Source organism: Microtus pennsylvanicus, chromosome X, assembly GCF_037038515.1.
Source record: "Microtus pennsylvanicus isolate mMicPen1 chromosome X, mMicPen1.hap1, whole genome shotgun sequence".
NCBI classification, from domain to species: Eukaryota; Metazoa; Chordata; class Mammalia; order Rodentia; family Cricetidae; genus Microtus; species Microtus pennsylvanicus.
Genome location: NC_134601.1, coordinates 69642075 through 69714163, shown reverse-complemented (window position 1 = coordinate 69714163; position 72089 = coordinate 69642075).

Genomic DNA, 72089 nt, shown 5'->3' with positions numbered 1-72089 from the left:
TAGTTTAAACCTTCATACCCACATCGGGTGGCACACAATTAATTTAACTCCAACTCCAAAGAAATCTAAAATCCCTAGTTTCTGAGATGCATACCTTTACTCTAGTGTATATACCCACACATATACAAATAATTAAATATGATAAAAACAAACAAATTAAAAATATTTGAGTAGTTTTCAGATACCAGTTTTGTCTTTCATAAAACATTACTCAAAACTCTTTTCTACTTTGGTCTTCTCTGGTACTTCATCATCACTCAACCCCCTTCTGTATTCAGTGAATCAAATGCCTCTTTTACAGTCAAACATGTCCCTGACAATAGTCATAAAAGTAACATTTTCAACATTCCTCCCCTAATTTGTTTCACTCAAGTCAACTTAAAACTAAAGCCACTTTCTGCAAAATATGCCTTTGTTTTAAACAGTTTATCACATTCTCTCCCTTTAAATGTAAGTGAAACATTTTAATTATTAACTTATACTTTTAAAATGAAATAAATATTTCCTTCTGTCAGTCACACAGAAATATCATTTCCTGTTAATATAGTTTAAGTAGAGAAATTGTCAAAATGTGTTATCAATTCAGGGAGTAGAGAGTAGAGTGAAAGTATCTGATTAAAAAAGAATGTCTACTATAAAAATGGTGTTTACATGATTTTATTTCAAATTCTTGATTAAGGAAGTTTACTTCTGAATCATTTGTAAACAAAGAAGAAAACTATTAGGTCTAAAAAATTATAAGTACTTTATTAATACTGAATAAAATGAGTGAGAAAATAAAACCCTCTTAAGCTTGACGAAGTAACTCCAATTACTACTCAGTAGGAATAGGGTAACACTAATATTTCTTTTCATAATGAAAGGCTTGATGTACAGGTAAGCTTGGGCTTTGAGTTAATACTACTTTTATGAAAGGAAAATGGCTAGTAATGATTAACAATACTAGACATGTTTGTATTTCAAGTTGCATTACTGAAACCAACATCTAAAGTGGGCTTAAATAGATACTATTTATTTCATTAAATTAGCATAAGTTTAAGGTAGTTTACTTTCAAAATGACTCATTATAAACACATGGTTGAGATTTATAGGCATGACCAGGAATTTTGATTGAAGCTAGAGTAGCAGCAATAGCATTTTCCATTAATTGATCAGAAAGGACAAAATTAAAGAATTATGGCAAGAAACTGGCGAGAGATAAATCAGGTAAACCAAAGACAATTTTTGTGTATTCATGATTTATGGAGAATAATATGGGGTATAAGATTTAACAAAAAGAAATACACTCCAACTTTATAAATCTTTATATTACAATCTTTTAAAAAATCACTTATTGGCTCTTTGTTTTTATGTTTATTTGTTTTGTTCTATACATTTATGTTTTTCTTTTATGTTGTTATTACTTTTCTTCAGGTATATTTTAGTATTGTTTTTAAGATACCTCTTTGTGCCTAATGAGAAAGACACAGTTTTTGGTAGATGCATAACTTGAGATTATCTGCATGGAGATGGGAAAAGGGGGATCCATAAACATACTACATCACATAAAAATCCACTTTAAATAAATTAAACCAAACTTTTCACCCTAAAATGTTTATTGGATGAAGAATCAGGGGTACCTCCCTTTGCAGGATTAATTCTACCTCTCTCATCAATGATTGATTGCCATAGTTCTCTGTCTAAGGGTGATACTCAAAATATTTACCTTTTTCATGTTAGCATGTTGTTTAATGCTGACATTTTTCTTATCTTATTGCGGCAGCCATAGTGTGTGGTGTCATGAGTATAGCTTCCTAGGAAACATAAAAGCACAGGTGATGTCTCAGGCTTTTGGCTTTTACACTCTCTCAGTCCTCTCTTCCATTATGTTTCCTGAATCTTAGGTGCAGGAATTAGGTTATAGATATTTAACAATCACTTTTTGAGTCTCATACTTGTTGGGACCCAATTGGAAGCCAGAAGACCTGTGTGTCTATCTGGTAATATAATCTACATTTATTGATTCCTGAGAAAGTGAAAAAAAAAACGAGAAAATAATGGAAAGCCACCAGGAAGAAACAAGCATTTTAGATTCAGCAAATCAAGCACAGAAACATGAAAAATCATTAGATATACACACTTGTGAGAAATTGATAGACTTCATTTTAGAAAATGTCTATCACTACTGAAACATGGACTTCTATCTTTTCATTGCTCTCTTTCACATTTAAATTAGCTGATTTGTGATACATAAATTTAGCTTCAGCAAAAATATTTTAAAAATATACAAATAGAAAAGCTGAAATAGTCTTAACTGAGGCCAAGGTTTTTCAAAGAAATGCATCGTAAGAAAGAAAAGTTATTTTTTTCTTTTTAACTAGCTTCTCTGGGATTGTGTTTTGTAGCCTGGTTACCCTTTGCTTTACATCTAATATTCACTTAAGAGTGAATACATACGATGTTTGTCTTTCTGAGCAAGTATTATCTCACTCCGGATGTTTGCTTGCAGTTTTATCCATTTATCCATATATCAAGATGTCATTTTTTTTTTATTTTTTCCCACTGACTAATACACTATTGTGCAAATGTATCACATCCTTTATCCATTTATTGGATAAGGTGCATCTAGGTTTTTTTCCAGGTTCTGGCTATAACAAATAATGCTTCTATGAACATGGCTGAGCAAATGTATTTTGGTATGATAATGTATCCTTTAGGTTTATGCCCAAGAATTATTTTCCTGGATCTTGAGGTAGATTGAGTTTTAATTTTCTGAGAAATCATGATAGTGATTTACAAAGTGGCTGTACAAGTTTTCACTCCCACCAGCAATGGATAACAGTGGAAGGCCCGAAAAAGGGGACATAGTTAAGATCTTCTGAGTAAACTGGGCAGGGAATTGGGGATGGGAACATGAGGGATAAAGAAGATCAGATCTAGTTGGAAGAGGAACAAAGAGGGAGAGATATTAAAGAAATATATTGCTAGAGGGAACCATTATGAGGTTACGGACAAAACTGCTGCTTAAGCATTCCCAGAAATCTATAAGGATGACCCCAGCTAAGACTTCTCGCAATATGGAGAGGGTGCCTGAATGGGTCTTCCTCTTTAATCAGAAAAATGATTACCTTAATTGTCATAATAGAACTTATATCTAGTAACTGTTGGGAGCAGATGCAATGGGACACAACCAAGCACTGAGTTGAATACCTAGAGTTCAGTTCAGAGAGGAAGGTGGCATAGCATGAGGAAGGGGGGACAAGATCATGATGGCAAAAACCACAGAGAAAAACGACCAGATCTAATGGGAGCTCATGGACCTGGTCAGATAGCTAGAAAGCCAGTAAGGGATCAACCTAGGCCCTCTGCACCAGGGTGACAATTTTATAAGTTGCTCTTTAGTGGGGACCCTAGCAGTGGGTCTTTGAAACCAATTCCCTATGGTGGGATGCCTTGCTCAATCTTGATACTGGGGAGAGCTTGTTTGTCCTCAACTTGGTATGCCAGACATTGTTGACTCTCCAAGGGAGGAATTATGCCCTCTAAGGAGTGAATGGGGATGGCAAAAGGTAGATGGGGTGCTGGAGAAGGGGAGAGAGGGAGAATTGTGGTTGATTATAAAATTAAAAAAATAAATATAAGCAGATACACAAAAATAAGGAATTTTTTGATTGTTATTTTGAAAACAGAGGAAACATGTGGGTTCCACTAAATCAGTGGGTCCACTGTCTCACAAGAATACAAAAATAAGCTCAACACAGATAAAAGATATAAACATGTAGTTTAAAACTACAACATGCAAACTGGCTAGGCTCCTAGACCTGGATGGAGGGGGGAGGACCTTGGACTTTCGACAGGGCAGGGAACCCTGACTGATCTTCAGACTGGAGAGGGAGTGGGAGAGGAGTGGGGGGAGGGGGAGAGGAGGGGGAGGAGGGGGAAGGAAATGGGAGGCTGGGAGGAGGCAGAAATTTTTTTTGTCAATAAAAAAATCCTATAAAAAAACTACAACATGACCAAAAGAAATCAAAAAAGAAAATCTTTGAAACAGTGTGACGAATGAAATATTTTAGATAAGAAATTGAATGCACAGATAATCAAAGCAAGAACAGAAAAATATATTCAAATACTATCCAAACATACTATGCAAAAATATTCAGTACAATAATAGAAACAAGATAAAGAGATAATGTGTGCATTCAAGTTATATTTGCACTCCCTGAATCCTGATAAGGGCTGTGGTGCTTTGGAAGAAAATGGTCCCCAAAGGGAGGAGCACTGATAGAAGTAGGTGTGGATTTTAGAGGAAGAGTGTTACTATGCATGTGGACTTTGTTGTCTCATATGTGCTAAAAATACCTGCCCCATGTCTCAGTTCGCTTTCTTTTAGCTATGCACAGCATAGGACTCTCAGCTACTTTTCTAACACCATTTATGCCTGTAAATCATCATATCCCACCATGACAATAATAGACTAAATGTCTGAACTCTAAGTTAGCTAACAAAATTAATTGTTTTTATTTATAGGAGCTGTCATAGTCATTGTGTCACTTCACAACAATGAAATCCAAACTAAGACAGGAATTTTTAACAGGGACTGAGGTATTGCTGTGGTAGGTCTGACCATGTTTTTGTTTGGAGGAATTTGGACTTCATTACTTTGGGTTAGGAAAGCAGTAGAATATTTTAAGCACTGCTTAATGGGCTATACTAGTAGAAGTATAGAAGGCATTGGTGCTGAAAAAACAATATGCAATATGGGAGCCTACCTCAATAAGTGTCAGAGGAGAAGAATATCAATAAATTGCTTAGAGGTGGTTTAGTTGATATTTTGGTGAAGAAAGTGAATGCTTTTGCCTTTGTATGAAGTGACTGCCTAAGGCTAAACTGAAGAGATGTGGATTAATTCTCTTGGCTGGGGAAATCTCAAATCTCAAAATAGCCTATTATAGACTCTGTTGTGTGGTTACTAGCATTAATTCTAATAAAGATTTATAAAGAAAGGAAAAAGCTGAGCAGGGTAAATTACAAAATATAAATTTTAAGTAAAAATGATCACCAAAGAGTTGAATGGAAATAAATTCTGTGTTCAAGGCCATAAAGAAGTTAATAAAAGAAATGAAGGTAGTGGTGGCTTCTGGAAAAGATGCTATCCAGCTTAGTGTCTGACTTGTGAAAAGAAACAAAAGAAAAGCTTAGATCCTGTATGATGGTGCATACCTTTAATCCCAGCACTGGGAAGGCAGAGGCTGCTGTGTCTGAGTTTAAGGCCAGCCTTGTCTATAGGAAAATTACAGAGTAGCTAAGATTAGGCAGTGAAAAAGATTATAAAAAGCAGAAAGGCTGTGAAGATGTAATTGAACATGGAGCCCATGTTCCAGTCTCAAAAAGGAGCAAATATTGTGAGTTTTGGCCATGCTGTTCTGGTTTTGGAGTAAAGAATAGAAGAAATACATAATTGAATGTGCTCCCTTGCCCAAGGGAAGCTGCTGAGACAAGGTGTATATTCAGGTGTCCTTGAATGGAGTCCATGAGAGATCATTGTACAAAGCTACAACGTTGAAGCCTGGATTGCCTCAGGGACCCCAAGATAGTGGGAAATGCCTAAGGGAAAGAAGTATGATTTTCCCAAAAATGCTGAAAGGATCTAAAGAGCATTTTGACATCTGACATAAAGATGCAGATTTTGGAGTTTGTCTGGCTAGATTTTTGTTTTTCTTTGATCAGTATTTATTCATTATGCTCCCTTCCTTATGTTGTGGAATAATAATGTATATGTTAGAATTTTGTGATCTGCTTTTTTATTATATTTATTATTATTATTATTATTATTATTATTATTATTATTATTATTATTATTATTATTATTATTATTATTGGTTTTTCGAGACAGGGTTTCTCTGTAGCTTCGGTGCCTGTCCTGGAACTAGCTCTTGTAGACCAGGCTGTCTTCAAACTCCCAGAGATCCGCCTGCCTCTGCCTCCCGAGTGCTGGGATTAAAGGCGTGCGCCACCACCACCCGACCTCTTCTGCTGTTTATTTTTATTTTAGAGGTGATTACAGTTAAGAAATTGCATTAATCCCAGAAAAGACTTTGAACTTTAAACATAAATAAAGTTAGGATTTTTATAAACTCTAGGGACTTTTGAATTCGGAATGAATACATTTTTGTATTATGATATAGTTACAAACATCCAGGCCCCAGAGTGAGGAATGTGGTAGTTTTAAAGAAAATGGCCCCCAGAGGCAGTGACACTATTAAGAGTGTGGCTATGTTAGAACTGTTGTGGTCTTTGGAGGAAGTATGTCTCTGTAGAGGCAGGCTTTGAGGTCTCATATGCTCAAGATATCACCCAGTATCTCAGTCAACTTCCTGCTGCCTATGCATCAAGATATAGGACTCTCAGCTACTTCTTCAGCATCTTTTTTTCATATTATTTTTTCATTTTTATTTATTTATTAAAGATTTCTGCCTCCTCCCCGCCACAGCCTCCCATTTCCCTCCGCCTCCCCCAATCAACTCCCCCTCCCTCATCAGCCCGAAGAGCAGTCAGGGTTCCCTGCCCTGTGGGAAGTTCAAGGACCTCCCACCTCCTTCCAGGTCTAGTAAGGTAAGCATCCAAACAGCCTAGGCTCCCACAAAGCCAGTGCATGCAGTAGGATCAAAACCCAGTGTCATTGTTCTTGATTTCTCAGCAGTCCTCATTGTCTGTTATGTTCAGCGAGTCCGGTTTTATCCCATGCTTTTTCAGACCCCGGCCAGCTGGCCTTGGTGAGTTCCCGATAGAACATCCCCATTGTCTCAGTGTGTGGGTGCACCCCTCATTGTCCTGAGTTCTTTGCTCATGCTCTCTCTCCTTCTGTTCCTGATTTGGACCTTGGGGTTGTAGTTCAGTGCTCTAATGTGGGACTCTGTCTCTGTCTCCTTTTATCACCTGATGAAGGTTAATCTTGCACCAATATGCCTCCAATTCTAGGTTCATGTGGACAACAATCGAATATATTATGCCAGATCAGGACAGAGAAAACCTTCCTCAGACCACAGTAAAAATTTCTAAGTAGTTGCTTTGTAGGAATAGGCAACTCTATACTCTATATCCATCATATTTTCAATAGTAAACTGTGTTGGATCTTGCCTTCAAGTCACTTTTCCTATTCTTGCATATCCAAAACTGGTGCTCCTATTCTTTAATGTCATAATCTCATAATGTATAAACAATCATAGCTTTTTTGATGGTTTGTTTTTGATTGCTTCTTTGAAAATAGAATTTACTATGTATCCCTAGCTGATCTAGAACTCACTATCTAGATGAGGATGGACTTAAACTCAGACATTCACCTGCCTCTGCCTTCTGAGCACTAAGATTAAAAGAGTTCGTCTCCATAACAGGCCTATCAATGCCTCTTTAGTGAAAATTTAGCTTCCTAGTATTCTTTTCTTTTCTACTCAAAAAATGCATATTTATTTCTTTCTGTCTCCTTTGCTTCTCTTTTTCATTGTAGACCTGCAAAGGATTAACCAGTAATAATTAAGCCATCTGCTCCATCTTATGTGGTCATGTATTTTTTCCTGCCAAAGAAATTAGCACATTACCCCAGTGATTTATTTCCTCCTCTAATATTTTAACTGATAAAGGTTCCATAAACTTCCCAAAGAGTGTTCACAAATGGGAACCAAATATATGAATCTACAAGGGAGCGGGGAGGCAGACATTTCTCATTCAAATCATCAGTGATCAAAATGTATATATAAAATTCAAAAGAATAGAGTTCCAAGATATTGGCTGATTAGGATTGAGTCAGCAACCTGACTCAGAGTTATCAATCTTCACTGCAACTGGAGTAGGACTGAATCAGCTACCTAGGACAAAGAGGAAACAAGCTCCACTAGGAGCAGAAGCCAGGAGCAAATTCAGTCCCAGGAGCCAACCCAGTCCCAGGACACTAGCAGATCAGGACTGAGCCAGCACCCAGAACCAGATTCAGTAATCTCCAGTGGAAAAGGTCCAACTCCAAGCCAGGGACTTCTGAAAGAGGGGTTGCAGACCAGGATTTACAGAAATAGGGCAAATATGACAACCTAAGCCAAAGAAGACCTGAAACAGCCAACTTCAAGAGAGCAGAGCAAAGCACAGGAGAGCTGAACTATCTCAGGGAACACGGAGCAACCAAGGGGGTAACTAGAACTGTGACGCTGACTGTACCATGAAGAAAAACCATTAGAGCTTTGGATTCACTGGCACCTAGAAGATTATTCAACAGAATCTAAGACCACACCTATTATAGAAAAAGATAAGTAGAAAAGGTAAGAACACAGGCCACACTGCAAAGAGCAACACAACACCAGTAAAACCTAAAGACCCTACAAAGGCAAGACCTGAACAACAAAATATGGATGAAGCTGAAGAAAATTATCAAAAAATAACTTCAAGAGAATGTTTGAAATGATTAAAGAGGAAATGAGAAATTCCATTAAAGAAATGGAGAAAAATCAAAGAAAGAATTGGAAGACATCAGGGAATCACTTAAAGAACCCCCCCCCCCCAAATAAGAAGTCAAACATATGAAACTATTCAGGATTTGAAAAGTGAAATAGAGCCCTATCCACACCTATTAGAGTAAAAGATGAGTAGAAAAGGTAAGACACACATGCAACACCACAAAGAACAACATAACAACAGTAAAATCTAAAGACCCTAAAACAACAAGACTTGAACAACCAAATATAGATGAAGCAGAAGAAAGTGACCTAAAAAATAACTTCAGGAGAATGTTTGGAACTCTCTCTCTCTTTTTTTAAGGAGCAAGAGAGCCATTGCTCATGCATTTTTTTATTATTTATTTTTTTTGTTGAAAAAAAATTCTGCCTCCTCCCCACCTCCCATTCCCCTCCTCCTCCCCCAACTCCTCTCCCCTTGCCCCACGTCTCTGCCCCTCCCCCCACTCCATTCCCCCTTCCTCTCCAGTCTGAAGAGCAGTCCAGATTCCCTGCCCTGTGGAAAGTCCAAGGTCCTCCCCCATCCATCCAGATCCAGGAAGGTGAACATTAACCCAGTTAAAAAATGGGGCACTAAATTGAACAGAGAACTCTCAACAGAAGAAATTCAAATGGCCAAAAGACATTTAAGGTCATGTTCAACCTCCTTAGCAATCAGGGAAATGCAAATTAAAACAACTTTGAGATACCATCTTACACCTGTCAGAATGGCTAAAATCAAAAACACCAATGATAGCCTTTGCTGGAGAGGTTGTGGAGTAAGGGTTTGACTCATCCATTGCTGGTGGGAATGCAAACTTGTGCAACCACTTTGGAAATCAGTGTGGTGATTTCTCAGGAAATACGTGATCAACCTACCCCAATACACAGTAATACCAATCTTGGGAATATACCCAATAGATTCCCTATCATATGACAAAAACATTTGTACAACTATGTTCATAGCAGCCAGAACCTGGGAACAACCTAGATGCCCTTCAATGGAAGAATGGATGAAGAAAATGTGGAATATGTACATATTAGAATACTACTCAGCAGATGCAAATGGATGGAAATAGAAAACACTATCCTGAGTGAGGTAACCCAGAACCAAAAAAAGATGAACATGGGATGTACTCACTCATAATTGGTTTCTATCCATAAATAAAGGATGTTGAGCCTATATTTGTGATCCTAGAGAAGCTAAATAAGAAGGTGAACCCAAAGAAAAACATATAGTCATCCGCCTGGATATGATCCTTCATCTGGCGATGGATAGAGACAGAGTCGCATATTGGAACACTGGACTGAGCTCCCAAGGTCCAAATGAGGAGCAGAAGGAGGGAGAACATGAGCAAGGAAGTCAGGACCGCGAGGGGTACACCCACTCACTGTGACAGTGGGGCTGATCTATTGGGGAGCTCACCAAGGCCAGCTGGACTGAAACTGAATAAGCAGGGGATAAAACCGGACTCTCTGAACATGGTGGACAATGAAGACTGATGAGAAGCCAAGGACAATGGCACTAGGTTTCAATCCTACTGCATGAACTGGCTTTGTAGGATCCTAGCCTGTTTGGATGCTCACCTTCATGTTTGAAACTTTTAAAGAGGGAATGAGAAATTCCCTGAAAGAAATGGAGAAAAAGACAGACAAAAAATTGGGAGACATCAGCAAATCCCTTAAAGAAAACCAATAAAAAAAAAAAAAAAAACAATCAAGCGTATGAAAGAAACTATGTAAAACTTGAAAACTGAAATAGAGACAATAAAGAAAACACAAACCAATGTAATTATAGAAACAGAAGTTATGAGGAAATGATCAGGATCCACAAGTGCAAGCATGAACAGTAGAATATAAGAGACGGAAGAGAGAATCTCAAGCACTGAACACCAAATAGACTGGATCCAAAAATAGTCCTCTTGCCACATAATATTCAAAACACTATACATACAGAGTAAAGAATATTAAGAGCTGCAAAGGAAAAAGGCCAAGTAACATATAAAGGTAAAGCTATCAGAATTACACCTGACTTCTCATTGGAGAAAATGAAAGCCAGAAAGTTGTGGTCAAGTGTTATACAGAGATTAAGAGACCACAGATGCTAGCCCAGGCTACTACACCCAGCAAAACTGTCAGTAACCATAGAGGGACAAAACAAGATATTCTATGACAAATCAAGATTTTATCAATACCTAGACACAAATCTAGCCCAACAAAAAATACTAGAAGGAAAACTCCAACCCAAGGAAGTTGGTTACAACAACAAAAACACTGACAATTGATGATCTCATAGCAGCAAATCCCAAACAAGGGGAAAATTCACAAATTAACATCACCAACAATGAAAACGAAATTAACAGGCGATAGCAAACACTGGACACTAATATTACTTAATGTAAATGAACTCAACTCACCTATAAAAATGCACAGGCTAACAGATTGGATAAGAAAACAGAACCTATCCTTCTTCTGCATACAAGAAGCACATCTCGAGCTCAAAGACAGATATCATCTCAAAATAAAGGGTTTGGGAAAAAATTCCAATAAAATAGACCTAAAAAACAAACAGGTGTATCTATTCTAATATCTAACAAAATAGACTTCAAGCTAAAATCATTCAAAGAAGACAAGGAAGGACATTTCATATTACTCACAGGAAAATTATCAAGAGGAAATTTTAATACTGTATATCTATGTATCAAATACAAGGGCACCCTCATATGTAAAAGAAACACTTCTAAAGCTTAAATTATACATTAAATCGCACACACTAATAGTGGGAGACGCCAACACTCCCCTCTCACCACTGGAGTGGATAGGTCAGTCAGACAAAAAAAATGAACAGAGAAACAGAGAACTAACAGTTGTTATGACTCAAATGGACTTAACAGACATCTATATCATATTCCATCAAAACAAAAAAGAATATACCTTCTCAGAACCACATGGAACCTTCTCAAATATTGACCGCATACTCAGTAACAAAACAAACCTCAAAAAATAAAAAAAATGGAATAACTCAATGTACCTTATCATATCATCATGGTTAAAAACTAGAAGTCAACAGCAATATTAATTCCAGAAAACCCATAAACACATGGAAATTAAACAATGCTCACCCGAATCATCAATGGGTCCAGGAAGAAATAATGGGAGAAATTAAAAAGTTCCAATGATTCAATGAAAATTACCATAAAACATTGCTAAATTTAAGGGACACAATGAAAGCAGTGTTAAGAGGAAAGTTCATAATGCTAAACACCTACATAAAGAAGTTGTGGAAATCCTACACTAGTGAATTAACAGAACATTTGAATACTTTAGAACAAAAAGAAGCAAATTCACCCAGAAGAGCCAGACATCAGGAAATAATCAAACTGAGAGTTGAAATCAATAAAATAGAAACAAAGAAAACAATACAAAGAACCAATGAGACAAAGAGTTGGTTCTTTAAGAATATCAACAAAATAGACAAACCTTTATCCAAACTAACCGAAAGGCAGAGAGAGAATATCCAAATTAACAAAATTAGAAATGAAAAAGAGGACATAACAACAAACATGGAGGAAATACAGAGAATCATCAGGTCATATTTCAAAAATCTGTACTCGCAAAATTGAAAAACTTAAAGGAAATAAACTACTTTCTAAATAAATATCACTTACCAAAATTAAATCAAGAGCAAATAAGCAAATTAAACAGACTTATAACTGCTGAAGAAATAGAAACAATCATCAAATGTCTCCCAACCAAAAAAGCCTAAGATCAGATGGTTTCTGCTCAGAATTCTTCAAGACTTTCAAAGAAGAACTAATCCCAATAGTCCTCAAATTATTCCACACAATAGAAACAGAAGTAACATTGCCAAACACTTTTTATGAGGCTACAATTACCCTGATACTCAAACCACAGAAAGATATTACTAAAAAAGAAAATTACAAGCCAATCTCACTCATTAACTTTGATGCAAAAATACTTAATAAAATACTGGCAAATCAAATCCAAGAACACATCAGAACCATCATCCATCACGATGAAGTCGGCTTTATCCCAGAGATGCAGGATTGGTTCAACATATGAAAATCTGTTAAAATTCCCACCAGCAATGGATGAGTGTACCCCTTTCTCCACAACCTCTCCAGCAAAGGCTATCATTGGTGTTTTTGATTTTAGCCATTCTGACAGGTGTAAGATGGTATCTTAAAGTTGTCTTGATTTGCATTTCCCTGATTGCTAAGGAAGTTGAGCATGATCTTAATTGTCTTTTGGCCATTTGAACCACTTCTGTTGAGAATTCTCTGTTCAGCTAAGTGCCCCATTTTATAATTGGGTTGATTAGCCTTTTATGGTCTAGTTTCTTGAGTTCTTTATATATTTTGGAGATCAGACCTTGGTCAGTTGCAGGGTTGGTGAAGATCTTCTCCCAGTCAGTGGGTTGCCTTTGTGTTTCAGTGACAGTGTCTTTTGCTTTACAGAAGCTTCAGGTCCAGATCAGGAGCAGATGGAGAGAGAGCACGAGCAAGGAACTCAGGACCGTGAGGGGTGCACCCACACACTGAGACAATGGGGATGTTCTATCGGGAACTCACCAAGGCCAGCTGGCCTGGGTCTGAAAAAGCATGGGATAAAACCAGACTCACTGAACATAGTGGACAATGAGGACTACTGAGAACTCAAGAACAATGGCAATGAGTTTTTGATCCTACTGCACGTACTGGCTTTGTGGGAGCCTAGGCAGTTTGGATGTTCACCTTACTCGACCTGGATGGAGGTGGATGGTCCTTGGACTTCCCATAGGGCAGTTAACCCTGATTGCTCTTTGGGCTGAGGAGGGAGGGGGAGTTCACTGGGGGAAGGGGAGGGAAATGGGAGGTGGTGGCGGTGAGGAGGCAGAAATCTTTAGTAAATAATTAATAAAAAAAGAGAAAGTGCAATGTGTAAAGGCAGATTTGCAGAAATAAAAAAGAAAATCTGTTAACATAATCCACCATATAAACAAACTGAAAAATAAAAACCACACGATCATCTTACTAGATGCCGAAAAATCTTTTAAGCAAATATAACATCCCTTCATGATAAAGGTTTTGGAGAGAGCAGGGATACAAGAAACATATTTAAACATAATAAAAGTAATAAACAACAAGCCAACAGCCAACATCAAACTAAATGGAGAGAAACTCCCAGCGATTCCACTGAAATCGGGAACAAGAAAAGGTTGTCCACTTTCTCCGTATCTATTCAATATAGTACTTGAGGTCCAAGATGCCATCTCCTCTCTTCAGTAAAGTTGTTGTTATACTGATAAATGCTTTAAGAGATGATTTTGTGCTTGGGTCCAAAGTCATGAAGTATATGCCCTACACAACTTACCTGGGTGGAAAAAAAGAAGCATCTCACAGTTTTTTGTTTTTTGTTTTTGGCCGAGGCAAAGCCACCCACAGTTAAAATGCCTCAAATCTTGGGCAGCAGAGGAGAGTGTTCCTGACCTGGCCTTGTTCCATAGTCATACTGATGAATATCTCGAATATCATCATAGAAACTTCGTCTGGTGATGGATGGAGATAGAGACAGAGACCCACATCACAGCACTGAACTGAGCTCCCAAGGTCCAGTTGAAGAGGAGAAGGAGGGAGAAGATAAGCAAGGAAGTCAGGACTGCGAGGGGTTGGTCCACCCACTGAGACAATGTGCCTGATCTAATGGGAGCTCACGAAATCCAGCTGGACTGGGACTAAACAAGCATGCGATCAAACCAGACTCTCTGAATGTGTCTGACAATGGAGGCTGAATGAGAAGCCATTGATAATGGCACTGGGACTTGTTTCTACTGCATGTACTGGCATTTTGGGACCCTAGTCTGTTTGGATGCATACTTTTGTAGGCCTAGATGGAGTGAGGAATGTCTTGAACTTCCCACAGGGCAGGATACCCTGCCCTCTTTTAAGACTAGAGGGGGAGGGAGGAGGGTATATGGGGGAGCATAAGGGGAATAGGAAGATGTTGCGGGAGAATTGTCTGTATTCTGTCAGTCATGTTATAAGTAAACACTGATTGGCCAGGCAGGAGATATAGGTGGGAAAACTAGACAGGAAGTAGAAATGATGTAATGAGAACAGGAGAATTCTGGGAACGAGGAAGTTGATTTTTCCCACTCCTGTCCAGATCACTGAAGCAGCAGGATGTGATCTGCCCCACTTAAAAAAGGTACTGAGCCACATGGCTAACATGGATCAGAAAAATGGGTTAATCAAGATGTAAGAGTTATCTAGTAAGAGTCTAGGGCTAATGGGCCAATCAGCTTATAATTTATGGAGACCTATGTGTGATTTTCTTTGGGACTAAAGAGTTGTGGGGTACTTGGTGGGATAGAAACATAAACAAGCATGCCTGGCCCTCCATTCATGTTACAGGAGGAGAGGAAGAAAGAAAAAAAGAGAAAAAGAAAAAAAAATATTTTCCATGTTACCAAAACAGGGTCTCCAAGTAAATTAGATAATCTCTCTAAACATTCAAAATAACCAAGTCAAGATTCATAAAATTGAAATCTTTGAAGAAAGAAATTGAAGAAGACACCAGAAAGTGGAGAGATCTCCCATGCTCTTGGGTAGACAGAACTAACATAATAAAAATGGCAATCTTACCAAAAGCAATCTACAGACTCAACACAATGCCCAGTGTAATTCCAGCAAAATTCTTCACAGAACTCAAAATAATGGTCCTCATGTTCATATGGAAAAGCAAAAAACCCAGGATAGCCCAACAATCCTGTACAATAAAAGAGCTTCTGGAGGCATCACAATTCCTGATTTCAAACTCTACTACAGAGCTATAATACTTAAAATAGCCTAGAATTGGCATAAAAATAGATAGGAGGACCAATGGAACCAAACAGAAAACCCAGATATCAATCCACACATCTTCAAACAACTGATTTTTGACAAAAAAGCAAAAACAAAAATCAAATGGAAAAAAGAAAGCATCTTCAACAAATGGTGCTGGCATAACTGGATATCAACATGTAGCAGAATGAAAATAGACCCATATCTATCACCATGCACAAAACTCAAGTCCAAATGGATCAAAGATCTCAATATAAAGCCAGCCACACTGAACCTTATATAAATGAAAGTGAGAAATACACTTGAACACATTGGCACAGGAGACCACTTCCTAAATATAACTCCGGCAACAGACACTGAGAGGAACAATTAATAAATGGAAACTCCTGAAACCGAAAAGCTTCTGTAAAGCAAAGGGCATGGTTAACAAGACAAAACAACAACCTACAGAATGGGAAAAGATCTTCACTAACCCCACATCAGACAGAGATCTGATCTCCAAAATATACAAAGAACTCAAGAAATTGGTCACCAAAAGAACACATAATCCAATATTAAAAAATTGAGTACAGACCTAAACAGAGAACTCTCAACAGAGTATTCCAAAATGGCTGAAAGACACTTAAGAAAAGGTTTAACAACCTTAGTCATCAGAGAAATACAAATCAAAACAACTCTGATATTTTATCTTACACCTGTAAGAATGGCCAGGATCAAAAACACTGATGATAATTTATGCTGGAGAAGTTGTGGGGAAAAGAGAACACTTCTCCATTGCTAGGGGGGAATGCAAACTGGTACCAATCCCTTTGGATGTCAGTGTGGTGACTTCTCAGAAAATTAGGAATCAACCTTGCTCAAAACCCAGTAATAACACTTATGGGTATATATCCAAAGGATGTTCACAATAGCTTTGTTTGTCATAGCCAGAACCTGAAAACAACGTAAATGCACCTTGACTGAAGAATGGATAAGGAAATTGTTGTACATTTGCACAATGGAGTACTACACAGCAGAAAAAAATAATGACATCTTGAATTTTGCAGAAAATGGATGGAGCTAGAAAACATTATTTTGAGTGAGGTAACCCAGAAACAAAAAGACAATTATCACATGTACTTACTCATAGGTGATTTTTAAACATAAAGCAAAGAAAACCAGCCTAAAAACCACAATCCCAGAGAACTTAGACAACAAAGAGGACACTAAGAATGACTTACATAGATCTAATCTACATGGGAAGTAGAAATTAGAAAAACACCAAGATCTCCTGAGTAAATTGGGAGCATGGGGACCATGGGGGAGGGTGAAGGGGCAAGTGAAGAGGCAGCGAGTATAGCAGAGAAAAATGTAGAGATGAATAAAAATCAATAATGTTTTTTTTTAAAAAAAGAATAAATAAAATTATCTAAAAATCATGTTCATAGAGATTTGTATTTTCCAAAGGCTGAACAGTGGAGGTGAGGGAATAGCAAAATGATGGTTAGACTATGTAAAATTTTAACCAGAATTAATAAGATTTAGACACTAATTGTATACACTTCTGACCATATTTTAAGATGAATTGTATTGAAAACTTATGAAACAGACTCAACAACCTCCTGAAAATAAACACAGCATAAAAGGGGACACTGGATAAACAATAATGGGAGGTAGAAAGTATAAGAAAAATTATTAATAATGTCCAAAACTTAGTATGTGCATATATGGAATTATGAAAAAGTAAAAACTCTTATAAAACAATCTTTAATACATTTTTATAATAAATATTTTATGTATGTTGGCTGATGGAAGTTAGTAAATTTAATAATAGAATAGTTTCTAAATATAGTATAATATAAACATACCAATATAAATACATACCAAATATTATTTATCAATAAAAAATAAAAGCTCTCATTTTTATTATTGGAAGCAGCCAGTTTTAGTGTATGAGTAGGGAAAATCTGTTAGGCATGTACAACATTTTGACATTGTGACAAGTTGTTTTTATTTAAAAACTTTATGTATCCATAATTCATATTTAAAAATTACAAAATAATCTCATAATATTTTAAATAGGCTTATGATGTTAATAGCATTCAAAACTATTGTAAGCTGGATTTAGCCTAGCTACAATAGGTTAGGCATGCTCTATATTTTTATTTTAAAAAATGTCTGCTACAGAACCTCATGCATATATTTATGTGACACATTTAAATATTTTTATGTAAATAATTTTGTAGCTAAACCAAATCTTCTTTTGTTAATGTTTTATATGTGTGTGTATACACACTTGTCAATATGCATAAGTCAATATACCAGGTGTAATGTAATCTTTTATCACAGTCTATTTTTGTGGTTAGGGTGTCTCATTGAACCTAACCTCTTTAACTGACTGGCTGACCATAAGCATGAGGATCCCTCTGTCTTTAGTCCTAGTTATGTAGATAGCAAGACCACATTGCCATTCCCACACTATATATAAGTATAGGGAATAAAAAATAAGGTTCTAATGTTTTAATGACATTACTTTTTTTTGTAACAAAATATCTGACAGAAGTTCTTAAAGATAGTTTTAAAGGCTTTTAGAAATCTCTATGATGACTTGGGGTGATAATATTCACAAGAGCTAAAGACTAAACTAAGCCCCATTATAAGGCATGATACATGTCATTTTAAGCTGTTGGTCAGAGGAGTCCAAAATACCTCAAAAATATAAGTGATTTTACTGCCCTTGTTTGTTTCCCAAAAACTTAAGATAAGTTACTGTTTCTTAAGACACCACTCACTTTGGACATAGGACATAGGATTTCATCTGGAGCTGACTGAAAAGCCTCTTTGATGACTATTTTTCATAGTACTTGAAGCTGATATGAAAGCTGATGAGGGAGGAAAGCAATCAATAGTTGTACTCAACTGTGATGTCTATGAATCACAGCTATAACCAGGATAACATGATATTGCTAAAGATGCAGTAGTGGCACTTGTATCTTGCTTGTAACCAAGAGCTGTGTAATTGAATTTGATTCTTCTTAAAAGAAAAGAAACCATGACTCCTGTTTTTAAATTTATCAACTACAAGTAACTAAAAAGGTTATAGATCTTAGAATAGACTAGAAACTTCTCTCACTTCTTTCCAAAATCAGTATAGTTCTAAATGCATTCTAAATATTTATTCTAATAACACAGTTCTATGTTTCCTTTTCTTTTCACATAAATGAAGCTTCTGTTTTTTTCAGGAGAAGGTGAGCATTACAAAGGACCTCAACTAATCAAAATACAGAGCACAACTGCCTGTGCTTTGCCTAGTCACAATTATACATCTATAACACAATTTCTTTAGACAAGACTCAAGAAATGTTTCAAATGTAAGAATATGTATCAGAAATATTTTAAGAGCCAGCAGACTAGGAAGTCTGCTGTGAGATTGTGCTTTTTAGTTCTGACAATGAATTTATACCACTGAAATTTTAACAATAGAGCTGTTTATAACCCAGTGACCAACTCTAACAACACTGACACTCTCATGTATATGAACAAAATCTCATGGTGTCCCACCTTTTCTTTGCAAAGTTGTTAACTACTGTTCAGGGACGCAAAATTAATCTTTCCCAGGGATAAGGTACATATTCTGTGTTCAATACATAGTGATCAGTCCAGGAAACCTATAACTGAAAGAACACAGAATGGACTCAGCAGTTTATATTTATTTGTGTTTATTTATTTATATGTAATTCATAAAAGCAATGGTACATTAATAAGATGAGCACATAAATTTCTAAGAGGGATGTGTGTACATGGGTGCTGCAGAAAGAAGGAGAAGAAGACAGAAATTATGTAATTACATTTTACTTCAATTTAGAAGAAGAATAAGGAAGGACTGTCAGTGAAATTGGGGACTCATAAATTTGGTGACCATGATCTTGAGGAAATACCATATTTAAGGATTATACAGTTTTTCTTTTTTTAATTTTCAAGACAGGGATTCTGAGTAGCTTTTGGATCCTGTCCTGGAATTAGCTCTTGTAGACCAGGCTGGCCTCGAACTCACAGAGATCCGCCTGCCTCTGCCTCCCAAGTGCTGGGATTAAAGGTGTGTGCCACCGCCCAGCAAGATTATACAGTTTTTCTTTATTTGTTTGTGTTTTTTGTTTTTCAAAACAGGTTTTCTCTGTGTTACAGCTCTGTTTGTCATAAATTAGCTCTTGTAGACTACGCTGCCCTTGAACTCACAGAGCTCTACCTGTCTCTACCTTCCAAGTACTGTATTTAAAGAAATGCACCACCACTGCCCACAGGATAATACAGTTTTAGTAAGCAGAAATAAACTGCATTAATTTTAGGATGAGTGATAATAGGAAAGATTGTGCTTCTTCATTAATTTCCTGTTCTGTTAGAAACTTATGACAGATCCAGAACTAAATAGAACTTTATTTATATATTCATAACTGTAGTCCATAGAATCTGTTTAGTGATTATTTCTAATGTTTGAGTGCATGTGTTTATAGATTTTTTTCTAATTCCTTCTTTTACTTATAAATCAAAGTGGAAATAAATTGAAGAAAAAAGCTTCTGTTTCATTTTATTAGACCTAAAATATATTTGGACCCATAATGAATGGTAGTTGTATCATTTAAACAACTGACATGCTTTTGCACTTTGTCAAAATCATATTTGCATTATCCACACAATTTGGAAATTTTTGATAGTTTTTCAGTGGAAATGTTTATTTTTAATTTCTGGCTCCCAGTCCCCACTATCTCTGTGGGTAAAAGTTATTCATCCAGAAATCTGTAATAGTCTTTTGCCTCGGGAAGCGTTTTTAAAAATAGAAGTAATCACTTATTTTAAAAAGTGAATTTCTAATGAAAGAGTGGGAGAAAGAAATTTTTTTGAATAGAGACATGGTAGATTGCTAATGTAACAAAATATCCAGTAAGCACTGAGTCCTACTTAATTTTTACTTTTTATTTAATTTTACTTTGTATTTAATTTTAGTATTCAAAAGAAGAGAAAATCATTTTAATAAAAATAGAATAAATTGATCTAAGACAATTTGAAAACTCTCCTTATATTCCTCAATTTTGTGATGCTATATTTATAGACCTTAACAAATATATTTTTTAATTATTTTAGTGATTTCATATCATTTCAGGAGTACATTTGTAGTTATGTTTAAAAATATTTATCTTAATTATTTTAAAAAGTTATGTTGATCAGGTTTTATATTTTGTTTTTTAATAATTTATTTACTCTCAGTTTTTTTTCCCCCTTGGTGTTTTGCCTGTATGTATATCTGTGTGAAAGTGTCAGATCTTTGAGTTACAGCCAGTTGTTAACTGCCACGTAGGTGCTGGGACATCTGAACCTGGAAGAGCAGTCAATGCTCTTAATAACTGAGCTATCTTTCCAACCCCCTTTTTCAAGAGTTATTTTAAATGGCAATTTCTTTTTGCTTACTTATAGTGCAAATTTTATTGGCAAAAATAATGGATATTCACTGGTCTAGATCATTCACTATGATCTACCACTCAGTAACATCTCTTAGCTCATTTCCTATTTTTTCCATCCCTATTCAACTTGTTGCAGCCCTTTCCTAACCATCATTGATAGTCTTATTTAAGTATCCAACTGGAAGACTTCAAACTAACTCCTCTAGTTTCCCCTTAGTGTTCTCCTGATATGGTTTATCTGGCGAGCTTCTAATAAAATCTTGTTTATACAATATATATTTAATACATAGCACCACTATATTGGTAACATTATCTCTTCTGCTTCTAGAATTAATAAGTTTTCTTTATTACAGAGTCATTGTAAGTGTTCTATTGCTGTGAAGAGGCACCATGACCTGACCATGACAACTTTCATTAAAGAAGTACTTATTTGAGGCTTGCTTAAAATTTCAGCAATTTAATTATCACAATGGCAGAAAGCATTGCAGCATGCAGGCAAATATGATACTGGAGAAGCTGCTGAGAGTTCAACATCTTGATCCACAGAAAACAGTAAAAATGAAGATGCTTGATGTGGTATTCCCATTTGTATGCTGTGAATATCATTGGTTAATAAAGGAACTGCTTTGGGTCTATAGTAGAGCTATAGGTAATCAGAGCTAGGGAGGGAAAACTAAACTCAATACTGGGAGGAAGAAGAAGTCAGAGAGAAGCCATGGAGTTGCCACTGGAGATAGATGCCAGAACTTTACCCCACACCCACATGACAATACACAGATTAATAGAAATGGTTTAAAATAAGATGTAAGAGTTAGCCAATAAGAAGCTAGATCTAATGGGCAAAGTAGTGGTTCAATTAATATAATTTCTGTGTGATTAATTCTGTTCTGGGTGGTTGGGATAGACAAGCAGCTACTTTAAACAAATTGGTGCCAATGTAGTTGAATAAATCCACTTAAAATCTGAGAAGGCTTGAAAAGGAATTCTAGACACAAAGAGTTTAACACAGCTTCTTGCTATTTGCTGGTGATATGGAACAGCTCCTTAAAGAAAGATCTTCCTGAAATAACAACATACAATTTGTATTCATTTAAACACTGCCTGGCCCATTAGTTTTGGCCTCTTATTGGCTAATTCTCACATCTTGATTAACCCATTTCTAATAATCTGTGTAGCACCACGAGGTGGTAGCTTACTGGGAAAGATTCTAGCCTACATGCATCTCAGGTCGAAGAATCATGGTATCTGCCTCACTTCCCTTCTTCCCAGCATTCTATTCTGTCTACTCCACCCACCTAATTTTCTGCCCTGTCAAAGGGCCAAGGCAGTCTCTTTATTACCCAAAGAAAGTAACACATAGACAGAAGGCCCACCTACATCAAAGTGTGGGTAATTCAAAATCAGAAGTAAAGTTTAGACTACTTTTTACATCTTAAAATCATATAATACATATATAGTAATGAATACTATTAAAAGTGATATAAGCCACTTAAAAATACATGGTTTGAATTTGTGAGAGAACAAGGGAAGGTGGATGGGAAGAGTTGGAGGAATAAAATGGAAAGGGTAAAGTTTTAACTATATTTAATTTCAAAAAAAATGTATATGCTCAACTATGTTCATGGCAGCATTGTTTGTAAAAGCCAGAACCTGGAAAAAACCGAGATGTCCTTCAATGGAAGAACGGATGAAGAACGTATAGAATATATACATATTAGAGTACTACTCAGCAGTAAAAAATAATGACTTCTTGAATTTTGCATACAAATGGCCGGAAATAGAAAACACTATCCTGAGTGAGGTAAGCCAGACCCAAAAAGAGGATCATGGGATGTACTCACTCATATTTCGTTTCTAGCCATAAATAAAGGACATTGAGCCTATAGTTCATGATCCTAGAGAAGCTAAATAAGAAGGTGAACCCAAAGAAAAACATAGAGGCATCTTCCTGAATATTAACCTTCATCAGGCGATGAAAGGAGACAGAAACAGAGACCCACATTGGAGCACCGGATTGAAATCTCAAGGTCCAAATCAGGAGCAGATGGAGAGAGAGCAAGAGCAAGGAACTCAGGACTTCGAGGGGTACACCCACACACTGAGACAATGGGGATGTTCTATTGGGAACTCACCAAGGCCAGCTGGCCTGGGTCTGAAAAAGCATGGGATAAAACTGGACTCGCTGAACATAGCAGACAATGAGGACTACTGAGAACTCAAGAACAATGGCAATGAGTTTTTTATCCTACTGCACGTACTGGCTTTGTGGGAGCCTAGGCAGTTTGGATGCTCACCATACTAGTCCTGGATGGAGGTGGGTGGTCCTTGGATTTCCCACAGGGCAGAGAACCCTGATTGCTCTTTGGGCTGACGAGGGAGGGGAACTTGACAGGGGGAGGGGGAGAAAAATGGGAGGCGGTGGCGGGGAGGAGGCAGAAATCTTTAATTTATAAATTAATAAAAATTAAAAAATATTTTTAAAAAGTTTATTACAAATATAACTAAAAATTCATAGAAGGAAAGATATCATAATTGAAAGATAGATTTTCAAAACATATATATATACATATATATATATGTGTGTGTATATATATATATATACACACTTTTAAATATGCCACACTCTTTCACAACTATATCATATATTTGAAATTAATGACAAAAAGCAATAAAGTCCATTCTCAATTCAATAACAAAACTGCAAGAAATACAAATCAAATGTAATACTATTTGATCCAATTGCAGTAAATATCTAGAATTTTAAAACAACTATCATTTTCAAGATAGCAGAAAATTTTGTTAAAAAATACATTTGAGGATATTCTGGAGTAAAGCCCTCTGAATACAATTTTATTCAGAAGAAAGTAATGGATGTTTGCATTGTTTCCATTACCCTCATATATTCTTTGCTGCTGCAATAATGCTATAGATTTAGGACTATGAGAGAAACAGCAACCATGGTTTCTTTTTATGTTTTACAGCATGTTTTCCTAAAATGGCTATAGACTTGTTTTGAAATAGAGTAAAATTTCCTTAAAAAAAAAAAAGGAAGCTGGGAGGAGGAGGAAACTATTTTTTTTCTTTTTCTCAATAAAAAAATTAAAAATAAACAACAAATACCACTCCAAAAGCTGTTTACTAGTACAAACCAAAATACTATTAAGAGAGTCACATGCCTGTCTGTTCTCTGGGAGACATCAGAAGTCTGAACGTTCAATACTGTTAACCTCGACCTCCCCCCACCTTAAATTCTTCAGCTGTTTTAGATGTTTTCCAAAATCCATGTATTTGTAGGATGTGGAATAAAGTATATATATTAAAAAAAAAAGAAAAAGAGAGACTAAGAAGCATGAGAAAAAGAAATGCTTCATCATAAATGACAGTTTTATTTGTAACTACAAAAGCCATTTTAATAAGGAGGTCTTCTATACATTACCAATTTATGCTATAAGTTCTCTGTGTAATTTAATACATTATATAGTTTTTTAAGTATTGTATGGAAAATCAGTAAATGAACATTGTGCTTTTAAAAATATTTGTTTATGACATGTATACACATACTCACGTATAGACCCAAACATAGATTACTGAGTATATTCTAACTGGAGAATGATGATTTCTTTTAACTGTCCAATGAATATGCATATATATTTCAAGAATACAAATTTGACAAATGATATTCTTAGATCAGAATATAAGAAAATAGAAGAAATAAAAAAGTTGCCAAAAGAAAGTGAAGTCAACACTATCTTCAAATATTCTTTGTCTCATAATATTGTCAGATTTTTTCCCATGTTTTTAAATAGAATTTTACCTTTTTAATTTTTATTATCGACCAGTTTTTTTGCTTGTATTCTATTCTACAAGTTCTTTCTAAAAAATATATATCTTCCAATTTTTTACTTATTAGAAGATTCCTTATTGTTTAAACAAGTCTATTTCTTCATCTAGATCTATTTCTTATGTTTTTCCTTGAGTTATTTTCTATATGTTTATTTCATCCTATTCCAATGTGTTTGTCTTAGTTTTGTTATATTATATTTTACTAGTATTGCTTATATGCCTATTTGTTTTATAATAATCTCTAGCAACAATCTATAAATATTTATCCTTATATCCAAGAAAAAAGTAGTCTTCCTCTTTCTTCAAAAAAATTATCTTTGCAACAGGCAGCAACTATTACAGATAACCACAGTTAATAATTAGCTGTCCATGTTTTGGATTATCTAAGTGTTTTCTTTTTGTTTCATAAATATTTATTTTTCATGTTGTCCTTAAGTAAACTTTGCTCTACTTTCTGAATTAAATTGGACACATTTTACACTTTCAATTCATCAGAGAAATTATTAACTTTCCTGAGTAAAACTTGACAAATATTTTCATGTTGTAATACATATTCAGCAAAGTACCAGGCCTCTGTCCAACTACTTATTTTCTTCAAGCTTATATTGAAACACATATCTAAGTCAACATAATTGATATATAAATTACTTGTACTTATTTTGTTTCATTTTGAGAAAACAATTCGTTAGTGAAAGTTTCTTCCATATTTTGAAGCATTGCTTTTGTATACTTTCATTTTCTGTCAACACCTTACTATAATTAATAGAGATATAATGTCATATTAACAAGGAATCCCACTAACAAGTTTATAAATGACATATGAAGAAAACCATTATTGTTTATAAAGATTTTTAGGATGTAGAAAGAAAAGCTATTGGTTTAAATGTACACAGGGTAAATTCTCACTTTATTCTTATTGAAAAACTATTTTGTCTAGGTCAACTTGAGATTTTTAAATTGTTTTCCATCTATTTTGCTTGGGATAAAATGAAAATAAAAATTTAGGTAATGTTTTTTTTTTTTCTTTTGCTACAGTAAAGTAAACTGTGACAGAAATACCTCTGTATTTTACATGAGATAACTATTTCAGATGGTATTTTCTTGTATTATGATTGCTCTAAAAGTCTGGTTATATATTCCAGGCCTGAAACTTGTCATCTTTCTGTTTATCTCTTGAAGTGGTTACACTAAAGGTAAGAGCTTCCACAGCTACCACACCCGGTCCAGTAATAGAGTTAACAAAGAAAATACAAAAAAAAAAAAGTACTCCTAATCAGGCATTGGGATAATGAGTTTTTTCTTTGGCTATGCTATTCTTTAAAAAAAAACTATTTTTAATTTAATTCACACGAGTGGAAATTCTATTTATGTATATTTTATTTAATATGCCTATTTTAATTTCCGTCAATATTTCCCTTGATTTTTTAAATAGTACTCTTATTAACAACTGTTTACTATTTCCTTCTTTTTAGTTGCATACACCATAGTGCTATGGTTACAATATTTATGTTCCTTAATACAGGTCTTAAACTGCAACTATCATTTTGTTTTTCCTTAGCATATTAAATAAGAGCTTTTCATTCTGCTTACAAAATATCACAATATGGACTCAGGATATATTGTCAGATTTTTAGTCACTTTTCCTGATTAAATATTTTAATTATAGAAATTATCTAAACACTGCATTCTTTATCCTAATTTATTGACTTTTTAATTATAACCATAATTCTTTCTTGATTTTCTTATTTCAAGAATCTTACTTGGCATTCTTTCTGTATTTCTTTCCTTTCTAGCTGTCAAAATATTTCTAACTCTTAAAATCCTGTTTGGAATTTTATTTTTCTCTGTATGACCTGTATTTCCTCAGTTATATAAAATCTTCATCACTCTCCTTTGACAGATCACACAATTTATTGCAGATTGCCTTATTTATTGTCTCTTGGCTATTTTTGCCTTTGTTTTATGACTTACAATAAAGTGATGCAACTAACAGTCCTACCCAGCTATGATGCCTATGAACCACAACAATGCCCAGCATGTCACACTAACAATAAGGGTGCACAAGTGTCACTCAGAGAGTGGAAGTTACAACAGCTCTCAAATTGGCCTAAATGCTTTCCCAACAAGACAGGAAACATTAATTATTCTGAAAATATAGATAAATACTCACTGCTAGTAAATTTACAAATCTTGGAAGAGAGCTTACAACTACACTTTTACTCTATCATAACAATCTCTAACAATAATCTATAAATATTTATCCATACACCTATGGTAAAAGTGTTTTTTTCTCTCACTTCAAAGAAAGTTCTCTTTGCAATAGGCAGAGACCATTACAGATAACCACAAGCAATAAAATATAGCATGTGAATCCCAAGTTCTATGAACTCATCTAAAAAACAACTTTTGTACCCAAGGCTTAAGGAAAATTGTGGGTGAAGGGGCAAAAAATATAGTAAGAGCCAGAGGATCAGGGAGTTTGCCATGAGATTGTGTCTCTTATGAGTGTCAGAAATTACACCCATGTATTTTTACCAACATGACTATCTAATCAGGTGCTTAACCAGAATGACACAAATAGACATACCAAACTGGACAAAGGAAATGCCATAAGCCTTCAAACATGTACAAAGAACTACAGGAATATCCTTTGAGGCATGATTATCTCAGATAGCTTCTTTAATCTGTTCTGGATGTAGAACTCTGACATCTGGGCAATCTGTTCCTACCAGAAATTTTTCAGGCGGTCTTCCTTGATCAAATCTCATTTTTCTTAACTCACAATGAATCCACAGTCTTATTTTCTGTGGAAACCAAAGCAAATCCTCTTCTCCAAAGTAACATACCTTTTGACCTCAATTTTGAAGTCAAGGTATTTTCAAAATACCTATCTTGGATTAATTCAGCAGCATTTATAAACAAATATCTTTTAGCAGCTGTTGCTCCTTCCTCAACATTCAAACAATTCAAAGAGAACATAATAACATATAGTATCCAGACTCTCTGTGTATTTTTCATCTTTACATGGCTTTACTTTAACCTCTATTTCTTTTATTACTCCAGTCCGGACTGGGTCATAATTCTACATTTTCTTTAGGTCACCATAATTTTATCAACACCTGAACCAGCAGGAGGAAGCCTGGAATATTACACCCACATTCCCAAAAACTAAGCTAACGATATTTTCCTTTGTTTAGAATATTGGTTGCAGGTTGTTATGGCTAATGGTCAGGAGAAAAGCTAAATAAAGGATATTAGATTCAGAATTCTTGTTTATTTTTTTTCAAAAAAACAAAAAAGAGGGGGAAGTGGTATGGGAGAATTGTCTGTATCCTGTCATTTATATTTTTAAATAAATGTTGATTAGCCAGTAGCCAAACAGGAAGTATAGGCAGGACAACCAGACAGAAAGTAAAGGCAGGTCAATGAGAACAGGAGAATTCTGGGAAAAAGGAAGCTCATTCCTCTGCAGTCATGACCTGGCCACAGAAGAAGCAAGATGTGACTGCCTCACTGAAAAAGTTACTGAGCCATGTGGCTAACATAAACAAGAAAAATAGGCTAATGTACATTATCAGAGTTAGTAAGAAGCCTGAGCTAATGGGCCAATCAGTTTATAACAAAAAAAAAAGAACTACAGGAAATTAAAGAAAATTATTTAGAACTAGCTTCCTCTAGGGAAGACTACACTGATTAGTTATCCAATACCAAATGATCATCCCTGAAAATGTACACATAAGTAGCATTATACAGATTGAGAAGGTTATATTTAAGAATGAAATGTGTATATGTATACAAGTATGCATGAACTGCCATTAAATTGGAAAGAGAGCAAGGAATGGTATATGGGAGCTTTGCTTGGTAGAGAAAGGAAATATAATTTATGTTTTTATATTTAATTTCAAAAAAGAAAGAAGAAAGATTTCTATAGTCTAGTTCTAAACTATACAAAGTTAACAAGCTCATAAGGATTTCCAAATCTTAGATATGGTTCCTTTTGTACCCTAAAATATAAGGACATTGCTACAGAGGGCTCAAGAGTACTTACTGTAATCCTTTTCAGGAGTTGTTAAACAAGTGGTGTTATGAGTTCTAGGTATTATACTACCTATGCCAAGGCAAGAAATGCAAGTAGCCATCTCTCTAAAACTATGGTTGAAAGTGATTTTCCACAAGATTATTAATTGGACTCAACCAACGGGCAGTGGTTTCACATGAATAATACATACCTTCAAGCTTCATCTACAATTAGAAAAATAAACACAAAGTATTAGCTATTATCTTATGAGAGAACCAAAACTGCTTCCTCTGAAAATATGCCTGTGTCAATTATACTAGCTGTAATAACATTAAAAAAAATAAAAGAGCATGACTAATGTTTACCCAAGTATATGATGGAAAAGAAACGTGATTTTTTAAAGACTGATAGGCAAACACTAACTCAAATTTTTACTGCTATACTGTTTTAATTGTTATTTTATATTTTAAAGGAAATTTGAGTTATTAATAGCCTCTGTGCTCATCCTGACTGGGTTGTGGTTTTAAACTCATCAATAAAATGATTTATTTTCCATACATCAATAGAAAAAAAAACAAATTAAGTGATAAAAATATTGTTCACAGGAAAAATGTAACCAAAATATTTATGTTCTAGACTTGATAAAAACCCATATAGAATGCTCATTGCTTCATTATAATCAAATTTAAATAGAGGTACATCAGCATCAGATATACATCAATAAAACAGAGAATTGGGAATATTTCTGAACAAATATGGTAAAATAATTATTTATATAAAAATGATGTCAGGAAAAAATTATTAATTCACTTTAAATAGATAACCTTCTAGCTCAAATATTTACATTTCTCTTTTTGATTTTGTATTTTATTTATCTATTTTGTAGATTTTTTATTACTTTATAAATAATAGGAAACATAATGTCTACTTCCTCCTCTCCTCCTACTTTTCTGCCACTCCTTCCATCACCCTCCACCCTCCCCCACCAGTCCTATGAGAGGGCAGGGTACCCTGCCCTGTGGGAAGTTCAAGGCCCTCCCCCCGCCATCCAAGCTTAAGAAGGTATGCATCCAAATAGAATATGATCCCAAAAAGCCGGTACATGCAGTAGAGACAAATCCCAGTGCCATTATCATTGGCTTCTCAGTCTGCCCAAATTGTCAGCCACATTCAGAGGGTCCAGTTTGATCCCATGCTCATTCAATCCCAGTCCAGTTGGATTTGGTGAGCTCTCATTAGCTCAGTCACACTGTCTCAATGTGTGACCAAACCCTCATGGTCCTGTCTTCCTTGCTCCTATTATCCCTCCTTCTGCTCTTCAACTGGACCTTGGGAGCCCAGTCCAGTGCTCCAATGTGGGTCTTTGTCTCTGTCTCCATCCATCATTGGATAAAGGTTCTATGGTGAAATTCAAGATTAGTCACCAGTCTGACTACAGGACAAGGCCAGTTCAGGCACCCTCTGTCCACTGTTCAGGGTCCTAGATGGGGCATCCCTCTGGACTGCCAGGAACCCCTCTAGAGACAAGCTCCTTGTCAACCCCAAAATTGCTCCCTTAATTAAGATATCTTCTTTTCTGGTCCCCTATTTTTTAATACAATTGGACTTGAGTTTTGTGCATGGTGATAGATATGGATCTATTTTCATTCTTCTACAGGTTGACATCCTATTATGACAGCACAATTTGTCAAAGATGCTTTCTTTGTCCATTGTGTAATTTTAGCTTCCTTGTCAAAAATTAAGTGTTCCTAGGTTTGTGGATTAATATCTCGGTTTTCTATTCAATTCCATTAGTGAACATCTATGTTTTTATACCAATACCAAGCTGTTTTCATTACTGTAGCTCTGTAATAGTGTTGGTTGTCATGGATGGAAATGCCACTGGAATTTGTTTTATTGTATCAATTTGTTTTGGCATTCCTGCAGTTTTTTTCCATAAGGTTGACTATTGTTCTTTCAAGGTCTGTAAGGAATTTTGTTGGAATTTTTATGGGTATTGCATTGAATCTATAGTTTGCCTTTGGTAGAATTGCCATTTTTACTATGTTGGTCCTACCAATACAAGACCATGGGAGATCCTCCCATTTTCTGGTATCCTCTTCAATTTCTTTCCTCAAAGCCTTAAAGTTCTTGTCTGATAGATCTTTAACTTCCTTAGTTAGTGTTACCCCAAGAAACTTTATGCTATTTGTGGCTATCATGAAACATGATGTTTCTCTGACTTCCCTCTCTGCTTCTTTATTCTTTGTGTATAGGAGGGCTACTGACTTTTTTGAGTTGTTACTGTATCCTGCCACATCACTACAGGTATTCGTCAGCTGTAGAAGTTCTCTGGTAGAGTTTTTGGGGTCACTTATGTACAATATCATATCATCTGCAAATAACAAAATTTGAATTCTTCATTTCCAATTCGAATCCTCTTGATCTCCTTATGTTATCTCATTGCTATAACTTCAAGCACTATATTGAAGAGGTATGGAGAGAGTGAACAGCCTTGTCTTGTTCCTGATTTTAGTGGAATTGCTTTGAGTTTTTCTCCATTTAGTTTGATGTTAGCTGTCACCTCTCTGTATATTGCTTTTATCATATTTAGATATGATCCTTGTATCCTTACTCTCTCCAAGACCTTCATCATAAAGGGGTGTTAAATATTGTCAAATGCTTTTTTGGCATCTAATGAAATGATCATATGGTTTTTTTTTTCTTTCAGTTTATTTATATGATGGATTACATTGATAGATTTTCATATGTTGAACAACCCCTGCATCTCTGGGATAAAACCTACTTGATCATAATGGATGATTTTTTTGATGTGTTCTTGGATTCAGTTTGCCAGTATTTTATGGAGAATTTTTGCATTGATATTTGTAACATGGAGCATGGGCCATTCGTTCTGGCTACCCTCTTATTTTACACCTGAAGTAATCACTCAGAAACTGTGTTAATTAAAACAATGCTTGGCCATTAGCTCTTGCCTCTTATTGGGTAACTCTCACATCTTGATTTAACCCATTTCTATTAATCTGTGTTAACCTGAGATCGTAGCTTACCGGGAAAGATTTAGCATATCCGATTCTGGCATCTCCATGGTGGTTCTCTCCTGCCCTTCTTCACAGCATTCAGTTCTGTCTACTCCACCTATCTACGTGTTGCCCTATCAAAAGGCCAAAGAAGTTTCTTTATTCAACCAAGGAAAGCAACATATAGACAGAAGGACCTCCTACACCATTTCCCCTTTTTCTATTTAAACAAAAAGGAAGGCTTTAACTTTATCATAATAAAATTACATATAACAAATCAATTATCAAGCAAGAATTACAGTTACAATATATATTTACTTTATTTTTTTATCATTACTAAGGAACTATAACTATAAATTTTTCAACTCTATCAAATACTCCGGAAGGAAATATTACTTAAGTAAACAGGAATTGAATTATAAGCAGCTTCCAAAACTCTAGGAATGACAGAGACATCTTGCTTCCTAGACAGTCACCCAAAGTTTTTCTGTACCATTGGGGTACCCATCTTCAGCCTACATGCCCATAGTATCCAGCAGATATTACCATGAAGCAGGAACTTTTAAAGGACAGTTCAGTCACTTTCTCCTGTGTCCTGCAGAATGTCTCACAGACTTTTTCATGAAACAGGAATCCTGAAGGACCATCTCACCTTTAGGCAAGCTCAGTGGTCATCTCTCTGTGGGTACTGCATGTCCAGTGAAGCGGTCCAGGCAAGATCAGTTTCTTGCCCAAATGTCTAACCAGCTCCATATGGAGCATCTTCAATGCACATATTCCTCAGGAAGTAGATTGGTCCTGTCACGAGTAGACATGTGCCATATTCTTTAGTCTTTGGAAGATATGAACAATGCCTATATAACTGAAATATATTTCTATATATCTGGAAAACCTAACTAACATGACTACAAGCTTAACTCTTATCGATGATTATCCATTAGCAATCTATATTTCCTAACCTTACATTACATTTTTAAATGAATTGCACAATCACAACACCTTAATCAAGATTAGAAATATGCATATAACAAAATTGACCTTAAATTAGTATCAGTAAAACAAGATTCATATCATTGCAAATTATTTATATCTATGTCATATTCCCTTTAAATGTAAAAGAACATTTATAAACAATATTTGGGAATATGGGCATAGTTTTTTTCTCTGCAAACTGCTTTGTGCTTTATGGGGACACTGTTAATCAGTCTTTCATGGTGTATCCTATGTGCTAAGTTTATCACAGTCAGCAGTTGAGTGAAATAATTTTTTGAGGGTATTTATGGCAACCTTTCAGGTGGGCAGGGTCTATCATACCATATTTGTCTAGAAGAAATCCACAGGGTCTCATCTTCTGTGATAACAAAAGAAGAACCTCTTTTCTAAAGAATCATATTCTTAGACCCAACTTTTGAAGTCAAGATACTTTCATAATATAGATGCTGGATTAGCTTAGCAGCACACACAATGAAATATCTCTCTGAAGTTAGCTCCTTTATAGTCAAAAAATTTAAAGAAAACACAATATTACACAGAATCTGGACTCTCTGTGAATTTTCCATTTTTACGTGTTTTTTTTTTTTACTCTTTTAAATACATCAATATTTGTACTGCCTGTCTCTTTAAAGACTTTACACCTTTTAAGCATTAACTTTATTTTATGACTCTGCATACTCTTTATATTTTTCTCTCCCAAGCCTACGTACATTTATTTAACAGTGTGACCCATTTAGAGGTCTTTTATGTATGAATCTGTCCCATTGTGTATCTGTAATTCTTTACTGTTTAAGAACAGTTTTGCTTTGCAGTTTTAAATCACTAAATGCTTAAGAATCTAAGCTGTAACATTCCTAAGTCAAAAACAGGTACTGCCTGCTTGCCTGGTGGAGTCCAACATGATGTAGCCACTAGTGCTTCTGAGCTGTGCACATTTCATCACTAGCATGGCAGAGCTGCTTGTGCCTCCTAGTCACTTGTGCCTCTGAGCCACGGTGTCCAATGTCCCCCTTCCAGGTATACCATAGCACTTTACACACAAACCCCATCTAAATGCTCTGTCTCCCACAAGAGGCAGAGATCATGCTAGGAGCATAGTCCAGAGAGCTGGCATTTTAAAACTGTATGGTTATTTTCCCCTGCTACATCTGAATCAGAAAGATCTCTCTTAAAGCAGCTGTGGCAAGCTGCCAACAAACAGCAAGAAGCTGTGTTGAACTGTATTTTTCTTGAAGCTCTCTCAGATTTTATGTGGAGTCAGTTTACCACTGTAGAGCACCATTCTGTAACATGGAACATGGGCTTTTCGTTCCAGCCACCCCACTAGCTTACATACAAAATAATCACACAGAGACTATTAATTAAAACACTGCTTGGCCATTAGCTCATGCCTCCTATTTGCTAACTCCCACATCTTAATTTAACACATTTCTATTAATCTATGTTCACCATGAGGTTGAGGCTTACCGAGAAAGATTCAGCATGTCTGATTCTGGCAGCTCCGTGGTGGTTCTCTCCTTCTGCCCTTCTTCCCAGCATTCAGTTCTGTCTATTATGCCTACCTAAGTGCTTCCCTATCAAAATCCCAAGGCAGATTCATTATCCAACCAATGAAAGGAACACATATACAGAAGAACGTCCTACACCAGATGTTCACACATACTAGGTAACATAGCAAACCTCAATAGATATAAAAAAAATTGAATAACCCCAATGTATCTTATTGGATAACTATGGTTTAAAATTAGAATTCAACAGCAACCCTAATTTTAGAAAACCCACAAACACATGTAAATTGAACAATGCTCACAGGAATCACCAATGGGTCACGAAAGAAATAAAGAAATTAAAACTTCCTAAAATTCAACAAAAATGACCACACAATATACTCAAATTTATGGGATACAATGAAAGCAGTGTTAAGAGGAAATTTAATAGCACTAAATGCCTACCTAAAGAAGCTGGAAAAATCCCACACTAGTGAGTTAACAGAACACTAGTAACTCTAGAACAAAATGAAACAAACTCACCCATGAGGTCTAGATGGCACAAAATAATCAAATTGACAGCTTAAATCCACAAAATAGAAACAAAGAAAACAGTACAAAGAATCATGAGACAAAGAGTTGATTCTTCTGGAAAATCAACAAAATAAACAAACCTCTATCTAAAGTAAACCAAAGGCAGATAAATAATATACAAATTAACAAAATCAGAAATAAAAAGGGGAATATAAAAAGGGGAATAAAAAGTCATGGAAAAATGCAGAGAATCATCAGGTCATACTCTGAGAAACTGTACTCCACAAAAATTGTAAAACTTAAAAGAAATTGACAATTTTTGCATAAATATCCTTTACCAAAATTAAATCAAGACCAGATAAGCAAATTAAATAGACCTATAACCACTAATGAAATAGAAAAAAAATCATCAAAAGTCTCCCAGTAAAAAAATGGCCAGAACCAAATGGCTTTAGTGCAGAACTCCAGAAGATTTTCAAAGAAACTAATATCAATACTCCTCAAGTTTCTCCATATAATTAAACCAGAAGGAATATTGTCAAACTCTTTTGATTTTTCATTTTACAGAGTATTTTCATTAAAAGATTACTTTGAGTCTCAAAGAGATTTTGGATTTTTAAACCACTAATAATATTTAAAATTTTGAATTGGACTGGCTGCATTTTGCACTGTATCACAGCCATAATCCAATGGAAAGCAGGGAATGGAATGTAGTGTTTTAAATGAGAATAATCCTTAATGGACTTATATTTTGGAAAGCTTGGCCTCCAGTTGTTGGAACTGTTTAGCAAACATTAATAAATGTGGCTTTGTTGAAGCAGATGTGTCATTGGGAGAGGGTTATTACATTTCAAAGACCCATGTTATTCCCATACAGCTTTTTTTTTCTTTTTGGTTTTTTAGACAGGGTTTCTCTGTAGCTTTGGAGCCTGGCTGAAACTAGATTTTGTAGACCAGGCTGGCCTGAAACTCACAGAGATCTGCCTGAATCTGCCTTCTAGGTGCTGGAATTAAAGTTGTGTGACAGCACTGCCCAGATTCCCATGCAGCTTTTTATGCCTATTCCTTTTAGGTAAGAATATAAATTCTCAGATTCTAACTGAGGACCATGCCTACATGATTTGTGCCAACTTTCATACTCCTGTCATGATGGTCATGAACTATAACATTTTTCAACCATAACAACCAAATAAATGTTTTTTTTTTAATGAATTTGCTAGGTCATGTTTTTTTTTTTTTGTAACAGCAATAGAAAAATAACTAAGATAATAGGTGTTGTTGTTTAATGTGGGTTGCTTTCCTCCACTGTTTGATTGCACAGTTTTTTCTGGTACAGCAGAAGCTAGACTGTAGCTGGTCATCTTTGGACCACCAACTCCAAAATTATGAAATCTTGGTCTTAGTTTAGCTTGGGCTAGTTCCCAACTATCTCTGATAACTTGTTAACTCTTTATATTAATCTTGCTTCTTCCACATAGCTTATTATGCTTTCTCCATACTGTACAACTGATGTCCCTATATATCTTGCTGGTGAATCTTTGCTTTCCTGATTCTTCATCTGCATTCCACTTTCTCCACAAAAGTCCCACCCATCCTCTCTACACAGCTGTTAGCCACTATGTTCTTTATTAAACCAAACAGTGCCTTATCTGAACAAGAAGAACAGTGTGATCAAATATCCCTAAACACTAGATTACAGAAGGAGAATTTTAAGTTTGATACAAATCAAACAATCTGAGTTCTATGTTCCACCTGTGCAATGATTTCCTGGCCATCCAAGGCTATCCACAGAGAAACCCAGCATCAAAAACCCCAAAAATGAATGCTCTAATTTCATTTGCTGCCTTATAAGCATGCATGTTCAGTGCATTTATATAGAGATGTGTTATTATATGTTTTACATTTAATTTAACTTATATAGACAATAAGTTTCCTTGAAATTTTACAAACAAACCTTGGTATTATTTTTTCCTCTTTGTTCCTTTCCTTTTCCTTCTTTATTGACTTCACTTCCTCCATAGTTGTGCTCATGCATGCTTTTCCATTTCTAGCTTCACTGTACCTATATCCTGATATTCCCCTCTCCAGTCTCCCATCCTCTTTATACTATGAGACTGTTTGTTAAATAATGTTGACAATTAATAGTTTGTGGAAAGTAGAGTGATTTATGAATGTGTGACATCTTGAGTATGTATTTTTGACATGGGCACAGCCAAAGAGAAATGCAAAAGCTTTTTCCCAAGTCATGATGCCCAGAGAGATATTTCAATGCCTTCTATCAGTCCATCATATATCTTAACAGAATGTGCAAAAAATGTCCATTGTGACTTTCTTCCCCACAGCTAATTATACATCCAGACGACTGTTCTTTAGAATCTTCCTATTGAAATTAGCTAAGCCTATCTCCTTGATTAAATTTCATACCATCATCCCTGCTTCCTTGCTTATCTTTAGTTAAAACCATCATCCCTACTTAGCTTTATGTAATAACACCACCTATCTTAAATTCTATGTAATAAACAAGCTGAGCTTCCAGAGTGTTGCAGCTTCTACATTTGACAGCTTAATCCATCTATTTTCAAGTTTCTGTCTGTCTTCCCCTCATCACAGTCACATATAAGCCCCTGAGGCTGTACCAGGATGTGAATAACTGCATGCTATATTATTACTCCCTCCATTTATGCAATATGTGACACTAGAATGAATAGTATCCTGATAACCCTAATATAAACTAAACTCTAAGGGACAAACTGGATAAAAAAAAGACAAGTCCATTATCATAAAGATTATTATGCAGATTTGGGGGGGGAGAAGCACTAACACTGAATGTCATAAAATTAGGAAGTTGAGTGTACTTCACTGAAAGATATTCAAACCATAGGTGATACAAATCAGCTTTAGGGTTTCCAATGACACCTTGGTAGGCAGAGTCCTTATCCTATAATGAGAATAAAGGAAAACGAGGAGCTAACAGAAAATAGATCCTTTCTCAACATAACTCCCCTCATAAATTACAGAGAAGAGAGAATATTAGGAACTTTCAAAACTGAAATAGACTTCTGATCTTCCTATTACCAAAGCCAGGAAAGGCTTTATTATTATTGCACTCTACTGACAGATAATAAAAAGTTTTCTTTTTCTTTTTTCATTATCATATGTGTAAGATAGCTCTATTCATTCACTTCCTTACAAAAGTTAGTTTAGGACTTAATATATATTCACTGAGTTAAAATAAGTTGTATATCCCCAAAATGCATCAGTAAAATTATTGAATGAAGTATTTTATTCAATGTTCATATGAAACTGTCAGTTTATGTCTAAGTAATGGATATTTTTATAAACATATTTAAGAATTTTTATTCCCTTCATTCTCAAAAATGATTTACCAGTCTTGCTATACAGCATATTGTCATTGACACATAATTTTTACTTTTTTCAATCATTACATAATTGCATATTGCTTATATTTCTATAATATCTCCATTTTCAGACTGTTAAGTAATATGTGTGTGCTTGTGCTTATGTGAGTGGTGTGTGTGTGTGTTAAGGTCCATTTAGGTACATTTAATAGTTTAACTTAAATGACAATAGCATGATAGCCATTGGAAAAAGAGGAAACAGGTCACTGAATGATGGAGGAGGAGTTGAAAAGAAGACATTAACAGTAAAAAAGAAAATCTCAAACCCTTAAATGCATAAAATGCTGTTCTATTTCATTGAAATCCAAAGTTCCCTGCTATCAATATGGATTAGAGTAAAAAAAATAAATAAAATTTTGTTTAAAGATTTGGAAAGAAGTAGATAGGAATAAAATTCTGCCAGTCTCTGGCTTCTTCTAAAAAGACGGCATACATTCCTGTTGAAATAAACATTTGTCTTTTACTTGCAAACTTTACAAAACAGCAACATGGTAAGTTAAATGGAAATCATAGGCAAATACCTTGGGTGGTGGCCAGCGTGCTATAGAGGTCATAGCATTCAAAACATCACTCTAATTTAGGGTGATGAACAGGTTTCTGCTGTTAGCCCATCTGCACTTCACTTGAATTTCTAGATAAGCATAATTATGAGGGACTCATGTGGTGTTTTCAAAAAATAAAGAGCTTCATAGCAGTGTGTCTGACCTGAAAAAGTTAATGAGGATAATAGTCTTTTAACCTTTTTCATTTTTGTCATTCTCTAGGGAAAAAAATCATGAGTGAGAGTAAAAAATAGCCAGCTTTAGAAAACAAAGAAATACAGCTAATTGCCAGATTCCACAGTCTGCTTTACATTTTGAAAGATAGTATAAGTACACAAAATAATCACTAAAAGTGAACTTTGAATTTAAAGAATATGAATATTTTACCACATAAGAAACTTAATCAAGGAAGGGATATTAAAACCACAGATAAACAAAGTTAATAACAGCAACCACAAAATGTGGGAAAATAAGGTTCAATAATATTTAGCAGGAAAGCTATATGAACTTGAGGCAGCATCACTGAATATCTCAGAATCACTTGGTCATCTCTGTGTATCCTATGCTGGAGTCAAACTTATGGAAAACTCCCTCCCACTTGTGGGTATTGCACATATCCAGATAAGAACAAAAGTGAGGCGATAAAGACAAAAGAGTAAATGTTTTCAAAGTGAGGTACGAATAGTGATGTGCAGTTCTTTTACCTCTTTTACTTTTGAGATCCTTAATCTATTTGGAGCTGTTTGATACAGAATATGACTTGAGTATCTAGTTTTAGTTTTCCTCTTAGCTGAAGAATCTTTCCTTTCTCCAGTGTGCATTTTTCTCTCTTTTATGACTCAAATAAAATTGATTTGTAAAGCTGAAAGCAGCCTCTAAAATAAGTATACCTCTGACTGAAAATTCTTGTGCTTTTTTATAATTCTTATAATTATAGCCAGCCAATATCTTATTTTGACAAATTCAATATTCTTTTTAAAGATGTTTAAGTAAAATTAGAGAAATATTCTTTAGTTTAGAAAGAAATTAAGGTTTTGAATTTGTTTGTGACAATTTCACATAAGCACAAAGCATACAGCTTGTCTTCTACACTCGAGGTGGTTGCATTCCACTGCTACTGCTCTAATTGGTGGTCATTATATGACACCAGCCTCTACAAATCACTGGGGTCTTCAGCTAAAATTGGGCTGCACTTTCATCAATAGCCACTCACAGGATTTCCTCTTATTTCCAAGCCACAACTTCTTCTCATGACCCATTGGACCTTAAACTGCAACTGAGGCTGCACCATCACCAATGATCTTTCTTGTCCTCTTAAGTGCCAAGCCTGAGCTTCTCGCCAGGACTCTTTCATGCCTTCAAAACCAGTACCACTTTCATACTACCAAGTCTGAAGGCAAACATGAGGAATAACCATGACTACTTCTGGAACAGAGCTTCTCTATGCTCTCAGGAAATACTTCCTAGAAGATTTCTCTCCAGTGGTGCTTAATCATCACAAATTTCTTAGCTCCATTCAACAAACATCAAGTTTCATAGCTAAGCAAAGTTTTGCTTTGGTAGTTATAGTATCTTGTTAAACACAGCTGATTCTTCATACCCAGTAATGTAGAACCACAGGATTTTAACTGCTTTCTGATATTCTTACCCCTAAAGCTGGAAACACATAGACAAAGTTTCCACATTCTGCTACTTGCTGTGGCTGGAACAAGGCCTTCTTTTTTTTCTTTTAATTACAACTTCACCAGCTTTCTGTCTTTCGCTGCCTAAGCTTGACTATCCTGAAACTTGCTTTGTAAACCAGGCTGGGCCACAGAGTTATACCTGCTTCTGCCTTTGGAGTGCTAGGATTAAAGGTGTATACCACCACCATCCCTTTATTCTATTTCTTAATCATTTTATCTCCTTGAACAGAGGATTTAGCTTCATTCTACTTTCTACTGACCCTTTCTCCTCAAATGTTTTTCCTTGCTCAGTTTTCTAATTTCATTATATATCTTCATTAGAGCTACCACAAACATCCTCATGACAGAATCAACACCAGACTATTTTGAGATTTCTTCTGCTAATGAAATTAATCCCAAATTCTTTATTTTAGACTCAGGCAGGATCTTTGGACAAGAGCAAAAACCAACCACTTTCTTCACCAAAATATCACAAGAATTATTTCTATGAAACAAGCTAAAGTTTGTCTCTGAAATCTTTTGAGGAATCCCCCCAAAGATCATCAAATCACACTAAGAATTACTCTATTTTATTCTCCCACAATGATGGCCAATTAATCATAACAAATCATTCAATTGCTCTTCTAATACATAGTCCAATTCACAGTAACAAAGTTTACGTTATTCCAAAGAAAAACATGGTTAGGCCTATCACAGCAATCCCCCAGTTCCTGGTACCAGGAACTTGTTTCTTAGTTAGTAATAACTATTACTGTGAGAAGAAACCATGACCACAGGAATTTTGCTTGAAGTTTCAGAGGTTCAGTCGCTTATCATCATGGCAGGGAGCATGGCAGCACATGGACAGAGCTGGTGCTGGGAGTGGGTCCTGGTGCAGGCAACAGGAAGTCAACTGACTGTCTGACTGAGTGTAGCTTGAGAAAAGAGACCTCAAATCCACCCGTACAGTGACACACTTCCTCAAACTACAATAAGGAGTAAGTGGGGAAATTGTATAAGCCACAGATACACAGACAATCAGCATGACATAATTCCGGAACTGACAGATCTTGTCCAGACCAAATGCAAAGCTTTTTGTTGTTATTGTTGTTGACAATGTTATTCTACATCATAATTTGGTTTAAACAAAATCAAAACAGAAAAATAAGTTTAGGCAATAACTATTGAAGATAGAGTCATTTTACTGCCTGTGTTTGAAAGCAAAATGATTATCTATGTAGATATACCAAAATAACTTACATAAAAATATAATAATCTTGATAATTTTCTGGGTATCATAAAATTAACATTCCAAGGTCAGGTACATTTTATAAAATATAAACAACTAGAATTCATCCTTTAAAAACTAGAATCAACTAGAAAACTTCCAAAATTCAATTATTATAAATTATATTCAACAGTTCTATGTAGGAAATAATAAAACTCTATTGATCTTGTAAAAAGCAATTAGATAGAGACTAATACTATCCCTATTCTAAGTAAGAAGCAATATTAAAATAGTGACAATTTTCTGATCAGTTAATCCATAGATTTAATGTGACTCTTTCAAAGTTTGAACAGCACTTTATATAGGTAATAACTACCTATAAAATGTTATGGACAATTAAACTCAAAGATTAGTCAAGACATTTCTGAGAAAGACAACAGACTTGCACAATTCACTTTTGAAAGGAATTATTAGGCTGTAAGAACTAAGGATAAATAATGTGGGAGTGTCATATCAATCTGTTGATTTCATTGGTTAATTAGTAAAGAAACTGCTTGGCACGATAGGTTAGAACATAGGTGGGTGGAGTAAACAGAACAGAATGCTGAGAAGAAGTGAAATTAGGCAGACGCCATGCCTCCCCTCTCCAGGGCAGACATGATGAAGCAAGCCGACAGGTCAGACATGCTGAATCTTTCCCGGTAAGACTGGTGCTACACAGATTACTAAATATGGGTTAGGCAAGATGTGAGAATTAGCCATTAAGAGGCTAGAACTAATGGTCCAAGCAGTGTTTATAAGAATACAGTTACCATGTTGTTATTTCAGGGCATAAGCTAGCCAGGTGACCGGGAGCTGGGTGGCAGGAAGCAACCCGCAGCTCCCTCTACAGATAAGATCCCTGGAAGAAATCTGAGCCAGCAAAGTGCCAGAGCAAGCCCAAGCCAGTGATCTCCATGGATCCAGGCCTGAACAAGCAAATTCTATAGGAGCAGGCCTCAGCCTGTGACTTTCTTAGGACCAGGATCAGACCAGGAACTCATGAGAAGCAGGCCCAAGCCAGCAAACTCTGCTTTAGCAGGCCCAAACCAGTCACCTGTGCAGGAGCAGTCCTGAGTGATGGATGTTTGCAGGACTAGATACAAGCAGCAACTTTTGTGAGAGCAGGCCCAAGCCAGCAACAACTGTAGGAACAGGTATTATGAGTGACTTCCAAGGGAACCGACCTGAGTCAACAACCTCTGTTGGACCAGGCCAGAGCCAGTGACCTCTGAAGGAGCATGACCAAGTGAGCAAACTGTGGAAGCAGGCATGAGCCAATGGCCTCCTCAGAACCAGCTCTAGGCCTGAAACCTTTATGGGAGCAGGTTTGAGGCAGAGTCATCTGGGATTTCAGAGTAACCTCCAGGAGTACCAAGAAACCTCTGGGAGTTCCAAGAACCCCTGGGAATGCCAAGTGACTTCTGGGATGACGGAAACCATGGACCCAACTCTACCACATAGAACAACTATTGGAACTTTGAAGCCACCGGCATCTAAAAGAATAAATACCAGGGACACAACCACAACTGCACCAATCAGATGAACAGATTGGTAGATGAGGTAAGAACCCACTCAACACCACAAAGGGCAATGTAGCACCAACAGAAACTAGTGATTATAAAACAGCAAGACTTGAACAGTCAAATACAGATGTAACAGAAGAATATGACCTAAAAATAACTTTAGGAGAATATTTGAGATACTTATAGAAGAAATGAAAATTTTTCTCACAGAAATGGAGGAACAGACAAACAAAAAATTGGAATAAATTTTTAAAAAAATTGAAATAAAGCCAAGGAAAAGCAGTCAAACAAGTGGAAGAAATTATTCAATACTTGAAAACTAAAATAGAGACAATAAAGAAAACACAAACTGAAGGAATTCTGGAAACAGAAAATATGAGAAAACTATTAGGAACCACAAATATAAGTACTAATAGCAGAATAAAAGAGATGGAAAAGAGAATCTCAAGCATTGACAATATGATAGGAAGAATTATCATTCAAAGTAAACATTAAATCCAACTAAAGCTTAATACAAAATATCTAGGAAATATGGGACACCAAAAGAAGACCAAACTTAAGAATAATAGGGATAAAAGAAGAAGAAGCCTAACTCAAAAGCACAGAAAATATATTCAACAAAATTGTCAGGGACTAAAGGCCCCTCCATAGAAACTATCTTTCCTTCTCTGGACTGATACGGAGGCACGAGAAATAACCAGACACAGCTTACACCATCATCATGAAAGGGCATCTCAGGCTTCTTTCCATCCTGAAGATCTACCCACGTTTATTATACAAAACAACTTTTATCCTCCCAGGTAACCCAAGGTGGATACCTCATTAATAATTCTCTCTGGGGGACATGGAGCTAGGAAAACACCTGCAACTTACTCATCAGCTTCAGCAAACACCTCTCCTCAGGCAATCTACATTTTTAACAAAAGAGAAAGGAGCAGCACATCCTGGCTTTTGTTGAGGCAGTGACAGCCTGTCTGCAGGGCTATGTGACCACCTCAGATGTGACCTATGGCTTCAGAGCCTGGCTCCCACACCATATAGAAATATGGGCCTACACAAAATCATAGAAGAAAACATTCCCAAACTAAGAAAGATAATCATATGAAGGTATAAGTAGTTACAGAACACCAAATAGACTGGAACAAATACAAACTTCCCTCACCACATAATAATCCACTAACAATGCAGAATAAGGAAAGAATATTAAGAATTGTAAGTAAAAAAAGGCCAAGTAAAACATAAAGGCAGACCTATCAGAATTTCACCTGAATTCTCAATGGAAACAATAAAAGACAGAAAATCCTTGACAAGCAGTATGCAGATATTAAGAGACCACAGATACCAGACCAGAATACTATACCAAGCAAAGCTCTCAATTACCATAGATGAACAAAAAAAAAATCATGACTGAATCAGATTTACCAATACAAAGCCAAAAACACAGTACCACACAAAGTACTATAAAAAAATCTCCAAACAAGGAAGTTAGCTATATTCATGAAAACACAGACAGTAGATGATCTCACAGCAGAAAATCCCAAAGATGTTAATAACACAGACAATAACATTACCAACAATGAAAACTAAAATAGCAGGAGCTGGCAATAATTGGACATTAATATCCCTTAACAGAAATGAACTCAACTCACCTATAAAATGACACAGGCTATCAGATTAGATATAAAAACAAAATCCATCCTTCTCCTGCATACAAGAAAAACACTTCAACCTCAAAGACAGAAATCATCTCAGAGTAAAGGTCTGGGAAACAGATTTCCAACCAAATGGATTAAAGAATCAAGCTGGTATAGCTATTTTATTATTTAACAAAATAGATTTAAAATAGAAATCAATCAAAAGGAACAAAGAAGGACATTTCTTATTTGTCAAAGGAAAACCCATAAAGAGGAAATCTCAAAATTGAACATCTATGCCCCAAATGCAAAGGCACCCTCATATGTGAAAGAAACACTATGAAAGCTTAAATCACCCACACACTAATAATGGGAGATTTCAACATCCCCTCTCACCACTGTACATGTCTGAGAGACAGAAACTTATTAGAAAAATAAGGGAATAAGGGAACTAACAGATATTATGACCCAAATGGACTTAACAGACATCTATAGAAAAACAAAAGCCCAGGATCAGATTGTTTCAGTACAGAATTCTACAATATTTTCAAAGAAGAACTAATATTAATAATCCTCAAATTGTTCCACATAATAGAAACAAAAAGAACATTGTCAAATACTATTTTGAGGCTACAATTACCCTGACGCCAAAACCACAAAAAGACATGACTAAGAAAGAGAACTCTAGAGCAATCTAACTCATGAACATGAATGCAAAATACTCAATAAAATACTGGCAAACCGAATCTCAGAATATATCAGAAAAATTATCCACCATGAACTCTAGGCTTCATTCCAAATATGCAGTGATGGTTCAACATATGAAAATCTGTCAATGTAATCTACCATATAAACAAACTGAGAAAAAAAAAACATTATCATCTCTTTAGATGCTGATAGGGACTTTGATAAAATATAAAATCCCTTCTTGAAAAAGGTCTTGGAAAGAACAGAGATATAATGAATATATCTTAACACAATAAAGGCCATATACAGCAAATCTATACCCAACATCAAACCAAATAGAGAGAAACTCAAAATGATTTCACTGAAATCAGGAACAAGACATGGTTGTCCACTCTCTCCATATCTATTTAATATATACTTGAAGTTCTAGCTATAGCAATAAGATAACAAAATGAGATCAAGGGGATAAAAATTGAAAAAGAAGTCAAATATTCACTATTTGTGAATGATATGATAGTTTATATAAGCGATCCCAGAAATTTTATCAAGGTACTTCTGAAACTCATAAAAACCTTTAACAATTTTGCAGGATGCAAGATTAACAAAAAGAAAAAGAAAAACCCTTAGTAGCCCTCCTTTATACAGGTGATAAATGATTTGAAAAAGAAATCAGAAATTCGTTACCCTTTACAATAAACACAAATAACATAAAATATCTTGGAGTAACTCTAACCAAATGAAAGTCCTGTATGACAAGAACTTTAAATCTTTGAAGAAATAAATGAAGAAGACACCAGAAAATGGAAAAAAATCTCCCATCCTCTTGGGTAGGTAGAATTACCTTAGTAAAAAATGGCAACTTTAGCAAAAGAAACTCTCAACAAATTTCTTCACAGATCTCAAAAGAGCAGTACTCAACATCTTATGGAAAAGGAAAAAAAAACAGGATAGGTAAAGATAATCCAGTACAATAAAGGACCTTATGATAGCAATATAATCCCTGACTTCAAACTCTACTTACAAAGTTACAGTACTGAAAAATAGCCTGGTACTGGCATAAAAACTGACAGTAGGACCAATGGAACTGATTCAAAGACATTGATATCTATCCACATATGTATTAACAGCTGATTTTTGACAAAGATGCAAAAAAAATATAAAATAGCAAAAAGAAAGCATATTCAACAAATGGTGCTGGCATAATTGATAACAACATGTAGAAAAATAAGAAATAGACCGACCTAAATGTATTGTCATGCACAAAATTCAAGTCCAAATGAATCAAAGAACTCAGAATAAAAGCAATGACACTGCACCTCAAAGAGTTATACCTGTAAGAATAGCCAAGATTAAAAAGAAACTGATGACAGCTTAAGATAGAGATGATGTAGGGTAAAGGGAAAACTACTCCACCGCTGGTAGGAGTCCAAAGAGGTACAGCCTCTTTACAAATCAGTATGGTGATTTCTTAGAAAATTAAAAAAACAACTTACCTTCAATTCAAGACCCTTCAATACGACTTTTGGGTATATCCCCAAAAGATACTCAATCATACCACAAGGACATGTGCTCACATGTGATAATTGACTTTCTGGGTCTGTGTTATCTCACTCAAAATGATATCAATTTGCTGGCAAATTTCAAGAAGTCAATATTTTTTTCTGCTTAGTAGTACTCCATTGGGTACATAACCACATTTTCCTTATCCATTCTTCAGTTGAGGGGCATTTAGCTTGTTTCCAGGTTCTGCCTATGACAAACAATGCTGCTATGAACATAGTTGAACACATGTCCTTGTGGTATAATTGAGCATCCTTTGGATATATACCCCAAAGTGGTATATTGGGTCTTGAGGTAGAATATTTCCTAATTTTCTGAGAAATCACTATACTGACATCCAAAGGGGCTGTACTAGCCTGCATTCTCACCAGAAATGTAGGACTGTTCTCTTTACTGCACAACCTCTCCAACTTTAGTTGTCATCAGTGTTTTTGATCTTGGCCATTTTTACAGGTGTAAGATGGAATCTCCGAGTTGTTTTGATTTGCATTTCTCTGATGAATAAGGATGTTAAACATTTCCTTAAGTGGTTCAGCCATTTTAGATTCCTATGTTGAGAGTACTCTGTTTAGGTCTGTACTCCATTTGTTTTTTGGATTATTTGTTCCTTTGATGATGAATTTTTTGAGTTCTTTGTATATTTTGGTGATCAGACCTCTGTCTGATATGGAGGTGGTGAAGATCTTTTCTCACTCTGTAGGCTGTCATTTTGTCTTGTCCTTTGCTTTACAGAATCTTTTCGGTTTCAGTATGTCCCATTTATTAATTGTTTCTCTCAGTGTCTGTGCTACTGGGGTTATATTTACAAGTTATCCCCTCTTCCAGTGAACTTAAGTGTACTTGCCACTTTATCTTTTATAAGGTTCAGTGTGGGTGGCTTTATGTTGAGGTATTTGATCAATTAGGAATTGAATTTTGTGCATGGTGATAGATAAGGGTATATTTTCAATCTTCTACATTTTGATATCCAGTTTTTCCAGCACCATTTGTAAAACATCACCATTCACAATAGTCACGATAACATAAACATATCTCAGAGAAACTCTAACCAAACAAAAGAAAGTCCTGTATGACAAGAACTTTAAATCTTTGAAGAAACAATGAAGAAACAATTTGAAGATGACACCAGAAAGTGGAAAGATCTCCCATATTCTTGGGAAGGTAGAATTAACATAGTAAAAATGGCAATCTTTATAAACAAATATGCAGATTCAATACAATGCCCAGAAAATCCCAGAAAATTTTTCAGAGACCTCAAATAAACAGTACTCAACTTCATATGAAAAAGCAAAAATCCCAGGATAGCCAAAACAATCCTGTATAAAAATAGAACTTTTAGAGGCATCATAATCCCTGAATTCAAGCTTTACTACAGAGGTATAGTACTGAAAACAGACTGGTATTGAAATACAAGCAGACAGGAGGACCAATGGAGCTAAACCAAAGACATGGCTATTAATCCATACACCTTCAAACACCTGATTTTTGACAAAGAAGCAAATAAATATCAAAGGGAAAAAATGAAAGCATACTTAACAAATGGTGCTAGAGAATCTACTTTTTCTGAAATATATTGCATCTGTATTAGACTTCAAGTGATCAGGAACAAAATCACAAGCAAGAGTTCTTTTCATATCAAAATATATATATAATTTATAAATAATACCATTCAAAATTTTCACTTCCTCCACTCTTCCCATTTCCCTCCTGCCCCCCGAATCTCCCTTCTCCCCCCCTCCATCCTAAGAGAAAACAGGGTACCCTGCTCTGTGGGAAGTCCAAGGCCCTCTACCCTTCATCCAGGCCTAGGAAGGTGTGCATCCAAACAGACTAGGATCCCAAAATGCCATTACATGCAGTAGAATAAAATCCCAGTGCCATTACCATTGGCTTCTCAGTCAGTGCCCATTGTCAGCCACATTCAGAGAGACCAGTTTGATCACATGTTCATTCAATCCCATTTCAGCTGGCTTGGTGAGCTCCCATTAGATCAGTCGCACTGTCTCAGTGGGTGGATGAATCTCTTGGCCCTAACTTCCTTTCTCATCTTTTCCCTCCTTCTGCTTTTCATCTGGACCTTGGGAGCTCAGTCCAGTCTCTGTGGGTCTCTGTCTTTATCTCCATCCATTACCAGACAAAGGTTCTATGGTGATATTCAAGATATTCATCAGTGTAGTTATGAGACAAGGCCAATTCAGGCACCCTCTCATCTACTGCCCAAGGACCTAGCTGGAGACATCTCCTTGGACACCTGGGAACCCCTCTAAAGCCAAGTCTCTTGCCAACCCTAAAATGGCTCTCTTAATTAAGATATCTTCTTCCCTGCTTCCATATCCTCCCTTCCTCCATCTAAACCATCCCACTCCCCTAAACTCACCCCAATCCTCCCCTTCTCCCTTCTCTCTCCTCTTCTTTCTTTCCCTCCACCCCAACTCCACCCCCATTTGTTAAAGATGTTTTCTTTCATCCATTGTATAATTTTAGCTCCTTTGTTCATAGTTTTGTAGATTAATGTCCGAGTTTTTGTTTTGATTACCTTGGTAAACATCTCTGTTTTTATGGCTCTGTAATAGAGTTTGAAGTCAGGGATGGTAATGCCTCCAGAAGTTCCTTTATTATGTAGGATTGTTTTGGCTATCCTGGGTTTTCTTGTTTGTTTTTCCATATGAAGTTGATGATTATTCTCTCAAGGTCTGTAAAGTGTAGTAATATGGAGCGGCGGGGCTGCGTCCCCAACACCCCAGCCACCTGCTCAGCTAGCTTATGCCCCGAAATAATTACACGGACACTGTATTCTTTTAATCACTGCTTGGTCCTTTAGCTCTAGCCCTTACTGGTTAATTCTGATATCCCGATCAACCCATCTCTAATAATCTGTGAGCACTGGTCTTACAGGGAAGATTCTAGCCTAAGTCCATCCTGGGTCGGAGCTGGGGCATGGCGTCTCTCTGAGGCGTCTGCTCCGGAGAGGAGAGCTGTGGAGTCTGAGCTCACTTCCTCTTCCTCCCAGCGTTCTGTTCTGTTTACTCCACCTACCTATGTTCTAACCAATAAAATGGGCCAAGGCAGTTCCTTTATTAGCCAATGACCTTCCTCCATCATTTCCCCTTTTTCGGTTTAAACAAAAAAAATTTTTTTGTTGGGGATTACAATGAATCTTTGTAGAACCTTTGGTAGAATTGTCATTTTTACTATGTTGATCCTACCAATACAAGAGCATGGGAGATTCTATTATTTTCTGGTATTCTCTTTAATTTCTTTCTTCAAAGCCTTAAAGTTCTTATCAAAAAGAGCTTTCATTTCTTGGTTAGTGTTACCCAAAGATACTTTATTCTATATGTGGCTATTGTGAAAGGTGATATTTCTCTAATTTCCCTCTAAGCTTCTTTATCCTTTGTGTATATAAGGGCTACTGATTTGTTTTAGTTGAGTGGATCTTGTATCCTGCCACATCACTGAAGGTATTTAACATCCATAGGATTTCTTTGGAATCATCTGCAAACAATTAAAATTTGACTTATTCATTTCCAATTTGAATCCCCTAAATTTCCTTATGTTGTCTTACTGCTATTGTTTAAACTTCAAGCATTATGTTGAAGGGATATGAAGGAAATGGACAACCATGTCCTGTTCCTGATTTTAGTGGAATGGCTTTGGATTTCTCTCCATTTAATTTGGTGTTATCTGTTGGCTTGTTGTATATTGATTTTATTATATCTAGGTATGATCCTTTTATCCCTAATCTCTCCAAGATCTTTAACACAAAGTTGTATTGAATTATTGTATTATTATTGAACTATGAATTGTGCTCCCTTATTTGGCTAAAAAATCATAGAGAGAATAGAAATTAAAAAATTAGAATGTCTCTGGAACTTTCTTGCTGAAAGAGAAAATGTTCTAAAGGCTCCAGAGAAGGAATTTGACTAATGTTTATATGTGTGTACATTTCTCATATTCTAATGGTGTGATAATTTTTCATTCATTATTTTGTGTTGGCTTTTGGCACTTTATTATCATATTATGGTAAAACTGCCTATTTAGTTTTTTTATTTAGTCAAGATTCATTACTTCTTTTAAAACAAATTAGTTGTTGTATAATTTTAGCTGATTTTGTTAGATCTTAGCATACTTCTTTTATTATTGTTCATTTTCAGATGTATTTTGTATACTCTTTTACTTATATATTAATATGGATAAATTTCAGAGTGATATTTTGAAAGTGGAAAAAGAAATGCCTTGGAATTTTAATTAAAATAGTTTATAGTCTTCCAATTATTTTGAAAATAATGGTTAATTTTGTCTATATTTTATATTTTAACTATTAATAAAAATTCAGCACTTTAGAACAATATGCATTTTTGATGCTCTAGTTTTATTGTTCAAAAGTTCAAACTGCTACTTACTGAATTAAGACAATTTTTGCAGCAGGGTTGTTTCCATTCTGAATAATCAAGGGAAGGATTCATTTTCAAAATAATTCTTTTGGATTCTTGTAAGGTTTCTACCCTTTTGTTTTGGAACTGAGTTCCCCATCTTCTTGAAGTTGCATGCTGAGGAATAGTCCCAGCTTCTAAAAGCTGACACATTCTTTTCCCTATGACCCCTTCCACTCATTTTCACAGCCAGTAATACCAGTTTGAGTTCTTACCAGATAGATATATATGTTCCTTCACTCTTAAGCGCTAATGTGATTATATGCACTTAAGTTATGTACTCAGATAATCTCTCTTTTAATATTAGATTATGAGAAAGCATATTTCTGCATGTGACTAATATGTTCTTTTTAGCACACAAGGTAATATTCTCACTAGGTATTTTAATATGGTCATTGTAGTGACAGGGCATTATTCTGACTATGTCAGGGTTATAATATTACCCTATAGAAATCAATCTATCATATACTTACATGGCTTTTCTTTTTCTTATATTTGTCTTCTTAAGGAGTTTTTATGTACTTGACAGCTTTTGGTTGGTTTACATATTAAATTAATTTAAAATTGGAAGAAATATATCATGATTTGCTTTTATTCTGTTTCTCTGAAAGCAGCCTGTTGATGAAGTTTTTCCCATTATTAATACTGACGAAATAGTTTTGATATGAAGTAGAAAGAATATAATAAAACTTTAGCCAATAGAAAAATTATCTTTTTTTAAATAAATAATGATGGCTAACTTCATTTTCTACTTGGACCTAATCTTGCATTTCTATTTCAAGAAGCAACCTACACCTAACCCGAAGCGGAGGGCAAAGGGGAGCACAGTAGCTCATTTGTCCCCATAGCCTGCCTGCAGCAAGCAGGGTGGGCCCTTTGTTTGCGAAGTAACCAAGCAGCATGGAGTTTCGATCTGGGCACCTAGTGAAACATCATTGTGGTGAGTGAGTGCTGCGGCACCCGGGAACAGCCCGCCTACACCTCCTGGTCATCCTACAGGGGCTATACTGCCCGGTACCTCTTCTCTCTTCCTATCCCATCCAGCTTAAATCCAGATCCCCCCCACCCCCTGTCTCCCTCCCTCCCTCCCTTCTTTGGCTGCGGCAGAGCGCCTGCCAGCCCAGCCTGCTTGGGCGCTGGGACCTAACCCGAAGCAGTGGGCAAAGGGTAGTGCAGTAGCTCCTTTGTCCCCATAGCCTGCCTGCAGCAAACAGGGTGGGCCCTTTGTTTGCAAGCTAACCAAGCAGCAAGGAGATCCGATCTGTACACCAGGAGAAACATCACTGGGGAGAGACATCATTGGGAAGGTACATCAGTGGGCAAGAAGACCTGATCCTGTAAAAGAAGATCCATAGGAGAATATTGGGAGGAAGAGATGGGGAGACGCCAATGCAAGAATTCACCCAACAATCTGAAAAACAACACGAAATCACCAGAAGCCAGCGACCTCACAACAGGAGGACATGAAAACCTTAATCAAGAAGAAGTAGAAAAAACTGACTTCATGAAAGTGATTGACACCCTTAAACAGCATATAAAAAACACCCTTATAGAAATGGATGAGAAGTATAACAGAAAGTTCGAGGAATTGAGTAAATCAGTGAATGATACCCTAGGAAACAAAGGAAAAACAATCAATCAGATAATGGAAACAGTTCATGACTTGAAAACTGAAATGGAGGCAAAGAAGAAAACACAAACAGAGGGCCGGCTGGACATGGAAAATCTAGGTAAACGAATAGAGACTACAGAAACAAGCATAACCGGCAGAATACAAGAGATAGAAGAAAGAATCTCAGATTCTGAGGATAACATAGAGAAAATGAATGCACTGATCAAAGAAAACAGCAAGTCCAACAAACTCTCATCACAAAACATTCAGGAAATATGGGACATAATAAAAAGACCAAACCTAAGAATAATTGGAGTAGAAGAAGGAGAAGTGCAGCTCAACGGTCCAGAAAATATACTTAATAAAATTATAGAAGAAAAGTTTCCCAACCTGAAGAAGGATGTACCTATGAAGGTTCAAGAAGCATACAGAACACCAAATAGGCTGGATCAAAAAAAAAAAAAAAACATCCCCTTGCCATATAATAATCAAAACACAAAATATACAGAATAAAGAAAGAATATTAAGAGCCACAAAGGAAAAAGGCCAAGTTACTTATAAAGGTAAACCTATCAGACTTACACCTGACTTCTCTATGGAAACCATGAAAGCCAGAAGGTCCTTGATAGATGTACTGCAAAAACTAAGAGAACCTGGATGCAAGCCCAGACTACTATATCCATCCAAGCTTTCGTTCACTATAAATGGAGAAAACAAAATTTTCCAGGATAAAAACAAATTTAAGCAATACGTAGCCACAAATCCAGCCTTACAGAAAATAATAGAAGGAAAATCACTAACCAAGGAGTCCAACAATGACCACAATAACTCAGACATCTAGAGACCCTTCACCAATGCAACTCAAAGAAGGGAAACACACAAATCCTACTACTAAAAAAGTGACCGGAGTTAACAACCACTGGTCATTAATATCACTTAATGTCAATGGGCTCAACTCACCTATAAAAAGGCACAGGCTAAGAGATTGGATACGAAAACAGGATCCAACATTCTGCTGTTTATACAAAACACACCTCAACCACAAAGACAGGCACCTACTCAGAGTAAAGGGCTGGCAAAAGGCTTATCAAGAAAATGGACCTAAGAAACAAGCAGGTGTGGACATATTAATTTCTAACAAAGTTGACATCAAACTTAAATCAATCAGAAGAGATGGAGAGGGACATTTTATACTCATAACAGGAACAATTCATCAGGAAGAAGTCTCAATCCTGAATATCTATGCCCCTAATATAAAAGCACCCACGTACATAAAAGAAACATTGCTAAAATTCAAGGCAGCCATCAAACCACACACACTAATAGTAGGAGACTTCAACACTCCTCTCTCACCAATGGACAGGTCAATCAGACAGAAACATAACAGAGAAATTAGAGAATTAATGGAGGTGATGAAGCAAATGGACTTAACAGACATCTATAGATTATTCCACCCAAAGAGGAAAGAATATACCTTCTTCTCTGCAGCTCATGGAACCTTCTCGAAAATTGACCACATACTTGGTAACAAAGCTAACTTACACAGTTACAAAAAAATATTAGTAATCACCTGTGTCTTATCAGATCACCATGGATTAAAGTTAGAAATCAACAACAATGCTACCCCCAGAAAGCCTACAAACTCATGGAAACTGAACAGTCAACTACTGAACCATACCTGGATTAAGGAAGAAATAAAGAAAGAAATTAAAGTCTTCGTTGAATTCAATGAAAATAAAGAAACAACATACTCGAACTTATGGGACACTATGAAATCAGTCCTAAGAGGAAAGTTCATAGCACTAAGTGCCCACTTAAAGAAAACAGAGAAAGCACATATTGGAGACTTAACAGCCCACCTGAAAGCTCTAGAAAAAAAAGAAGCAGACTCACCTAGGAGGAGTAGAAGACTGGAAATAATCAAACTGAGGGCTGAAATCAACAAAATAGAAACACAGAAAACAATCCAAAGAATCAATGAATCAAAAAGCTGGTTCCTGGAGAAAATCAACAAGATTGACAAACCCCTATCCAAACTAGTCAAACGGCAGAGAGAAAATTTGCAAATTAATAAGATCAGAAATGAAAAGGGGGACATAACCACAAACACAGAGAAATTTCAGAGAGTCATTAGATCTTACTACAAAAGCCTGTATGCCACAAAACTGGAAAATGTAAAAGAAATGGACACTTTTTTAGATAAATACCATTTACCAAAATTAAAGCAGGACCAGGTGAACAATCTAAACAGACCTGTAAGTCGCGAAGAATTAGAAGCTGTTATCAAAAACCTCCCTACCAAAAAAAGCCCAGGGCCAGATGGTTTCAATGCAGAATTCTACCAGAACTTCCAAGAAGACCTAATACCTATACTCCTCAATGTATTCCACAATATATAAAAAGAAGGGTCATTACCAAATTCCTTTTATGAAGCTACAGTTACTGTGATACCAAAACCACAGAAAGACTCAAAGAGGAAAGAGAATTACAGGCCGATCTCACTCATGAATATCGACGCAAAAATCCTCAACAAAATAATGGCAAACCGAATCCAAGAACACATTAGAAAAATTATCCATTATGATCAAGTAGGCTTCATTCCTGAGATGCAGGGCTGGTTCAACATATGAAAATCTATCAATGTAATCCAGCATATAAATAAACTGAAAGAAAAAAACCATATGATCATTTCATTAGATGCTGAAAAAGCATTTGACAAAATTCAACATCCATTTATGTTAAAAGTCTTGGAGAGATTAGGGATACAAGGGTCATACCTAAATATAATAAAAGCTATATACAGCAAGCCGACAGCTAACATCAAATTAAACGGAGAGAAACTCAAAGCCATCCCACTTAACTCAGGAACACGACAAGGATGTCCACTTTCGCCATACCTCTTCAATATAGTGCTTGAAGTTCTAGCAATAGCAATAAGACAACATAATGGGATCATGGGGATTCGAATTGGAAAGGAAGAAGTTAAACTTTCGTTATTTGCAGATGATATAATAGTGTACATAAGCGACCCCCAAAACTCCACCAAAGAACTTTTACAGCTGATAAACACCTTTAGTAATGTGGACGGTTACAAGATCAACTCCAAAAAATCAGTCGCCCTCTTATACACAAAGGATATGGAAGCAGAGAGGGAAATCAGAGAAGCTTCTCCATTCACGATAGCCACAAACAGCATAAAATATCTTGGGGTAACTCTAACCAAGGAAGTGGAAGATCTATTTGAGAAGAACTTTAAGGCATTGAAGAAAGAAATTGAAGAGGATACCAAAAAATGGATGGACATCCCTTGCTCTTGGATTGAGAGGGTCAACATAGTAAAAATGGCAATTCTACCTAAGGCAATTTATAGATTCAATGCAATCCCCATCAAGATCCCATCAAAATTCTTCACAGATCTGGAGAGGACATTAATCAACTTTATATGGAAAAACAAAAAACCCAGGATAGCCAAAACAATCCTATACAATTAAGGATCTTCTGGAGGCATTACCATCCCTGACTTCAAACTCTATTACAGATCTACAGTAATGAAAACAGGGTGGTACTGGCATAAAAACAGAGAAGTCGACCAATGGAATCATAAAGAAGACCCGGATTTTTTCCCACAAACCTATGAACACCTCATTTTCGATAAAGGAGCTAAAAGTATACAATGAAAGAAAGAAAGCATCTTCAACAAATGGTGCTGCCACAACTGGATGTCAACCTGTAGAAGAATGAAAATAGACCCATATCTATCACCGTGCACAAAACTCAAGTCCAAATGGATTAAAGACCTCATTATCAGCCCGAAAACACTGAACCTGATAGAAGAGAAAGTGGGAAATACCCTACAACAGATGGGCACAGGTGATCACTTCTTATGTATAACCCCAGAAGCACAGACATTAAGGGCAACATTGAATAAATGGGATCTGCTTAAACTGAGAAGCTTCTGTAAAGCAAAGGACACTGTCACTAAGACACAAAGGCAACCTACTGACTGGGAGAAGATCTTCACCAACCCCACAACAGACAAAGGTCTGATCTCCAAAATATATAGAGAACTCAAGAAACTAGACTTTAAAATGCTAATTAACCCAATTAAAAAATGGGGCACTGAACTGAACAGAGAATTCTCAACAGAAGAAGTTCAAATGGCCAAAAGACACTTAAGGTCATGCTCAATTTCCTTAACAATCAGGGAAATGCAAATCAAAACAACTTTGAGATATCATCTTACACCTCTCAGAATGGCTAAAGTCAAAAACACCAAGGATAGCCTTTGCTGGAGAGGCTGTGGAGGAAGGGGTACCCTCATCCATTGCTGGTGGGAATGCAATCTTGTGCAACCACTGTGGAAGTCAGTGTTTCGGTTTCTCAGGAAATTCGGGATCAACCTACCCCTGGACCCAGCAATACCACTCTTGGGAATATACCCAAGATATGCCATATCATATGACAAAAGCATTTGTTCAACTATGTTTATAGCAGTATTATTTGTAATAGCCAGAACCTGGAAACAACCTAGATACCCTTCAATGGAAGAATGGATGAAGAAAGTATGGAATATATACACACTAGAGTACTATGCTGCGGTAAAAAACAATGACTTCTCGAATTTTGCATGCAAAGGGATGGAAATAGAAAACACTATCCTGAGTGAGGTATCCCAGACCCAAAAAGATGAACATAGGATGTACTCACTCATAATTGGTTTCTAGCCATAAATAGGGGTCACGGAGTCTACAATTGGTGAACCTAAAGAAGCTAAGTAAGAAAGTGAACCCAAGGAAAAACATACAGTTATCCTCTTGGCTAAGGGAAGTAGACAAAATTGCTGGGGAGAAAAGTGGGATCTTGGGGGTGGGGGTGGGATGGGGGTAAGGGGAGATAGGGAGAGAAAAGGTAGAAGGGAAGGATTGGGGGACTTGGGGAAACAGGAGGATCGGGATAAAGGAAGAGCAATACTGATGAATATCTTGCATATCATCATAGAACCTTCATCTGGTGATGGATGGAGATAGAGACAGAGACCCACACTGGAGCACTGGACTGAGCTCCCAAGGTCCCAATGAGGAGCAGAAGGAGGGAGAACATGAGCAAAGAAGTCGGGACCACGAGGTGTGCACCCACCCACTGAGACAGTGGAGCGGATCTACTGGGAGCTCACCAAGGCCAGCTGGACTGTTACCGAAAAAGCATGGGATAAAACTGGACTCTCTGAACAGGGCGAACAATGAGGGCTGATGAGATGCCAAGGACAATGGCACGGGGTTTTGATCCTACTTAATGTGCTGGCTTGGTGGGAGCCTAGCCAGTTTGGATGTTCACCTTCCTAGATATGGCGGAGGGGGGAGGACCTAGGACTTACCACAGGGCAGGGAACCTTGACTGCTCTTTGGACTGGAGAGGGAGGGGGACAGGAGTGGGGCGAAGGGGAGAGGGGTGGGAGGAGGGGGAGAAGAGTGGGAGGAGGGGGAGGGAAATGGGAGCCTGGGAGGAGGTGGAAATTTGTTTTTTGTTTTTTTTTTTATTCTCCTTTTATCAATAAAAAAAAGAAAAAAAAGAAGCAACCTACAGAAAAAAAGTACTTCATTTAATTTTTCAATAATATAGTTATACATTATTTCAAACTACATACCATATAATATCCAGCAATGACTATTCTTGTAGCTAAAACACAATGGTTATAGAAACTACTCACAAAATATGACATTTGGGAGATTGTCAATTTTTGCTTTCAGTAATGTTATTAGTTTTACATTTGAGTCTATCTAAATATTTATTTTAGTAGAAGATTTATAGATAGACAATGTTGAAACTTTCTAGGGGGTTGCCATTTTAAAGCAGAAAAGAAAATTTCATTTTATGATTAATTTGAATGCATGTGTGATGCCATGTATAAATAATGATATAAATTAAAGGCAATTTTAGAAAATTCATGATAACCTAGGATTTGAACTTGATAGTTTCTTTTATCTTGAACATTTTGTTTTCTATGCTCATATTCCAATCAACAATTTTTTTCTTTTAAATGCTTTATTCATTTTATATACAAACCAGTGTCTCCTCTTTACCCTCCTCCATATCCCACCATGTTACTCCACTTACTCTATAGCTATCCACTTCTCAAAATGTGTAAGGCCTCCCATGGGTAATCAATGAAGCCTGTCATATCTAATTGAGGCAGGAAGAAGACATTACTCCATGCATCAAGATGAGTAAGGCATCCCCTTATAGGGAATGGGTTCCAAAAAGCCAGCTTATGCACCAGGAATAGGTCCTGGTCCCACTGCCAAGGGCACCACAAACAGACTAAGCCACCCAACCTTCTCCCGCCTAAAAAGGGACTAGTTTGGTCACATGGATGCTGCCTAGCTGTAGGTCCTTTAAAGCGTGATCATAAATATACAGTATTTTATTAAGTCAGGGATGGTTTAAATAATTTAGCAGATTTTTCCCCCTCATAGGCAAATGACAAAAGCATTATGCTAGTCTCAAATGCATAATGGGACTAATAAAAAAATTAGAAATGCTTTGTAAAATGATGATTTCTTCTGGAATCATTGGTTCTCTCATGCCCTCAGAAAAGTTTTGCATAAGGTAATGCATGATTGCTAAATCTACTAGTCAAAAATATCAAACAGAGTAACCATATTCATATTTGAAGTGGTAGGCAGATGATATTTACATTATATTAGAGCTAAAATAAACATGCAAAATAAAATATTTACATGTGTCAAAATAGCTGCTCTTATATTTTGTTTTCATTTTTTTACCTCCACAGGAATTTAAACTTTGAAAACATGTTATTTTTAATATTAAAACTATTGCTGTCTACTAGAATATTAGTCTATTGTGGTATAAAAGTACAAAAACTAAAAAAAGTAATATTTTTAGTTTTCATTCTATTGACATACTTTTCTGTCCTTTTTTCTATTCTCATCTATACCTGAAACTTATGATTCTTTTACTAATACTTCTTTACTTATTGGATTTTCAATCTATCCCCATTTCCCCTCAATTTATTTTCATACATTTCTGTAAAACAGTCATAAAAATTTAATGACCTAAAATTATAGCATTCTATAAATTTTTTCAATACTCTATTTGCAAGATTAGTCTACCACATCTATGGATTATTTGTTTTATTTGAAATTCTGTTTGTGGAACGGTGAGCAACTGACTCATTTTTATTGCTTCCTTTATAAGCTCATTTTTTCTATCATTGCTGAGTTATAGTGTTGAGAATTTCTTGTTCCAAGTTATAGATTTTGAACTATTGCTTTGCCTCAAACTTTAATGTTTATTTAACTAAGAATCTGAAAGGCAATTTAAATTTAGAATTTCCATAGGCTTCTTAAATGCTAAGACTCCCCCAATAAAAGTTTATTATTATTATCTTAAATTTATTCATTTTTACATTTTTGGTTGAAAATATATATGCTATTAAAATAAAAATATTTAATTATATTAAATTTATGATTCAATATGATTTAAGCACTTGTTTTATATTTTGCTAATATTATATCACAAACTTTTAAATTTTTCTCATACTTTTTTATTACCCACAATTGTTGTTTATTAGTTAAAATGCCTGCTTTTGATTAAACTTGTGTCTATATTTCTCTAAAAAGTCTCCTTGCCTCTTCTCTAGTCCCATACCATTAAGAATATTCATTGAAAACTCTGATCATGCCATTTATATGATTAAAACTGTCAGCATTTTTTGATAGTTGACATATGTTTTAAATCCCTCTTTGTTGTTATAAAGATAAGATATTGCTTATATCCCAGGCTGACCTAGCGCTCACTATGTCTCCTGGAACTTATTGGATCAGTCCTGCATGAGTTCCCAAGTGATAGGATTATATACATGAGCCAATACATCTAGTTTTAATCTTTGTAACACGCCTAACATATGTGGATTTCTCTTACTTTATCCTATTTTGCATAACACTTTACTTAACACTTGTAATTCCTAGAAGTGTCAAGCTTGTTGTAATTGTAGACTCCCAGAAAAACTTGAAAATCCTGTCTTATCTATGTGAAAGCATAAGTCACAAACAATCCCACACCCGTTTGGAATTATGACTAATAGAATGGTTATTTATTTAAAGGGAAAAAAATCCTTACAGATCACCATCCCAGATAACAGCTCTCTGCACAATAAGGAAAGGAGTCTAGTAGCTGGAAGCAGAGCAGGAAGCAAGAAAGTGAGCACAAGGCTACTGCTGCTTTTTAAAGCAAATGAGACCATGTCCAAGTGGACTGGTATTTTAAAGTCTATTGGCTGAAGGAGCAGAAGGAGCTCCCACAGCACCTCCACCTTTTGTTTAAGTAAGAGAGTTCTAAACCTACTACAAAATTATATACAATAAGAATAAATATGCTATTCTACCTAGCTTGAGTCTTGTATAATAAATAACTTGGCCAAGTTATGAGAGGAAAATAACTACTTTTATACAGTCTTTAACCCCATGGAATATCCAAGAAGGGAAATAATATTATCTGAGTAATTAGGAAGTGCAAACAACCTCCAAAACATGCAATAAATCACAGAGATAACTGGCTACCTGGGCAATCACCCAAAGTCATGTTTGCAGTGTTGAAGCAACCAACTTTGGCTAAGGCCTAGAATAACTGACAGATTATTTTTAACAGGCAAGAAATTTTTCAATACCACCTTACCCTGTCTTGGCAAGATTTGACAGTTCTGCTTATCCTTTTCTGGATACTATGTATTTTGTCAGTAGTTGAGGTATGGGCAGTTCCTTGCCTAAAGGCCAGTTTTGCCAAGAAGACAAGCTCCAAGTGGAGTGTCTTTGGTGCTCAAAAATCTCTCGGGAATAGATCTTTGTTGCCAATAGCAATTGTATCTCACTACCACAGAACTCTAGGATTAAATTAAATGCCATTTTCTACAGCTCTTTGAAGAGGTTGAGGATTACTTATACAGAATATAATCTCTATGTATCTAAAGAACCTGATTAGTTTAACTATAAATATGACAAACAGAGATGACTATTGATCTACAATTCTTACTACCTATTTAACTTAAAGACGAAGAAAATAAACAACTGTGCAATAAATGAGGACAATGACCTCCAAGTATACATTGCAATATGGTAATATCAATCAATACATAAATGATATATAAGTATCTTAATCAGAGGTAGAAATGTATACTGCAATATGATATGATATGATATGATATATATATATACACACACAATATAAATACATCAATACAAAAAATGTTTTAAACAGAGGTAGAAGCATGCCTGCATACAATATTCAATATAATTTAATTTTGAATCCATATACAAAAATCTATGCCAATGTAATTATCTATTAACAATAACTCACAAGTATCAATCTTTTATCTCATCATCCAATTTTCCCATTTTTTTCAAAAAGATCCTTGAGTTTATAAAATTCCTCCCCCAATCCTCAACCATATACCAATTATAATAAACCCCTAAATGATGTCCCTAAACCTGAGGATAAACTTTACTGGGAGAGGGGATGTCATCCTCTAGAATTACTTCCAATTGCCATGGGTGCAACATTCTTTCTGGGGGATCCTGTGAAAGTAAAATTATGGTTAAATTTCAAGATTAATATCTGGCAAGATTGCAAATAGTCTCTGAATATTTTGTGGAGCTCTGGCCAGAATGTTGTAAAAGATGTACACCATTTCAGCTAACCAAGTTGGAACTGTCTTGTGCAGCTGGTACACAAAACAGGTCTTGTAGTAGTGCTATCAGTATCATGATGTCATATCAACCAGGTGGAGTTGTTATGGGGGAGCATCTTCTTCCTGGAAACTTCAAAAATTACTGCAGGAAAATTCATTGTGGAAAACAAACATTATTTATATAGACATATACAGACTTATATATTCAATGAAAGGTATGATAAAGACAAAAATAGATATGAAGAAAAACAAAAATGTTTTCTAAATTCTTTTTTCTTTCTGTCCCACATCAAATGGTTCTTTACATGAGATAGAAACTCTGGGTTTTTTCTTTTAATAACATACTTGGATTTAAAAAAGGACAGAGCCATTGTGCAACTCTAAAACCAGCTCTCTATATACATACCAATACATATATATAAATGTATACATTGTATCCTTTATACATTCCTACAAATATATGTAAATATATACATTGTATCATTTATACATACCTATACATATATATAAATGTATACATTGTAACATTTGTACTTACCAACAATTATAAAAAGGCACTATAATTTCTGCTGGGTCTATACCTGCTAGTTGACGAAGTCTCAGTTTACCTTTTATAATTAATTCAGAGACTTTTTCAACATAAGTTTTTAATTTTTTACTTGGTTTATGAGGTGTAAATATACACTCTAAAAATAATATCTTCCCTCTGCATTAAAATCCCTGTAGGAAAAATTCTTGAAGGCAATATGACTAGGATGCAACCAAGATTTGGGATAACCCTATCCACATGTGTCTCCTTTAATTATTCCTCAACCATTGTCAGTTCTTTTTCTGCTTCAGCTGTCAATATTCTGGGACTATTCAAATATTTATCACCATATAAGGTTTTGTTTAAATGAGCTATTCTATCAGGTGTTATCCCAACAGCTTGTCATAGACTGGAAATGTCTCCTAACGATCTTTGGAAGTCGTTAAGAGTCTGTAACCAGTCTCTCCTAATTTGTGCTTCTTGTGTCCTAATTTTCTCTAACCTCATTCTGTAATGTAGGTAATTAATAGAATATTTTCAGGAGCAATTTGTAACCCCCATTTAGGCAAGACTTTCTTTACTTTTTCAAACATCCTTTTTAAAGTATCTCTATTTGAATCAGATAACAAAATGTCATCCGCATAGTGATAAATTATGGAGTTGGGAAAATGCTTACCAATTATTTCCAATGGCTTACTTACAAAATATTGGCACAATGTGGGACTATTGAGCAACCCCTGTGGAGGACAGTCCATTGATATCTCCTATTAGGCTGAGAATTATTATAAGTAGGGACTGTGAATGCAAATTTTTCTCTATCCTTTCTTTATTTTTTAATTAATTTATTTATTTTATTGAGAAAAGGAAAAAAAACAAGTTTCCATCTCCTCCCAGCCTCCCATTTCCCTCCCCCTCCTCCTACCCTTCTCCCCCTCCTCCCACTCCTCTCCCCCTCCCTCTCCAGTCCAAAGAGCAGTCAGGGCTCCCTGCCCTGTGGTAAGTCCTAGGTCCTCCCCCCTCTGTCCATATCTAGGAAAGTGAACATCCAAACTGGCTAGGCTCCCACAAAGCAAGCACATTGCATAGGATCAAAACCCCGTGCCATTGTCCTTGGCTTCTCATCAGCCCTCATTGTTCGCTATGTTCAGGGAGTCCAGTTTTAACCCAGGCTTTTTCAGTCACAGTCCAGCTGACCTTGGTGAGCTCCCAGTAGATCAGCTCCACCATCCCTTTATGATAAAAGTATTAGAGAGATTAGGGATACAAGGGTCAAACCTAAATATAATAAAAGCTATATACAGCAAGCCGACAGCTAAAATCAAATTAAATGGAGAGAAACTCAAAGCCATCCCACTAAAATCAGGAACACGACAAGGATGTCCACTCTCTCCATACCTCTTCAATATAGTGCTTGAAGTTCTAGCAATAGCAATAAGACAACATAATGGGATCAAGGGGATTCGAATTGGAAAGGAAGAAGTTAAACTTTCGTTATTTGCAGATGATATGATAGTGTACATAAGCGACCCCCAAAACTCCACCAAAGAACTTTTACAGCTGATAAACAGCTGTAGTAATGTGGCAGGATACGAGATCAACTCCAAAATATCAGTCGCCCTCTTATACACAAAGGATATGGAAGCAGAGAGGGAAATCAGAGAAGCTTCTCCATTCACGATAGCCACAAACAGCATAAAATATCTTGGGGTAAATCTAACCAAGGAAGTGAAAGATCTATTTGACAAGAACTTTAAGGCATTGAAGAAAGAAATTGAAGAGTATACCAGAAAATGGAACGACCTTCCTTGCTCTTGGACTGGGAGGATCAACATAGTAAAAATGGCAATTCTACCTAAGGCAATTTATAGATTCAATGCAATCCCCATCAAGGTCCCATCAAAATTCTTCACAGATCTTGAGAGGACAATAATCAACTTTATATGGAAAAACAAAAAACCCAGGATAGCCAAAACAATCCTATACAAGAAAGGATTGTCTGGAGGCATTACCATCCCTGACTTCAAACTCTATTACAGAGCTACAGTGATGAAAACAGTGTGGTACTGGCCTAAAAACAGAGAAGTCGGCCAATGGAATCGTATAGAAGACCCTAATTTTAACCCACAAACCTATGAACACCTCATTTTTGATAAAGGAGCTAAAAGTATACAATGAAAGAAAGAAAGCATCTTCAACAAATGGTGCTGCCACAACTGGATGTCAACCTGTAGAAGAATGAAAATAGACCCATATCTATCACCATGCACAAAACTCAAGTCCAAATGGATTAAAGACCTCACTATCAGTCAGAACACATTGAACCTAATAGAAGAGAAAGTGGGAAATACCCTACAACAGATGGGCACAGGTGATCACTTCTTATGTATAACCCCAGAAGCACAGACATTAAGGGCAACATTGAATAAATGGGACCTACTAAAACTGAGAAGCTTCTGTAAAGCAAAGGACACTGGCACCAAGACAAAAAGGCAACCTACTGACTGGGAGAAGATCTTCACCAACCCCGCAACAGACAAAGGTCTGATCTCCAAAATATATAGAGAACTCAAGAAACTAGACTGTAAAACGCTAATTAACCCAATTAAAAAATGGGGCACTGAACTGAACAGAGAATTCTCAGCAGAGGAAGTTCAAATGGCCAAAAGACACTTAAGGTCATGCTCAACCTCCTTAGCGATCAAATAAATGCAAATCAAAACAACTTTGAGATATCATCTTACACCTCTCAGAATGGCTAAAATAAAAAACTCCAATGATAGCCTTTGCTGGACAGGCTGTGGAGGAAGGGGTACCCTCATCCATTGCTGGTGGGAATGCAATCTTGTGCAACCACTGTGGAAGTCAGTGTTTCGGTTTCTCAGGAAATTCGGGATCAACCTACCCCTGGACCCAGCAATACCACTCTTGGGAATATACCCAAGAGATGCCATATCATATGACAAGAGCATTTGTTCAACCATGTTCATAGCAGTATTATTTGTAATAGCCAGAACCTGGAAACAACCTAGATGCCCCTCAATAGAAGAATGGATGAAGAAAGTGTTGAATATCTACACATTAGAGTACTACGCTGCGGTAAAAAAACAATGACTTCTCGAATTTTGCATACAAATGGATGGAAATAGAAAACACTATTCTGAGTGAGGTAACCCAGATCTATCCTTTTCTTTTAAGGTATAGTGAAAAATCAATCTTTCAAATCAATAATTATAAGAGGCTATCCTCTTGGTAACAGATAAGGTAAAGGAATTCCAGATTGTAGAGGACCCATAGGTTGAATTACCTTGTTGACAGCTCTTAGATCTGTCACCATTCTCCATTTACCAGATTTTTTTTTACAACAAACGCAGGAGAATTCCAAGGGCTGGTTGATTCTTCAATATGGTGAGCATCTAGTTGCTCTTGTACCAGCTGTTCTAATGCCTGTAATTTATCTTCAGCTAGAGGCCACTGCTTGATCCATATTGACTTCTCAGTTAATCATTTTAAAGGTAGGACTGTTGGTACCTCTAAAGGTTTGCTAGTTGCTATATGGTCTTGTACAGCCTGAATGTCTGGTGACATTTTTCCATAATAACTCATTATATCCTTTTCAGAATTATGAGTTCCTGGAACTACAAGAATTTTAATCTGGGTATTCCATTGCCGTAGCAGGTCACGGCCCCATAAATTTATTGCAATATTGGCTATATATGGCCTTAGTATTACTATTTGCCCTTTAGATCCTATGCATTCAACCCATCTCTTGCTTTATTTTACACAAGATGGGGTTCCAATTCCCAGGAATTGAACATAGAAAGTTTGTAGAGGCCAATTCTGATGCCAAGATTCTGGAGTAATGATACTTACATCCACACCTGTGTCTAATAAGCTTTCAATAAAAATGCCATTAATACAGACTCTTAGCTTTGGTCTTTGATCATTAATAGAAGACCACCAAAATATACATTTACTCTGTCCTACTGGATTTTTTGACTCATCCTCCACATTTAACCCATCATTTAGGCCACTATTGCTGTTTACAGCAGACATTGAAGATTTTAATTTTCTTGGTGAGACACATTCTCTACTATGTGAGGGAATGACTGGGCCGCTTTTGGCTTGGGGGCCTGCAAGAGGCAACACAAGTAGTTTCCCAATGGTATCAAGTTGCCTTCTCTGTCTGTTGTTGAACTGCATTTGTTGGCCCAATGTTGGCCTTCATCACACCTCCTACATATACCAAGGTCTCCTCTTTTTGTCATTCCCAGAGGAGATACTATTCCTAGAAATCCCTTGCCTGCAATCCCTTTTCAAATGTCCTATTTTACCACAATTAAAACACCTGACAGTTTGATATCTCCTTATTGCTTTGGAAATTATTTCTCCTACCCATGATTCACATTATACTCAAATGTCTCAACACTAAAACCCTGGGTAAACCAGTTCTAATAGCTGGTGGTGACCTTGTATCCTGTCGTTGTGCCTTTTTACTCTGTTCACCAATTCCAATAATTTATTCAATCATTTCCAATCTTTTTGTCATTGTCTCTCTTAAATCACAAATCTCCTGACCTGCATATGTTTCTAGTCATTACACTAAGGTATCAATAATTTGGTTCCCATTCTGCACCTGTGATTCCAAGGCTTTTATTTACTTATTAATTAAAAATTTTCATCTCCTCCCCTCCACCCATTACCCTCCCCCAACACCTCCTCCCCCTCACTCTCCAGTCCTAAGAGCAGTCAGGGTTCCTGCCCGGTGGGAAGAACAAGGTCCCTGCCCCTCCATCCAGGTCAAGGAAGGTGAGCATCCAAACAGACTAGGCTCACAAAAAGCCAGTCCATGCAATATAATCAAAACAAAGTGCCATTGCCCTAGGCTTCTTAGTCAGCCCACATTGTCAGCCACATTCAGAGAGTCTGGATTGATCACATGATCATTCAGCTGGCCTTGGTGAGCTCCCATTAGATTATTCCCACTGCCTCCATGGGTGGAAACAACCCTCATGGTCCTGACTTCCTTGCTCATGTTCTCCCTCCTTCTGCTCTTCATGTGGACCTTGGGAGCTCAGTCCAATGCTCCAATGTGGGTATCTGTCTCTATCTCCATCTATCACCAGATGAGACTTCTATGGTGATGTGCAAGATATTCATCAGTGTGTCTATGGGATAAGGCCAGTTCAGGCACCCTCTACTCTGCTGCCTAAGGAACAAGCTGGGGACATTGCCTTGGACACCTGGGAACACCTCTAGTGTCAAGTCTCTTGCCAAGCCTATAATGGCTCCCTAAATTAAGATATCTACTTCCCTGCTCCCATATCCACCTTTCCTCCATCTCAACCATCCCACTTCCCGAAGCTCTCACCAAACCCCCCCTTCCCCCTTCTCTCTCCTCTTCTCCCCTTAACACTCCCAATTTTTGCCTGGCAAACTTGTCTACTTCAAATATCCAGGAGGATAACTATATGATTTTCATTGGGTTAACTTTCTCAATTAGCTTCTCTAGGATCACAAATTATAGGCTCCATGTCCTTTATTTAAGTCTAGAATCCACTAATGAGTGAGTGCATACCATATTCATTTCTTTGGATCTGAGTTATCTCACTCAGTAAAGTGTTTTCTATTTTAATCCATTTGCATGCAAAATTCAAGATGCCATAGTTTTTTTTATGCTGAGTAAAACTGTAAAGTGTATATTGCTACACATTCTTTATCCATTCTTCTATTGAGGGGCACCTAGCTTGTTTCCAGGTTCTGGCTATTACAAATAGTGCTGCTATGAACATAGTTGAACAAATCCTTTTGTATCATGATTGGGCACCTCTTGGGTATATTCCCAAGAGTGGAATTGCTGGTTCCTGAGGTAGGCTGCCTCCCAGTTTCCTGAGAAACCACCACACTGATTTCCAAAGTGGTTGTACAAGTTTTATTTCCCACCAACAATGGATGAATGTTCCCCTTACTCCACATTCTCTCCAGCAAAATATATATATATATATATATATATATATATATATATATATATATATATATATATATATATATATGCCATTGGTGTTTCTGATTTTAGCCATTCTGACAGGTGTAAGATGGTATCTTAAAGGTGTTTTTTTTTTTGATTTGCATTTCCCGGATTGCTAAGGAGGCTGAGCATGACCTTAAGTGTCTTTTGGCCATTTGAACTTTTTCTATTGAGAATTCTCTGTTCAGTTCAGTACCCAGGTAGGCAGAGCCTGTCCAGGCCTGTGGAGCCTGGAAGGTGTGGAATTTAAATCCACATAGGGAGGCAAATGATAGGATTCATGGGGACTTGAAGCCAATCCGAGGCATGTAAAGAGAAAATATAAAGAATTGCAGCAAAAAAGCTACTGTGTGATAATTTATATTGAACTGCTGGCTCCACTCACAGGGCACAGGCTGCAGCTGAGGGAGGGCTCATGTCAAGCCAAGCTGGTGGCAGGCAGCTGAGTGGGGGGAAGGGGGTTCTAAAACCAAATGTTGTGTGCCAGATGAAGGCATAAATCACAAACAATCCCACACCAGTTTGGAATTATGATTAATAGAATGGCTATTTATTTAAAGGGAAAAAACTTACAGATCACCATCCCAGACAACACCCCTCTGCACAATTAAGAAAGGAGTCTAATAACCGGAAGTGGAGCTGGAAGCAAGAAGAGCAAGTACACACCTACTGCTGCTTTTTAAAGCAAATGAGACACCACCCAAGTGGGCTGGTGTCTTAAAGTCTATTGGCTAAAGGAGCAGAAGGAGCTCCCACAGCATCTATGTTGTATCACACTCCTCCATATTCATTACACACACTAATTATTTAAGTTTATATTTCTCATGAATTTATAACTTTGTTTTTGTTGTTTAAATCCTTCCACTCAACTATATTATAAAGATGAGAATGATTACTTGATAAAATTTCTCATGCAGAAGCAAACATATTTTCCACTTGTCTTCTGAAAACATAAAGAACTGAAAAAATAATAAAACTATTATCAAAATTCTTGCTTTTACTATGGAGAAATATAAAATGAAGGGGAGAAACTGAATATAAAAGGTACATGAATTTGATCAAAGATCTTTACAATTACTATCACAGAAGTTCTATACTGGTCTGCTCCAAATGACAGCATCACCCAGAGGAAAACTGAAATAATAGAAGAGATCTGGAAAAGTCACACTAAGGAGAATAAAAGGAAGATATATTTTATTTATTCCTAGCTTGTACTTTTATATGTAGTAATGAAATAAATTACTCCTAGTTCTAAAAGACAGTTATTGAATGTATGGAAAGAATCCCAGAAAGTGATAAAACAAAACACTTTCATATGGTAATTCTATGGTGAGAGCATATTTTTCTTCTGAATGCTGTTAGTTATTCATAGTTTGTGAGTGAGACACAGTTATCACTAAATGATATTTGCAGAAATAAAGTTATTGCCAAATGTAGAAGAAACTAAGAGAGTAATTGAAAATATTAATTGTAGTAAGTAAAAACAGTAAAATTATTTCAAAGAAAAAGAGTGGAAGTTCACATTTTAAGAATGTTAGTATTATCTACACCTTTGTAAAAATTTTATACTATTTTACAAAGGTATAATTTCATTTAAAATTAACAACCATGTATATATTTAAAATTGTGAAAGAACTGTTTTGGGAAATTTTTATGCTACTAGAGTATTCAAACTCAACAAAAGTTAAAAACACATATAACACAAATATTCTTTTATGAGAATTGTTACTTTATATATTTGAAAGGACTATTGCTGACAGTGATAAGATATTTTACTGGGGAAATGGACAAATTGGCTTTGGGGGTTTTGATGATTCAATAAATGGAATTTTTCCAATGTGCATTAATATAAAATGTACTTTTATAATTGGAAGTGTATTGAAAATGCTTTGAATTTGCTATTTTGAATGTCATCATTTTCAGCAGAATATTATCAGTGTTCTCTGAAGCAAGCAATTTTGCCTTCTATTTTCTGGCTTGATGCATTACATGATAACACATTCCATGCCAAAAGAAAGAATCATAAAATAATTGTTTATTATTCATTTAGAATGAAATATGGACTCCTTTTTTATTTTCCCTTCATTTTTTCTTTAAACTTAATTCAGAGATTCTAATTTTAGCTTTCAATACCGAGTTAGATAAGCTAGTAATTATGTCTGTTTATTTGTTTAAGGATTAATATTTTTGGAAGGGTTTAAATCATTCTTTCTTTTATTAGTGTAGCCTGGGGAAATGGTTATTGGGATTAGTCCCTACATTTAGATTCAGCTTTTACACACTATTATAAATTATTTGATTGCATGTGTAAATAAAGCAATGTTCTACTTACTTATTAAAATCAAATTTTTATAAAATATATTGATAATTAAAATCCAGGAAATAGATATTTTTTGAATTCATTTGTATATGGTATGTTAAAGATTCATTAAAAAAATTGTTTGTTTGTAAGGTGTTTATAAAACTGGGATGCTTAAAACAAAGTACATACTATCTAAGTAGACTGTTTCACTTCAGAAGTACAGCATAAAATCTCACTTCAGGACTTAGTGACTTGAAAAATATCTTATTCTTAATGTTTACTAGCATAAATCATTAAGTTAGGTTTCAGCAGACTTGATCAAATAGCTAGTTATACCTGAAATAACCTCACGGGCTATTAGAACTCTTCAATTTGTGTTTTGGATCTTAACTCTGGCTACTAGATGAAATTTCCTTTTCTCTCTGCTGTGAGTGTTAAATTTTAATATCTGACATGATATTGTTATTCATTTATATTATATTTTGAATGGCATGGTGAATAAAAACTGTAGTTAAACTACCTTCTCACCACCTATTTCAACACCCACACATAAAAATA